At 45.5% G+C, this 53,919-nt stretch overlaps 3 protein-coding genes across 3 annotated transcripts; all 3 read right to left on the reverse strand.

The window, feature by feature from the left end:
- Positions 1–2,001: 2,001 nt before the first annotated feature.
- LOC108922591 (cholesterol 7-desaturase) lies at positions 2,002–16,233 on the reverse strand. The gene is made up of 7 exons (XM_018732812.2): positions 15,354–16,233; positions 6,541–6,729; positions 6,180–6,358; positions 5,886–6,011; positions 5,669–5,788; positions 5,131–5,307; positions 2,002–3,939 (listed from the first exon to the last, which is right to left on the reverse strand). The coding sequence occupies exons 1-7, from the start codon at positions 16,171–16,173 to the stop codon at positions 3,778–3,780; spliced, it is 1,773 nt and encodes a 590-aa protein (XP_018588328.2). The 5' UTR covers positions 16,174–16,233; the 3' UTR covers positions 2,002–3,777.
- A 5,997-nt stretch (positions 16,234–22,230) lies between these two features.
- LOC108922669 (bile salt-activated lipase-like) lies at positions 22,231–27,317 on the reverse strand. The gene is made up of 10 exons (XM_018732940.2): positions 25,953–27,317; positions 25,740–25,859; positions 25,434–25,631; positions 24,837–24,967; positions 24,523–24,630; positions 24,097–24,211; positions 23,776–23,962; positions 23,366–23,569; positions 22,856–23,053; positions 22,231–22,597 (listed from the first exon to the last, which is right to left on the reverse strand). Exons 1-10 carry the CDS (start codon positions 26,194–26,196, stop codon positions 22,414–22,416), a joined length of 1,689 nt encoding a protein of 562 aa, XP_018588456.1. The 5' UTR covers positions 26,197–27,317; the 3' UTR covers positions 22,231–22,413.
- Positions 27,318–27,434: 117 nt separating this feature from the next.
- gtf3c5 (general transcription factor IIIC, polypeptide 5) lies at positions 27,435–39,007 on the reverse strand. The gene is made up of 11 exons (XM_018732941.2): positions 38,748–39,007; positions 38,021–38,222; positions 37,724–37,922; positions 33,221–33,416; positions 32,698–32,802; positions 30,059–30,173; positions 29,870–29,950; positions 28,947–29,035; positions 28,764–28,846; positions 28,174–28,316; positions 27,435–27,787 (listed from the first exon to the last, which is right to left on the reverse strand). Exons 1-11 carry the CDS (start codon positions 38,898–38,900, stop codon positions 27,639–27,641), a joined length of 1,515 nt encoding a protein of 504 aa, XP_018588457.1. The 5' UTR covers positions 38,901–39,007; the 3' UTR covers positions 27,435–27,638.
- Positions 39,008–53,919: the final 14,912 nt, after the last annotated feature.

Here is a 53,919-nt window from a genome sequence, read left to right on the forward strand (position 1 = left end):
CCCACTGAAGGTGGGACGCTGCGGAGCTTGACAAACATTGGTAAAAACCTTGGTGGGTCCAGACAGAGTCTCTCCACCTACAAGAGTCACACCGAAGCATTCCAGCGTCAACACACACCCAACACACAAGGGCCACACATCTTATTGCAAAGTTCACGTGTCTTACTGCAAATAATGGCAAACAATAGGCGGACACAATACTGTTGTGCAAATTCAGAACAGTCCCTTTGATTAATGTTTTTTAAAGGATTATTTACAGTTACCAAATACATTTGAGAAAGATTTTAAAAAAAAAAATAATAATTTTCTAACCTGTGCACCCACAGTTTTCACTGGTCTTCTTTGTAAGAACAATGAAAAAATTCCACCGCACGTCACCTTTCCAGTGCACGATCCCTTGCTTGTTCACCCGATTTCTACAAAACCGTACTTGGAACACTCAACGCTGATGTTACAGCTGAAAAAGGCAATACATGAAAAGATTTTCAAAAATGACCTGCTGCTGCTACAAATTTCAAATCTTAGTACTCTTGTTTGAGAAGCACGGTGGTTGAGTGTGTCGAGCCTGGGTTCAGGAGACACAAGTCTACACAAGTCTGGGTCAGCGGGTAAGAAAGGGAGATTCTGCAGGTAATTCTTGGGACCTGGTGTGACTTTAATGCCCAGTTTCTGGAAAAATATCAAATAAGTAATAACTGCAGCATCATGAATAACGCTGTAAAACGGCTTGCATAGATGCTATTCCAGTTGGTCCCAGTACTTCCCACAATGCACTGCTAAGGTGCAGCAGGTAGGACTTAGAACCCAAGGGATGCCCTAGCACCCTTGGTCAAGGTGCTTACCCTGAACTGCTGCAGTAAAAAATACCCAGGTGATATTAAATGGCTCAAATACTGCAAGATGCTCTGGGTTAAAATTAAAAATACCTACTAAGCAATGAAGTAACGATCAGGTAAGAAGTGAGCTGGTACAAAAGAGGCCTGCAGAAGCAGGGAAAATCTTCTTTTCAGCATATATGCTCGTCCAAAGTCCCAAAATGAGGAAATGTCCTCCCTGTACAACCATATTCATATGAATCTTTGGATGGCCAACCCCTACTGCATTAATTTATTTTCAGAAGAGAACCTCAGCAGTGATGTCATTCTACTCCCCCATCATTTCAATTACCTCAGCCTTTCGGCTAAGATCTACCGCAGCACCAGAGACTTTAGCTGGGGGCAGAATGGAAACCAACACAGGACCGTGCATGGCTTTACCACAGCTTTCTTGGGGTGAAGCTCTGCCTCTTGATAGGACTTTGCTTTATTCGGGTGGCCTACTGAGCCTAAGGTTTAGGGTTTCGGGTGACATCCAGGGTGTTCATCCAGGGAGATGCAAAAACTTAATTTTTAGTGGCTTTATTCCAGACAGCCCAGCATGGGGTCTCTTATGAAGACCTCTCCTAAACTTTTACTTTTGGGAACAAATCCATGGCTGCTATCAGCATTTCCCACTGCAGGGCCCTGCTTTAGCTGTAGTGGGAATTGTCGCTATTTGCTGTCACACTTCACCGTCTCAGGAACTTTTCTGCTTCCGGCTCTCGGTCCGAACGCCTTGCCCATCTGACATTATCTCTGCTTGCAGCCTGAACGTGCGTTTTCAAGAGCTTTCATCAATTTGGACTTGCCAGTGCTACACAAAAACACACAGTGAATAGTATCTGGAGCACTGAGACAGCCTTGATTGACTTCCCAGTTTTAATATCGCAATCTTTGCTACTGGTAATTAAAGGCTGTGCTGGAAATTAACTCTTAGCAAAAATGCACCTGAATCAGCCTGATAGCAGGAACCTTGAGACACTTAAGAGCTGTATTTGTGCCATGATTTGTGCAATTAGCGCCACTAAGGCAGAACAAGCTGCACCATGCTAAATGGTGTTTTGCAAAAATTTGGGAAGGAAGGTAATCAAATCAGAAAATATTCAATCATTTATTACTGTTGGGGGGGGGGGGTCAAGGAAGGTAAAATCAAAACCTTAATAAGAGTTGCGTTGTTCTACAAAGTTAATCATACCTGAAGCAATAATGAGAAGTTAATGTATAGAGAGTCAGAATCCGGTCAACGTAAAGTACTTTGAAATAATAACAATAGAGAGAGTCTGTCTTGTACTACCAATATGTATGGCTTTGAGAGACTGCACTGCTAATATAGGCTTTCTTTTTAAAATAAAGTATCAGTGAAAAGTGTGAGTAACTCTGGGCAACGTGGGCACTCTCTGTATGGGAGGAATTAGACAGAAGAGTAAAGGCAAAGAAACACATACATGTTCTATATCTCTGGGAACTGCTGTAGAAGAGCTGGGAAGACATGGGGCCTCATTTCCTCATCACACTTGTTCATCAAATGCCACAAGAAAAACATCCTCAGCAAGTTGATTCACACTTTTTATTGGTACTGTAAGTACTAAAAAGAACCTGACTGTTGTATCCTTGAACAGGTGGTAAACCTGAATTTCTTCAGTGATTTATCTAACGGAATACATGGGTGAAATTAGCAATACAATGTCATCACTATAATTTCATTCATTCATTCATTCATTCATTCATTCATTCATTCATTCCCTCCAGCTGCTAGTCTCATGCTGGGTTGTGTTCATCTGGCACCTATCACTTTAAAATATACCCTGGATGGGATGCCACTCCATCACAGCTTTAATCGTCATCCTTTCTCAATCATTCCTCATGAAGTGATGGTCCTCAAACTTTATCTGAACACCATCTCAGAAGCTAAGAGAGAACTGACCCCCAAATCTGCTCACCCTTTTAAACCCACCTGGACAGTGAGCACAGAGGCACTTAAAAAAGGAAGCGAGGCATCGGATCCAGGGTCCCCAAAATCAGGCCGGGAGAGACTAATCAAGCTCCTCATACTTTACCATAGAACACCTGTTTCTGGAAGAACGGAATTAACAGTAATTCAGGTATTCTTCAAGAAAGAAATCTGCAACTGGGACTCTGCTAAACTCGCTTTGCGAGATCTTCATGTAATGTATTCCTCAAATGTCGGAAAAGATCTATTATAATTTCCAAAAGGTTTCAAGGGTCTCAAGAAGGTCAAGCACCACCTTTTAATCCTAGTCATCACGAAAAAGTCTTTATTATCTGTAATTATGGCTAATTACCACGTGGATCCACTCCACCAGAGGCAGTGGGTGAGGGCCTCTGTAGGACCCGGCTTGGGCCCCCTGCTTCACACCGTCTCGACTGATCTAAAGCTCAAGTGTCACGTAGTCCTTTGTGGGTCTCTCATTTGCTGGTTTTAGTTGCAACCCACCTCTTCCTGCTAGGATAGATCAAGGGATGCTGGGTAGTTTCTTTCAGCCATGGTCACAGTGAATACATGGGATGGCACCACCACCATTTCTTTAACAGTCAAGGTTCCCAACCGACCCTCCGCTGTTGAAATGGTCTTACTGAGACACCTGTGTGAAATGCTGAGGTTAAAACAGATGGCAAAAAGAAGGTATGATAATTTGGGACTAGTGGACCTATGTGCATGTGAAGCTGGAATACCAAACAAATTAGGAGACAACATGGGTTCCATAGCCTGACAGTACAGGGAAAGAAAGTGATACCGAAGAACATGCTGCTTTGTTGCTTTTACTGGAGAGGTTTTGTCTATGTATCCTGGTTTCACTGTGTCTCCAGAGCCCTCTGAAACCCCCACCCAGGTTCCAACCATAAAAAAACCCCGAAATCAAAGACCGCTTGCCACCCGAAACACCATGAGCGAGGTCAGTCAGAAGTCCAGGGTGTCGTACTGGAAGCGCAGGCGTGGGCTGTTCTCGCTGTAGAACTGGCTGAACCATCGCCTGTGCTTCTGGATGGCCGAGTCCTCCTTCACCAGCATGGGCTTGGAGATGTACTTCTTGTTGTTCCAGATCATCACATCCCGTTCAAACTGCAGGGGATGGGATGGGCAGAACATTTAGGGCACAAGGGGGACATATGTCTCTAACATAATAAAGCTCACAAGATCACTGCCCATGTCTTTCACTCTCCAAAGTACAGAGGCACTATGCTGTTAGAGGCGTTGTGAAAAATTATTAGAGAAGTCTTGATGTGAGATGATCATCACTGAGCCACCAGATGAAGGCCTCATTTATGACAGCACTCATTGTTTCTTGGGTAATTAGGTGGTTATTACTTCAGATTCGGCCAGAAAATAGTCAGATTTACACCCTGAGGGGGGAAAAACCTTTTGGGCTGGAGACACCAAGTGTGCATCTCTGTCCCAAAACGTCTCGTACACACCTTTTTGCAGACGGAAACACCTGTTATTTAAGGAAAACGACATAGAAATGCCACCTCACTGAAGAAAAAGCCGACCGTATGAACAAAGGGCATACTCAGTACTCCTTGATTTAACAGATTTCGACTAGTTAAAGGTTAAAATTGTACAGTTCATACTGCATATCGGTATTTACACGTTATTTTCCATTCAGTATGTCATTATGTGAGCACTTGCGAACATAACGCGTATCTAGTACATACTCTAGATCATTCTATTGCAAATTAAATTTGTGTTTTGCTGGGGGTTACAAACATATATATATAATATATATATTTTTTTTAATTAATACACCATGAACAAAATAAAATGAAATATACCACCTCCTCAGCAAATGCTGTCAATCTCTCGCCAGGACTAACAGTAGACATAGAAGAGGAGCGAAGTGATTCCTGTTTTTTGGCTTTCCACATAATGTTCACTTTTCTTTTGCTACAAGACAGAGGGTCGTTTATTATTGCTTTTTATTATATTCTAATCCCCGCTATGAAATATACACGGCTGGCACTGAGCTTCAAAATGCATCGTTGTACCTTTGATATTTAACGCACTTTTGGTTTCATATAGATGCTATTTTACATCCCTCCCCCCATGACTCAGTTAAATCAAGGAGATGCTGCATTTTCATAAGGCTGTTTCTGTACAGGAAGCTGTTACATAAGTCATGAGAGCATTCACCGTGCTGGTTACATTGGTGACTTATCCTCTAATCGAGCTCAAGACCAAGTTCCTGAAACCGACACCCAGGGAACAGCAGTGACCGTGCTGCAGGGATCCTGGAGCAGCGACTCCGGACAGTACCTGGATGCACTCGGCTCGTAGGATGAACTTGGGCACCAGGGGCGGGATGCTACTCTGGTAGAAAATGGTGTGGGAGACGCACTGCAGCAGGGGCTCCACTGGCGTCACGCAGTGCATGATGACCCCTCGACCCAGGAAGCTGTGGTCGAACAGCAGGAAGACGACGCCTGGGCCCACCTGCATTGCACACGCGAGCACACACAGGCACACCGTACACAGTGACCGTGAGCGTGCGTTTTCGGCGCGGACCGATCGGCTAGTTTTAACCTTTGAGCTCTCGAGCTGAGAATGAGGGATTGCTGCGAGCCAAACTCGGGTTCAGTGTCACCTGGAATTTCTGTCATTGATTGAATAGCACCTAGGTGTAATAATGTTGAATAATTTTTTTGGATAATAATTTGTTAATGTAAAAAACCCTACGTGCAGCGACTCGTGTGATGCGTGTACTGGTTCATGTGGTGGAATGTGACAAATCGACCGTACTGTAGGTCACGTTTACGGGTTCGACAGCAGTGCCGCTGCCCTCCCTGCGCCCTACCTGTCTGGCCACCACGTTCACGTCCAGCAGCGGCCAGTGGCGGCCGAACACGGTCATGGCGTGCTTCACCAACATCCGGGAGCAGTACTTGTTGGGCTCTGGCTCGGGCTCCCACTCCACCTGCGGGACGGGAAAAACGGCTTAAAAACAATATTTCCAAAGTGGCGGCTGACCCTCCCTTGCGTTGTATCAGCCTCACCCCTCCGCCGTTCCTCACCTTCCAGTCGTGGCGGATGAACTCCCAGGTCTTGCTGTTGGTGTAGCGAAGATCCACGCCACTGACAATTCCTGGCGTGTGCAGGTGCGCCAGGTGGGCAATGTCCGCGGCGTTCTCTGGGATCTCCTGCAGGGGGCACCGTCACACAGAGCAAGGCGGTTAACCGGCCTCACCCGCGCAGACGCCGAGACGCATCGAACCAAAGCCTGCGACACACACATTAGGAAAGAACGCACGAGAGCACACTCCTACATGGTCTCACGCATGTACGCACACACGCACACCATCGCACACCTCGATGTGGGCGTTGATGAAGTGCTCGGTGCGGCCGCGGTACACCCATTCGCCCCGCGTGATCTCCTCCTGTTCCGGAATGTTCCAGGCAGGCTCGGCGCCGTCGCAGTGGAACCACACCAGGATGAGCCCGTTGATCTCCACGCTGGGCCAGCAGCGCACCTTCGCAAACTCCGGCACTGGGGGTCCGCAGGGATGCAAGACACGTTCGGAACACGCCGCTCTTTTTGTAACCAGGCAGGAAGACTTTAAATAAATGAGTCAGTGGTGATCTTTGCACGAAATGTCTGACGTTTCTCTAAGTTAGACACGCACATGCACGCACACGGAATAAAAATTAGGTTCCAGAGAAGTCGGCCACCTTTCTCCGCATAGGGGATGCGCACGCACTTCCCGTCTTCTCCGCGGAACTGCCAGCCGTGGAAGGGGCACTCGATGCATCCCCCGAGCACGCGGCCGCCCACGGCGAGGTTGGCCCCCAGGTGGGGGCAGTAGGCGTCCACCACGTAGGCCTTCCCATCGTGGCCTCGGAAGACTGCCACCTGCTCACCTGGGAAAGGTGTGGGGGGATGGGGGTTAGTGGGCTCGAAGGCACATCCGACACACTCCGCTGCGGGGATTATAAACGATGGAAAATGCGTTAAATTAGTTCATTCTGGATGACGGTGTGAGCACCGAGGACATGGTATATTTCAGACGTAAATTCAGGGGAAACTTGAACTTGAAAGCTTGGAGCAGAGCAAGGTGTCGTTTCAAACCTGATCCACCAGGTGTCACAGCTCCACACCTCGAGCCCTTTCAGGCCTGAAGAACCAGAACCAGATTGTCGGACTGAATGCCCACCGACATAAAATTATGAAAGAGCCCACTGACCATCCTACTCTTTGGACGGCTGTTACACGTACATTTGCTCACTTCGCCGACACTTTCCCCCAAAGGACCTTATATTGATCCTTTACACAGCCGGGTAATTTTCACTGTATCACTTCAGGGTAAGTACCTCACTCAAGGGAACTGTGCCACTACACCACCAGCTGCCCTGTAGAAAATATGCGTTTCAATAAACACGCGCTCTCGTCAAGAACTCGGCAGACTAATATCGGTGTTAAATTCAGCCATTTTTCTTCGAAATCCTGTTGACTGCCTTAGAAGCTCGGGAAAAGCGTGGTCCAAAGTGCAGAGCACATAAGAGCGTGTTCTTCGCTGTGGCAGCTCCCAGGGTGTGTGTGAGATCACGGTATCCAGCCTTTTGATCTGCCAAGTAAAGATTACGAGCAGCACTGGATTAGAGCCATGTGGCTGTTTGGGTACAGGGGTGGAGATGGCTAATCTGACGGTTGAGAGGCCAACGACAACCTGGGGTTGAAGGAGCACGGCCAGATGACCGCTTCAAATCACCCGACTGTGAGCGCTTAGATAATGTGAGAACAAGCTCAAGGTCACTGTTTTACACTACATTTATTCATTTAGCTGATGCTTTTCTCCAAAGCAACTTGCACTGTTAAGCTACTTACAATTATTTCCCCATTTATGCAGCTGGGCAATTTTGCTTGAGCAGTTTAAGGTAAATGGCTTGCTCAAGGGTACTGCATCCAGAGGTGGGGATCAAACCCGTGAACTTTGGATCCAAAGCAGCTCTAACCACTACAGTACCAGCTGTCCCCCCTTTTGAAATGAGAAATAATGCTTGGTATGATCTCGAGCAGATCTCAGTTTCCCGCTCGCAGTCGAGGGCCTAAGATAGACACGTTGCGCTCGGCTTAATTCAGGTCAGCCGATCTGGGCCAAGCTGTCATCAGTGAAACTGGCACATGCGATGCAGCAGAAGGGCCTCATTTGGGGCGGGGCCAGCTGCAGGAGCCCGTCTGGGACAGGACTTTCATCCAGATCTCTGCGGCGCCACCCAAACTGCTGCCATCAAGCACCCAGAAGTGCAGGAAGGGCTATGAAGAAGCTAGAAGAAAGTGGCGTGGTGGTTGAGGTCACAGGGTTGCGACTTGGAGGTTAGTGGCTCGAACCCCACGAGGGGTCCTGGAGCAAAATACATGTCACCTTCCTTCCTTTGAGGACAAACACCCCAATGGGTGCAATCTACCTGTCTGTTGTGCGGTGTTTCACCACAGCCAGAAGCTTGGTACCATGTTTCCTTCTTAGGAGGCTCTGAGAAAGCGAGATCAGAAAGTTCACTCTGCGCTCACAGTTGATAAGATTTCTGAAAAGTCTGGCTTCTTCTCCTAAGTCAACGTCCTGTTTCTATCACCCGCTCCTCTATCCGCGCTATCGTCCCTCGTATTCTTTGTCGTATCGTCCTATCTACTAACGCCTGTATCAACAGCGCCCTCCAAAGGTGGGCTGGTGACATTGCACCACGACAAGGGCCGCTGCTGTAGGCCATCCAGTCCAGAGATTCCGACCACAGTACGCCGCAACCCAGTTTCGAGTCCCATTTAGGATCCTGGCAATCTGACATCCAGCAAGACACAAACAGAGCAGCATTCTTTGTGGTCGGCCAGCTCCCTGTAGTACTCACACACACACACATTTTCTGAACCGCTTGTCTCATTCGGGGTCGTGGGGAGCCAGAGCCTAACCTGGCAACACAGGGCGTAAGGCCGGAGGGGGAGGGGACACACCCAGGACGGGACATCAGTCCATTGCAAGGCACCCCAAGCAGGACTCGAACTCCAGACCCACCGGAGAGCAGGACTCGGTCCAACCCACTGCACCACCGCACCCCCCCTCCCTGTAGTACTGTGCATGTAAAACGCAAGATATAAAATGAACCAACTGAGCGTTTGCCAGCACGGTTTTGAGCAGACAGACCCACGGTCACTTCACCGCATGGTGGCGACGGAGCACAGCACAACTGTAAACGGCTCTCACGGGGTGCCATGCCCCAGCTCTGTAAAAACCTCATACACACTGCAGAGTCCCTGCTGTACCGTGTACCAAAAGGGTTAAATATGCGTACTGCGGCCATGTATTTACAGAAATACAGCACACCATTTTTTTTTAAGAAGGACCCTTGGATTGTTGCAAGGTAAAGGGCTCTAACTACTACACCACCTGCTGGCCCTAAATTTTATTCCAAAGAGCAGTAATAATGTAAAGTCGAGTTATATATACAGCATTTTGCATCAGTGGACTCTCAGCTACAGTAACCACATTTATCAATAAACTTTCATCCTTCCTATTCACGATAACCAGTTTATCAGGGCAAGAAAACCTCTAACAGTGCTCTGTACAGCCCCCAGTTATGAGTATTCAAAAATTTCGCAAAATTATCTCGTTCATGAAAAAAGGATGCGTGGTTTATTTTTTACTTTGCCACCTGATAATGCTGAGTATTCTGTGGAAGCAGTTTAAGTTCCAAAGGGATCAAAGAGCAGGGCCCCTCCTAAAACAATATAAAACAAACTTTCCAATAATACCAAACATCACCTAAGCCAGGCCTGAGGTAGAGAGCGCTCCGTTTACCTAATAATACCGCAGAGCGAAGACAGCCTAAATGACTTAAATTGCTTTCATATCTGCTCTGGATCATATTGAAATACAGCATCAGAGGAGAATGAGAAATGATGAAACACACCTTGTTCTGAATCTTAATATTTTTGCTGTTCTCTCCTTTTCTAAACCAACCCAAAGTTCACCACGCAGCACCATGGAGCCACTCAGCATTTAGTTGCCATGGTTCCCATCACCCCCCAAACTCATACAAGCTTTCTTGTATTCAGGTCAAGCAGGACAATCAGGACTTCAGTTCACCTGAAGAAAGGTATCCAGGTGGACAAGCCCTCGACGGCTCCCTGCGGAGTCCAGGTAACAGAGCCTAATAATGGTGTCTGTTAGAAGGGTTTCAACTGAAACAAAGGAGCAGATGAAGCAGGAGGTAAGAGCTTGGCAAGCAGATTTGGTGACGGATACCTCCGTTGGGGCAACAAAGGGCTACAAGAAGTCAGTCGTTGCCCTGACTGTGTAAGGACAATGCAAATTAAGGAGAGGTGACCTGCTTTACCTAGTTCACTTGACCTTGAGTGGGTAATGTGGAGACGCACTGATTCGTTTAAGGCGGGATTACTCCAGATCGGTCCTAGAGGGATATCACCAGAACCGTAGTTAACTTTGCAACAGTGCCCAAAATCCACGTTCATCTTTCCCCACTAAACCAAAATGATTTTTTTATTATTATCAATAAAAATGGCGTAAATTCTTTTAAAGCATGTCATTCTGTTGACGTGAAAATCACATCGTGCTACAGATTTGAAACATGGCAGATCCATAGGAACAGCAACACAAGGTGCAGGTGTTTGGCATCTGATCCACTTCCAAGAATTGCTATGGAGTGATTTACAAAGGAGTGAAATCACACATATCCTGGACTCAACACCCACGTTCACGCTGGCATTATTTCGCAACAGAATATTCCTTCTGACATGGTTTTTAGGAGGTATTATCAGGCATATTTCTTGTGCATCAAAGCTTCTGTGTGCATTGTGTGGAGAAGCAGTCATATTCTGCAGTACAAACCCTTGTTGTCTCTCTTGATCAGTTTTCTATAGTTGCCTTTGCAAGACTGGATATTTCCAAGCGAGACAGACAAGGGATCAGCACCAAAATATTCTACACAACCTGGATCTCAGCACTCCTCTGCCCCTGCCTGCTTGCTTTCCTGGCCACAAGGAGTCCAAAACTGAAAACCTACTAGTTCTCGGATTTAGCCCAATGTGATGGAACAAACTCCCTCCGTCCCTCAGAGCTGCTGAATCCCTCCAAGCATTCAAGAAAGGTCCTAAAACTCATCTTTTTCACACCCATTTCCCTCAGAAATTTGAGACCTCTTCATAAATGAGTCCTTCACCTATTTACGTATTACTTGTCGCTATCCGTACATCAATCCTAAGAGTAGCTGCTTGAATATACTGTATGGACTATAAAAATGCTTGTTTCACAAACTCTGCTTTAATGATTGCTTGTTTGCATCTAAGCCCTCTGCCTGTTATTTACTGCACTATCCTTTACTCTGATTTGTACATCGCTTTGGAGAACAGCATCTGCTAAAGGTATTAGAGTACATTTAATGTGCAAAACTATAAATCTCTCACTGTAAAGTTATTTAAATGAGGATATAACAAACTGTCCATTAGACTTTGGGCTTTAAATATTTTCCCTTTTCGGGGCTAGGAGGAACGCACAGTGTGTTTTTGTGTCCCGTTCTTCTTTGAATAGTTCTTGTCTGCAAACAGTTCATACAGGTCTGCTTTTTTACTGTAAACATGATAAGTAAATGACGTATTCATGCATAAAGCATTCCGGTTCAGCTGCCCACACCAGGCTTCTTCTTCCCTCTTCTGCTTTGTGACACATCACACTCCACATCCCAGCCCCACACACCCCCAACCCTAGACCCCTCCACCACACTAGCTCCAAGAGCTGGGAGGCATCTGGCAGTTCTTCAGCATTACATAACCACAACCACTTCATCTTTAAGCATCCACAAAACCTCAAATATCTGTCAGTGCTTTTTTACTCCAAGTTTGAGCTTTTAAAAATAGCAGAATGTTGTGTATCAAAAGTGCATGAGAGGAAAAAATGCACAGCAAAAGGTCATTTTTTTCATTTACGAAACATTTAACATGTTGGCTTGTTGTTCGATGTTTGGATCAGGCAAAGGTAAAATCTGACTAATGAGACTAGGGCAAGAGTGCACTAGAGCAGGGAATTAAAAGATACAAAGCTACACTTGTTTCGACAAATTAAATCCCCATTCTGCAGGCTGACAAAAAGAAAAACTTTAATTAAGCAAATTCTTGCTATTAAAAGTCATATCGTATTAAATCATCAAGCGAGAATCCAGCCCCTCGTAGGTATTTACTGGAGCAATTTTGTTGCGCGAGGCTGCGTTTGCCTGACCAACAGTCCAGTTTTGTAACCCTTTCTATAGATGAATTATTAGTAATTATACAATTGGTAGGGGGGCGCAGTGGGTTGGACCAGGTCCTGCTTTCCGGTGGGTCTGGGGTTCGAGTCCCGCTTGGGGTGCCTTGCGACGGACTGGCGTCCCGTCCTGGGTGTGTCCCCTCCCCCTCCGGCCTTACGCCCTGAGTTGCTGGGCAGGCTCTGGTTCCCCACGACCCCGTATGGCACAAGCGGTTCAGAAAGTGTGTGTGTGTGTGTGTGTGTATACAATTGGTGCCTTTATGTAACACAACTTTCAGTATTATATTTGTACACCAAGCCAGTAATATATTTTAACCATTTGTTCAGATGGGTAAAAAGCCAGGTGAAATCACTGAAAGGCAACATTTCTAATCACTACATTCACTTCTGACCGAAATGGCTTTTTGCACAGTTGCTTTTCATAAAAGCAGATACTTTATACTTTCTGATCCACTTCCCAAAAACAGTCTAACCAGTCTTAACAGTCTATCTATTAATTTCAGTTACAGTAGTTAACGATTCTTCTTTGGCATCTTTGGTAACTTTGAAGAGTCATGTCAGTCATATGACTCAATCACTGCCTTTGATGATATTGCTGTCATTACTTCTGTACACTCTGTTCACCCTGTGGCATTTTGTATTCGGTGGTTTTCTTCAGTCACACTACCAGTTTCTATAGTCATCTTTTTACAAAAACACTAATAAAGCAAAAGGGGGGAAATGGGGAAAAGGATCTGTTTTTGCACCCATATAGCCTTTCTCCATCACCTTCAGCCACACAACATTTGCTATATTACTAAATTAAGTTACAAAAATTGATCACCATACTTTAAATCGACAAAGACTTTTCTAACTGTAAAGTCTTGTTGAGCAGCTACTGTGTGGCTAACCATCTTTTAAATACTCAGGGTGAACAACAGGGTTCCACGGACCTCTTGGGGGTCTAAATGGACAGGCTTGCTTTCAAAATGCCACTAACTAAAGATAAAAATGAAAAGTTAAATAAAACTATTAGTATGCTTACCAACAACATAAATCTATAAGAACGTAATTAATTTTCAGTGCAGTAAACTGAAAGCAATAGTTGAATTTATTTATGGGTATTTTTCTAGGAGGGGTCCTTAGCTTTCATCATATTCTTTGAGGAGGTCCACATCCTAGAAGAGATTAACTTCTGTTGTAGAAGGAAAACTAGCACAGTGGCAAAAAGGATAAGCCCAGGAGATGAGAAAGGCATTTTTGTCTATGTATTTAATTGATTAATATAGTTTAATTAAGAATTTTTAAAAATCGCTATTATCTTCAGCTTCACTGGAAGTATTCCCCTCACCATACAAGTTTTTAAAGTTTGCAATGAGTTTGGTCTCCCAGATGGAGTACAAATCAGAGTTGGTCTTTCCAAGTTACTATGGCAATTATCAGTTTGACATGAAGCCATTCGGTTTGAAATGCAATCCCATTGCAATCTGACCTTTAATGCGGAAGCACATCTTCAAGCAGAATACTGATTGTTCTCCGGTAGTTGCAAACAATTGCCTGGAACGAGCATGTCCAGATGGTTGAACCCTGAGCTTGAAAACTGAGTCGAATGACGCTTGTAATTTTGTTATGCATAATAATAGTTGTAATTAGCCAATTGAGGGAAAAGACATTTAAAGTAGCTGTATTTCATCAGAAATGAGCATGACAGGGTTTCTTAGCACATTGCTCTCTAAACTCTCAAAGTGCATTCAGCAATCTGGAAAATGTGAAAGAAATGAATGATTCCAACAGTGCGTAGGAAATTTAATAAGTGTTACTATCATTTTCTCCACAGAAGCTCTGACAATCCAGGCTGGCAACCTCAGTCCAAAAACAGACAATGTGTAAATCTCATACAAGCACCAAAGCTGGAAGGGGGGGGGGGGGGGGTGTTTCCACTGTTCTCATTTTACAAATGGTGTGAGTTTGTAAAATATGCTGCAGAAGAATATGGTATATACTGAGCATGCTGTTGTTAAAAAAAAAAAAAAAAAACATATTACAAGAATTTAAAAGCATAGTGAGGAGGTGGGGTGTGAAAGATCCAAGTAGCTAACTTATGCAGATGCATCTATTCTGCAGATACGTCTCTCCTTATTTGTGACCATATACAACAATTTGACCGCACAGATATGCCACTAGATCTATAAACAGACACACTACAAATTGAAATACAAAAAAACAATTTGTTTTTATATTTTCATTTAAAAATTCTTTTCATTTATTTATTATAAAAGGACTCTGCTGAAAACACTGTTTATACGCACAGACTGAGTGAGGAGGCAAAGCTTGGCAAAAGTGTCTCGCTTCATCTGTTTAGGTTCATGCAGTAAGACCCAACTTTTCTGCTGTTTGCTCATCCAATGTATCTTGGAAAACCAACCTAAACTCTAAGGCAGCCGTCACAAAAATACGTGAAGGTAAATGCAATGTAGGTCTGCATGCTTTTCAGTCCTTTAATTGTGGTTAAATCCTTTAAATACCCTTGGCCTATATTAAATAACCATTGTTTCTTAGGGAAATATATCCTTGTTATACGTTTACAAGACTTACTTCACCGGTCAATAGTAGCAGAGCAGGGACCATCTGCATAATAATAATAATAATAATAATAATAATAATGCAAACTGGTTTACATTAAGAACGCATCCTGTTGGACTGTTGAGAGCATTCAGTTCACTGAACAAACTAAATACACGTATTTAGGAGGTGAATCTGACCAGTTACTCCAAGAACGATCATTTGTAATAAATGGAGTAATAAATAAGAAGTAATAAATGGAACTGCGCGGATATCATCATGTGAAAGGTAGCGCCAGGTCTGTAGACATGTTTTTTTTTTTTTTCTCCCCCCCGACTGACCTACAAATCCCACTGTTACAAAACAGACAAACAGTCACCGGTTACTTGGTAACAGTTGCCGTATAAAATAATAAGGTACCGCGTATCGTACTTACAACACGTTATATGATCATCAGGAGGACAGACAGTAAATAATGAAAAATATAACGATGATCAATCAATGTGCGCATGAGTTCATCTGCGCGTGTGGATCACGGGGTTGGGGGGGGGGGTGATGAGGATTTACTGAGAATTGATATGAGGACTTGCGGTGTGAGGATGATGATGATGTGATGATGGTGGCGACGATGATGATCATGTTGATGATGATGATGATGATGATGATGATGATGATGACGAGGAGAGTGGTACCCACCGAGCACAGACACGCTCTTCACCTCCCCTCTCTCGAGCATGTGCGAGTCCACCACCCGGTACCACCCGTTGGGGTAGATCGGGGGCAGATCTCCGGTCTTCCGCCTGCGGCGCACCTCGTTGGCGGCTCGCGCCCGGGAGCGCCCGTCGTCGGTGATGTAGCCCACGTCGTCGGGGGCGCGCAGCAACTCCAGGGGCGCGAACAGGAGCCGATAGAGCCAGCCGAGGGCGAGCAGCGACACCCCGACCAGGATGCAGGTGGCGGCGCGGGCCGGAGCCCCCGCCAGCCCGGCCTTTCTCCACAGCTCGGGGTACCCGCCCACGAGGTGCAGGTCCGAGGGGTCCCGCGCGTCCAGCACGAGTCCGGCCGTGAGGCTGAGCGCGACCACCGCGAGGACCTTGGCGAGCAGCGCGAGGCTGCAGCCCTCCATCCCGCCACCGGGCTGACCGAGCGCGGTCGCCTTCTGCCGCAGCGCGCCGCGGGAGCGCGGGACTGCAGCGCGCGCACGACGGGGCCCGGCGCGCGCGCCTCCGCCACTCCACCCGTGGCGGCGTGAAAACACCGGGTTAGGGTTGCGCGCGTGGAGTTCCTTCGCGCATCGCATGCAGAGGGTGCGCAGGAGCAGGTGAAACGCAGCGCGCGCACACGCAGTGTTAGTGTGACACACCGGGACGAGCTGCGCATTTACACCCCGCGGGAGCGCCCGGCTCTTACATAACTGGTGCGAACCATGTGACCCCTCCCACGGCCAGGTGAGGTCACTGTCGGAGACCGGGGGGCGCGGAGGGCTGTCGGTCGCACATCCAGCAAAGGATGACATTTAGAGGCTGTCAGCCGCGATAAAAAAGAGGTAAAAGTTTAGTATTGGTCCTGAGTGGAGTCACACGCGAACACTGTGTGTGTGTGTGTGTGTGTGTGTGGGGGGGGGGGGGGTGCACACAGTTCATTTCATTTTACATTCCTTGGCATGCATTTACTAATCCACAGCGGGGTGTCTGAAGACGCTGTGTCGCCTTTAATCTGAATGTTGGCTGCATGAAGGTGTGAAGAAATTACTTTTGTGACAGGCTGCTTTAATACTGCACACGTAATTATAAAGCTATTAATTATTATCAGTTATTTCTAATTATTCGTGCTGGAGGTGTGTATGAAGATGTACTGGAACATCAGCCAGTGGGATCCCTCTGAATTAAACTTTAATTAACTTTGGATTCTTGTCTTAGTGGAGCCGCTACCTCAGAAGAGCCCCAAGCAAGAAGTCACACATGGCTTCTCAAGGTGGGGTTCCAAGAACATGACAGGATGCTCCGCTGCATAGGCAGATACGGATTTAAAGAATGTCCCCGAAGGCAGAGATTAGAGTCTAGGAGGGGAGAGTTCACCCGAGTTGGGTTGGGTTCACTCCGGTTTACCTGAGTTCCAAAGAGCAGAAGAGCCAAATGGAACTATTTCAGGCAAGTTATGCCACCACCAGCTTTTGTATTTTTATATTTATTTATATATTTCTACCAAGGCTAACTATGGAGTCAACAGGACGAGGGCTGAACAGGGAGCCCATGCCACATAACAAATAAAAATAGATATATGATGATTTTCTATACTTGACATTTTTGTCCCTATATTTTATTATTTATAGTATTTGCAAGAAAGATTGTTACTGGAAAGTACTACAGTAGGGTTAGGTATTTGAACCTAGGACCTTCGGGTTGTAAGTCAACTGCTCTGATCACTACCTTCTGACAAAGGGGAGTTGAAACAACTGCAGGTGCTGCATACTTTCAGACGCATTCTGCCTACAAAAGAAATGTCTAAAAATGATAAGTTAATTTCTCCAGCAGTAATCACATAAGTGGCACTTTTTGGCACTGGCATCCTATCGCATTGTCTTTTAAAAAGACATGTCAGATGCATGAGTCAGCCACTATTACTGACGTTGCCGCAGTTACTTCTGTACTTGTGTTCACCCTTTGGCAATGTCTATCCAGCAATATTCTTCACCTACAGTATTTCCGTGTTCAGCTGATTTCTTGTTCATCATAACAAAATACAGAAAACATAAGAAAAGAGGAAATTATTTACTTTCTGGAACCATGTAGTTCTTCCCATATTAATGGACCATTTTGCCTTTACTTTCACATTGATTCCATCTTTTTTCGTGAATGCTAAATGAATAAATTTTGTTATAAAAGGTTTTATGGAAGCAGTTGAAAATGTTTAAGATAAGCAGGAATTTCTGTCATTGCTATGTGAGAATGAGCAGCTACCATGCTGCCAACTGTGGGTACTACAGGTATGAAGGGAAACATGCTGCTCAGAAAGATCAACACAATATTTATATTAAAGGCAATATTTATGGTCAAGAGTTATAAAATAACTAGCATGTCCTGTGAGGGGTATGGTGGTATGGTGGATTTGGCTGATGGCTGTTGTATAGCAGGTCAGGTGTTCTAGAGCCCTGTGAAGCTGCCTCCCCCCGCTAACAATACAAATGAAATAAACCTCATGATTCGTTAGTGCTACATTTGTGCCGCTGCAGTTTTTGAGATATTAACATTTATTTATTTCGGAAGTGACGTCCTGCAGCCCCCCTACAACGCCCCAGGAACACGAATTCAAGCTCATTCGTTTCTGCTGCATTTGTGCTGATTTGTCAAGATATTAAAGGTTTTTTTACATGGCACATGACGTCACTCCAGCCCCCCTACAATGCCGCAGGAACTCGAATTTGGGCTCATTTGTTAGTGGGAGCTAGCTGGTGAACAAACAAGGCTGGTAAAAACCTACTTTGCAGATATTCTGATTCTAATTCAGTTTTGTTTTAGTATGGAAAGCCATACAACGTCTTGGCATCAGTTGCAGGTTGGAATCATGGCTGGATGTACAATTTTGTCATTGGCTTTCACAGTGGCAATGGAAGTTATTATAAGGGCTTCCAAATGGGTTGTTGGTGGTGAGAGGCTGTGGGATAGGACGCGCCTACCCCCTTTTAGAGCATTTATGGATGACATGACAACTGTTATGACTATAGCTCCTTGTACGTGTCGTTTGTTGTCTAAGCTCAACGATAACTTGAAGTGGGCTCAGCTGAAGGTTAAGCCAAGTAAATTGAGGAGTCTGTCAATTGTTGGTGGGAAAGTGGTGAAGGAGAACTTTCGTTTTGATGAGGAAGTAATTCCTTCTATTCTGGAGAAGCCAGTTAAGAGTTTGGGTAGATGGTATAGTTCTGTGTTAAGTGATAAGGAGCAAGTTGTGGCACTAAGGGAGGTGGTTGTGGAAGGCATAATGCGTCCCTCCTTTCTGGAAGTTAAAGGTTGTGGTGTCTGTAGTTCTGGCTCTTGCCACTTATTAGGTGGCCTCTTATGGTATATGAGTTTTCTGTCCAGGAGGTGTAGAAGCTCAAGCGGATTATCAGTATGTCAATAAGAAGATGGCTGGAAGTGCCACACTGTTTAAGTAGTGTACCATTATATGGTAAGGGCATGTTGGAGCTGCTGGTGTGGTTTGTTGGTTTGGTTGGTGAGTTAGGCTTGGTCTATTGGTTTGGCTTTGTTTGGTTTGGTTGATGGTTTTTTGTGTTGGTCGGTTAACCTTGGTTTGGTTCTTTGTTGGTGGGTCAGACTTGGTTTGTTGGTTTGGTTTTGTTGATGTATGTGGTTTGATGGTTTCTGTGTTGGGGGGTTAGACTTGGTTTGTTAGTTTGGTTTTGTTGATGGGTGTGGTTTGATGGTTTTTGTGCTAGACATGGTCTGTTCTTTTTTGTTGGTGGGGTTGGTTTGGTGTGACGGTTGGGTTTTGTAGTGTTGGCGGGTTAAGCTTGGTTTATTGGTTTGGCTTTGGTGGGTTTGGTTTGATGGTTGATTGTTAGGCTTGGTTTACTGGCTTAGTTTTGTTGGTGGTATGGTTTGGTGATTCTGAGTTGGTGTTTTAGACTTGGTTTGTTGGTTTGGTTTGATGGTTCGTTTTTGTGTTGGTGTGAGTAGGCTTGGTTGGTTTCTGTTGGTGGTTCAGACTTGGTTTGTTGGTTTGGCTTTGGCTGTGGTTTGATGGTTGGTTTTTGTTACTGGGTTGCCTTGATGGCTGGTTTTTTGTTGGGTTAGGCCTGGTTTAGGTGTTTTGTTGGTGGGTGTGGTTTGGTTTTTTTGTGTTGGTGGGTTAGGCTTCATTTGGTATCTCTCAACCTCCCACTGCAGTTCCGGGTCCTTCCCACCCTAGTGAGGTGACATTCCACGTGCTAAGAGCCAGTTTCTGCCACTAGGGTCCGTGACGCCATGCACTATCCTGCCCCCTCCTGCTGCCTGAAAGGCATTGCACCCAACCCCCATGTTGGACTTTGCAGGTGGTGGCCTCACATGGCCCTCCACATTACTTTTTGGGCTGAGCTCGCCCAAGTTACGTGGCCTGCCCGGCCACCAGGCGCTCGCCCAGGAACACTTCCCCCAGGCCTGGCTCCAGAGGTAGGTCCCGGTAACCCTATACCAGACAGGGTACACATTGTAGTCTTTATATCTTTCATGGGGATCTTTGGATCATGTTAGTCTGGATCTTCACTCCAGACCTGTTCACCTTGGAAGACCCTATCAGGGACAATAGATACAACTTTATTGTCATTGCATAGTATAGTTGTACACAGATACACAGCAACGAAATGCAACAAACGTACTGCTCCTGACGAGATCCCTCGATCACGCAAGCCCTTCCGCCACGATAAGGCCCCAATCTGGGAAGGAAGCAGTTGTCTTCAGTGTTTGTTATTTTGTTCTTCTTGGCATTAAGATTGCATGTCTTTGTGATGCCACATCCTGGAAGTTTTAGGTATTGCCATTCATGCATTGTTGAGCTCCTCTCCCCGAGGAGAGTTCTTTGCTGAAAAGATGAAATGACATGAATTCACAATACTGAAATTTGTGGCATTTTACCATTAATCATTTTTATCAGTTTGTTTTGAATGCAAACATCAACTATTAGTAGGGGCAGCAGGTAATGTATTAGAGGAATTGCCTTGTAATCTGAAGGTCCTGAGTTTGAATCTGTTTTTGCTGTAGTACCCTTGATCATGGTACCTACCATGAACTGACATAGTAAAAATAATCATGTTGTAAAAATAAATTATTTTAGTCTAGTCCACTATACAGTGGTACCTCGGTACTCGTTGTTAATTGGTTCCGGGAGGCGCGACAAGTACCAAAAACGACGAGTACCAAACAAATTTTTCCCATAAGAAAAAATGTAAATAAATATAATGCGTTCCCAAACCAAAGACAATGCACATTTTTAAGGCAATATGTAAAAAGATAGGGTTGTATATCATTACTTTACATGAGAAATAAACCTAAAAATTAATAAATACTTAGATTAAATAAAATAAAAACTTCACTTTACCTGTACTGAGAAGAGTCCATGGCCTAATGGGATGGTGGGAGGAGAGTGGTGAGGAGGAGAGGTTACATGGAGTGTTGCTTGGAAGGAGAGTCCCCCTCCAATAGAACATCGGGCACTTGCACTTCAGGTGTTCTTTCTCTTTTCTGCCTTTTTTCAACTTGCACCAATGCAAATACCGCTCTCATATTTGCCTACTATTTCTTTTTTTGCTCAATGGTGGTGCAAAGTAATTTTCTTTTCTGCTCCGCGCTATCACTGCTCATTTTCTTAGGATCCATGATGAGAAAAAAAGCGCAAAAATACACAAAATGACCACAAAAGTTAAGATAAGGCCCCAAGGGGATGTGCACAGGGCAAGAGCTTCTGTGTGACTAACGCGTGACCCTTTGTCTTGGCTGGAAAGGGTAGCGAGTCACGAGGCAACCAACACCGACAAGTTCTAGCTTGCGTGTCGAGTACCAAACAAACGACAAGTACCGGGACAAAATTTTTGCGTCAAAATGTGAGTGCCAAATTCGATGAGTTTCAAAGCAGTCGAGTACCAAGGTATGACTGTACAAGCTTAACACTATGTCATCTTAGAAAATTGTTAGACAAATAAAAATTACTCCATTTCCATTATGGAAAATTGCAGTTCCTTATTGTATCTTTGCATGTCACATATCTGTATTTCTCTCATCATTTTCAATATGATTTAGTATTTTTGTACTGAAGCAACAGGGGTGTGGTGGTGCGGCGGGTTTGGCCGGATCCTGCTCTCTGGTGGGTCTGGAGTTTGAGTCCTGCTTGGGGTGCCTTGCAACGGACTGGTGTCCTGTCCTGGGTGTGTCCCCACCCCCTCCAGCCTTGTGCCCTTTGTTGCTGGGCTAGGCTCTGCTTTGTTGGGACAAGTGGTTTCAGCCTGTGTGTGTGTGTTTACGAATGCTGATATTTCATATGGTAACAACCCACGGTAGTGTGAATTTGGGCAGAAAATGGGTCTGTTGTACATAGTTGAATATTGGGAAAAATGTAAGTAAGTGTCAAACCGGTGGGGGGACTTATGGGGAAAATAACAAGGTGACTGTTTGCCAGGGGGAAGGGGAAAAAGCCTGGGGGCCCTAGGCAGGCTGCGAAGACTGGTTTGAAGCACAGGTCCTTGAGGAAAAGGGGTCCTTGAACACTTCCTGTGCGGCCTTCTTCGCCCCATCTGAACCCAGAGCACTGCCTGCCATAATACTAATGAATAAAACATGAGTTTGAACATTTCAAAGTTGAAAAAACACACACACATATTGTCTGAAACTGCTTGTCCCAAGCGGGGTCACAGCGAACCGGAACCTAACTCGGCAACACATGGCGCAAGGCTGGACACACCCAGGATGGGACGCCAGTCTGTCATAGGACACCCCAAGCGGGACTCGAAACCCAGACCCACCAGAGCAGGACCCGTTCAAACCCGCTGCGCCGCCACACCACCACGCCCCCCTGTTGTAAAAAAAAAACATTGAACCGCAAATAGAGGAAGTGCTTAAGTTTGTTTATTGTGTCTATTAATTTATCAGTGATGAAATTAAAATAGGCAATTACTGTTGCATCATACCAGTTTCAACTTATTACACTTTTGTGAAAGACACAAGGAAGATGCAGGAACTGTTCCATGTGAGTCCTTGCTGGTTCCACATGAGGCCGGTTATTCAGTTTAATTATTTGCAACCATGGGCAAGTTGATGTAGGTGAAGGTCCAGAAGTGGACGAATCGAGTCCTCAGCTTGTATTTGACGGAGTCTTTGTTGATCTTGCTGTTGATTTCCAGGTACTCATGGCCCGTGTTGGTGAAGGCAGGCCAGTTGGCAGGTACAGATGATTCCCCTTGATTGGGGTCCCTGTGGGAGAGGGAGATAGTCGCTAGGACTTCAGTCACCTACATGGTATGCATGGCCGTCAGTGAGGACTTGGAGATTGCCTGTGCTGGATCCATTATCCTCTCTAAGTGTACAGTTGTTTTATATCAACTGAACCAAACAAAGCAGGATTTCAGCAGTCTTAACTGAAAAATATGAATTGTGGTGGAGTCTGGACTCAGTGTTAGAGGTAGGGTTTGGAAGTCATGATAGCATTGGGTGGCAGTGGCCTGTACTTACCCAGTCCTGGCAAAGTTGGTCCAGTAGGCAATCATGTATTCAGATACGTCCCGATGTCGGGGGAAGTAACCCAGGGGAGTGGTGAAGGGTTTGCCAAAAACATACTGTAGGTCATCTGCGTGGTCTGCACCCGTCCAGCTTGGATAGCCAGGCATCCGGGAGGGCACGGAGAATATGTAGGAGTAGGTGCGTGCCGTCCTGGATAGAGATGAGCAGACTGGGGCCAACAGTCATCACCAGAACAACACAAAACAGGAGGCCCTGGCTGGTAAGGTAAATTTAGACTTTCTACCTATGGAAACAAACCTAAAGGCACTACACATCTCTGTGAATTACTCCAGAGGCCTGGGAAGATGTGACAGCTCATTTCCTGATCAAAGTTCTGCACCAAAAGCCTTGTGGAAAAAACATTCTTTCCAGCAGATACAGTACCACTCAAAAGTTTGAGTAAGTCCATATTCACTTGGCAACTACTGACATGAAGGCAAATCCATGGTAAAAGCAACTTACTTGGCATGTTCTACATGCAGGTAGAGTGTGGCCTGGTTGGGCACCAGGAAGAGGAAGTCAGTCTCGAGGTCCACCACTGTCCTCTTGATGAGTTCCTGTTTGGGTTTGTCACCCCAGTTGCTGGTGTACTCATGGTAGGCCAGGGTTGCTGCTTCCTCCCCCTTCTTTTTGGTGAAGGCGGTCAGGAGCTGTTTTAAAACTATCCTGCCATAAGGAACAGGAGCTCAGGCTGGTCTCTCCAGTATTCACTGACCTTACCTTCCACTCCTGCCCATGCAAAAATGGCTAAGTTTGGGCCTTTGTTTTCATCAGAATAAAGCTATTCTATTTCTATCTATTTCCTGGAAATTTGAAATCCCATATACCAAAGTGCAGATATCTGACCAATGATGGTAAGACCAAGAACTCACGGGTCAGTATGGTGCAGCGGCTGGTTGACCGAGGGTACATCAAAACCGGTAAAGAAGTGCCCGTCAAAGTCATTGACACCGGCGATGTAATCGACGTCAGCAGCGTTCTCAAAGAGGTTTTCGGGTTTGTCGGGAATGAAGTCGCCATCGATGACAGGGCAGAGGATCAGGTTGAACACGAGAGGATCTGGAATGGCAGAACAGAAAGTCTGTCAGACTGTCTCATCCACATTTTAACATATTTCATTGAATACGAGTAACCTGCATTTGAGTAAAAACTATTTCTTCCAGGATGCCCTCATTGTTTGACTCGTTTCATACTTTCAGGAGATCCTTCAAGGGCCACGGGCGCAGCCATAGTTAGAGCCTCAGGGTCAGACATCTTCAGGCAGCTCATCATAGTCTCATCTGTGGGGCAGCCCACCTTGATGGCGACCTGGAGAAGTGCAATGGAAGCTGTTGGATAGGCCTATGTCAGGCTGGCGAAGGACTCACGGTCACTTTTGGCCATAAACCAAAGAGTCATTGGGTAAAAAGGAACTCCGAGCAATGGTCTGGACCATTTCCATTCTAACACATTGAAATCACACAACAGTGCTTGTGCCAGGAGAAGTAGATATAATAGGTACAATCAGAGTATACTGTAAGACTCTCTGGCTTGAGATGGGCTCATCTGAAGGGCAGGTGAACCCAATCTTCTCCAAGCTACAATGCGGAGATCAAACAGAACTGTCCAGCCAGACAGACCCGCTCAGCCAGGGTGCGTGGATTCTTGTTGTAAGCCCAGGGAGTGAGGGCTACACCACTCTGTGAGATGGCTCTGCGGATCAGTCCCTTGCTGTGAGGAGACAGGATCTGCCCAAAGGGATAAAGAGGCTGGCAGTCAAAGGCTAACTATGCAAAGGCTGAATGTACAGTGTCCTCCAAGAATCAAAACCAAATATGGTGAAAACAGGCAAAAGTAATTAAAAGAATTCAGTTTTGGCATAGCTGAGAGTATGTTTCTTCACATTTATTTTACTGGCAGAGGACTACAAAGTACAAAGTCTGCAGAGTTTTACCTGGAAGTTGACGCTCACGGCACCGGCTGACTCTCCAAAAATGGTAATGTTGTTGGGGTCACCTCCGAAAGCTTTGATGTTCCTATGTACCCAAGCGATAGCAGCATGCTGGTCCCACAGGCCATAGTTCCCTGGTAGACAGTGAAAAGGATGGCCCATGAGTTGATGTCCCCAAACATTTTCCCAGAGTATCCCCTAGGTCCACTAACAAGACCTGCCAATGATCTACAACTCATTCCCATCCCAGACATGCTGGAAACACCAGCTCATGGGTCCCAGCAAGGACAGATGGTCACACCCTCATAAATCCCTAGCATTGAGTACAGGTTCAAGATGATGGAAAAAAAAATTTTAGAATGTCTCATTTTTTGGAATTTCATATGCGGAAAACATTTGGTGTGATAACGTCACAGTGTGCTGGTTGGATTGGACAAGTTACCTTCTGCTGTATTATTTCTCAAGGATGAGAGCATATTGCTGGTAGAGACAAACTGGAGGGCACAGAAAACACTTCTCATAGATCAAATGAGCAAATGGAAATTTGGATGAAGAAAATCAGCAAGATTTTACCTTTGTCCTATATAGAAGGGACCTCACCTGGCCCAGAGGCGTCTCCACTGCTGAGGAAGCCCATTGTCCCCACCCGGTAGTTGAAGGTCACTACAATAACTTTGCCACGGTCAGCAATCTCCTGCCCATCATACAGGTAGTTGTCCAGGAAGTTGGCACCCTGGCCTGCGCCCACCAAAAACCCGCCTCCGTAGATGAAGACCATGACTGGCAGGTCAGTCGACACTGAGGACCAGGAGGTAGAAGGCCAAATGTAGTTGGGTTCCCACATTTCACACCTGCTCCATGAAACATGTTGTGGTTGCTACATGAAAGAAAGCAGGCCAGGAATACCTTGTCGACCTTGAGGGACCCAGATATTCAGGTAGAGACAATCTTCACTGCCCATGGGGTGCGTCTGCGTGAAATCCACTTGCAAGCACCTCTTCTGGAAATCAGTAGCTTTCAGAATACCTGCAGAGGGACACAACAATGAAATATTAACTTAATCCTGGGGAAAATGGAAATCAAGATGATACAGAGTTTTCCTCAGTAGCCGGTACTCACCATTCCAGCCAGGGTGAGGCTTGGGCTTCTCGAACCTCCCAGGGGGTGCAGCAAAAGGGATGCCCCGGAAGATGTCCATGTTGCGGAAGAGTCCTACAGAGATGCTCTTTCCCTCTACCATGCCACCCTCAGTGTACACAGCCCCCAGCTGCGAGTACACATTAGTCACAAAGCAGCAGGTTTGAACACGGTCAAGGACACAAATTTGAAGGCAGAACCTTGTTGGTTCAAATAGATGACCCATCAATCACGCACTTATGCTACCCAATCTAGGAACACAATATCTATCTGTATAAATGGGTACAAGTGAAGGCGGATAATGTGCTGTGGCTAAAAGCGTCAACTAACAGCAGTCAGCTTTGTTGTTTCTTCTGTGTCTTTCCACAATATGTGCTGCATTGGCAGTGTGAAACGTGTAAATTTACTGGTCTCAGACTATCAGTGAGCCAAAATGAAAGTACCTGCCTAATTAAGGTACGAGTGCAGACAGGACATTATGTGGCTTTGACCATGTGGACCTATTATCTCGTTAAGGACCCGATCAAACCCGTGGAGGACGGTGGTGCAGAGAGTGACTTACAGAAGCTGCAGATGCAGACCCTAAGCACAGGGCTGAGAGAGCCAGAATTCCCAGCATCATGAACGCGGAACACAGACAGCCAGCTGTGAACTGGACAGCTTCCCTCTTACTACTTATACAGGCTGGCTGCTGTATCTGCCCCCGGATACATTATCAGCTTTGTGTGTCAGCAAACAGTTATGTAACTCCTTTTCAAAGAGAACATAAATGAACGTCCTGTAGATATTTTTTGTTATCTAGTTTTTTCAGCAGGTGGCACAGTGGCTCAACAGATAGCACTTATGCAGTATATCTCCTGGGCTGAGGGTTTGGATACAGCTTTGAATCCAGCTTCGCCTGTGTGGAGCAGGCATAGTCTCCCCATGTTCACGTGGGTTTTCTCCAGGTGCTCAGGTTTCCTCCCACAGTTCAAAGACATGCATTTCAGATGAATTGGTGACTCAAAATTTCCCTTTGTGTGTGATTCCATTGTGATGGACAGTCCCTTTTAGTTGCAGCGTACAACACGCTCTCTGCTGCCAAGATAGACTCTGAACCACCAGGACCCTGCACTGGACAAGCACCTATTCAAAATGAATGAAAAATCCAGTCTTATTATTTATGGTATTAAGATAATGACTTAACTTCAAGAAAGTATTAATGCTTCCCACTACTTTGCATACCCAAAACATTGTTTTAAATTACTATGTACAGAGTTCAAAGTAAATTATAAAGTAAAATGCAATGTTTTAAAAAAAATGCAAATAGTAATTTCGGCCCAATTCTGGTACATTCATTTGGCTGCTGCAAAAATTTACCTCAGTGATTATCAAAGTTTTGCCTTCACCTGCAGATGTGTACACAGCACAGCTAATCTGAGCTGAAAAAAGTATGGAAACACACACAAGGACAGAAGCATCATTTTGACAAGCTCGTTTATCCATTCTCTGCTGTGACAGTACAAAAACACTGCAACATGACCAAACACTGGTGGATGTTTCTTGATGGTCAGCTCTGGTGACCATCAGAATTATTATCCAAAGAACTGGTCCATTAAAAACAAGAGTGAAAACAAGCACACGCCACGGTGCTTAAAGACCCGATGGGTATAAACACTGTCCAACATTTCACATGTACTCCAGGATCTCTGTCTCCATCTCATTGTCACTGCCCTCCGAAGGCTGAAATTCCTCTTCGTCTTCCTCTCCGCTCTCCCGCTCCTGGGATCCATGCCCAGCTTCATCAGCAGTGTCCTTGGCATTGGCAGGAAACAGACCTGAACGTAGGATTGAAACATTCATGGAGACAGATGGCAGCAATAAACAAATCCAAAACGTAATACTTGGGACTCAAAAGTCCACAGATTAGACAGGCATAACTTTTAACGTTGCATAGATCAATGCTGCCTGATTATGATGCTGTCCATCATCAACCCAACCCACTGAGCCATGAGTCTTCATAGTAGGGGAGTGCATGCAAAACATTTTGAGGAGCTGAAGGTCTGCTAGGAGTGTGTGAAGTCAGAAGATGAACATCACATCTGATAATGACACCAAAAGGGCACGCTGACACACAAGATACTCAAACCACAGGCATCTATTCAGGATAATGGTTGCACCAGGGTACCAGGGTGGAGCAGTGGGCACATCTGGATACAGATACCTGGCTTTTTAGCACGGATGACCTGTTTTATCATGCTGGACATGATATTCCTTAGCTCGTCTGTGGTTCGGGGAAGACACCAGCCATCCCGCTCATTGCACTCCTCTTCCTGACCATCATTGCAGTGGATTACCTTCTTTATGCTGGTGAGGTCACAGAAGTAATGAAAATGAAAACAGATTTGGTTGGAGGCAAATGTGTACATTTATATTTCTACAAAGTAACATATCACTTAGAAAACAAGTAGAAAAGTCAGTTTGAAACAAGTTCTGGAACAACTAATTTTTCAGGACTATCAGTTTTAATGCACTGGTTTTCTTACATTTTTTTCTGTATCTTCCAAAATGGGACAATAAGACCTCCTCAAGAAGTTCAGCAATGTTGTGCAACATATGCCAGCCACAGATGAGTATGAATAAGATCTTGTGTATTCAAGACATTTCTCAGACGCATATCTACCATAAACTGTATCTGTTGTCATATCCTATTGCCTAATATAGTGGAAAAAGAAATATTTATTGGATGTTGTGGTCTGTTTCCGTCCACAAGCTCGCTACTTTGTTCCTTGGAAGAAATATTTCAGGTGGTACCTCTCCACATCCAGGTCACAGAGCTGGTAAAACATCTGTCTATATGGAGGGAGCGTTCCATCGCGAAAGATGTATGCAGACTCCTGGCGGACAAAAAGAGAGGTGACACTATTACACACACCGTACAGCAGGACTGCACCAGTCCATTCTAGCAGTCACAGCACACAGCACTCAGACGCGTACTTTGAGCTTGTATCGCAGAGGGGCAGGCTTGCGGCCTGGGGGTGCACTTCCTTCCTGTGTGATTTCCCGCAGGCTTGCCGGTTGAGGCCCTGAAGAACATGTGGACTACTGATCGTCACCATCATCAGTGCTTAAACCCAACAAAGACTGCAAACTAACATATATAAAAACATTAACTTTATTCTCTTCCTTCCATCTGTGGTTGTTTTCAGTTATTTCCTAATCATTATTACAGGATGACATGGTAACAGAGCGATAAAAACTGGTGTCCTACAGTGTCTAGGCTGTGGGTTTGAATACCCATCCTGATTGAAGGAGTTAGCGTGTTCTGTGTGTTTGTACAAGTTTTGTAGTGGTACCCTGGTTTCCACTCATAGCCCAAAAACATAGGTTTCACGTAAACTGGTTGCTCTGCAGTACCCTTTTGAGTGTGTGTGTGTTGGGGGGGGTGTCACACATTGCTGTATAAATGGATGAATGACTGTAGGGACTTTAGCATACAACTGCGAAGGTCAAAAGGTTCCACATAAATACTAGTTAAGAATAATAATATTAGTTATCAGATACTAAATGAAGCTATGGTGGCCAGGCATGCCATGAAAGAAAAGGCAGCGGAAGTGTGTTACTCATGCATGTACCACCTTTACTGCTTTCTCACACTGCTAGTAACACTGACCATCACACAGGAGATCTTGGCACCGCCTGGATTAAACCCACATCCTAGCTCATCCCTGCTCTCCTAATTCCAAAGTGTTCAGGAGTGTGTTAGCTAATGATTCTCGCTGCCAACTTCCTAGCACCTTCTGCATCCCCATGTGACCTTGCGCATACACCAAAGGATGATGGGTAAATGCTGAGCCTACTGAGTGCCCTAACAAGCACATAGCACCTACAGCCCAGCCCAATCTCTATGTAGAACTCACCAGCCTTGTTGACCGTGGTGGGAAGGCTGTAATTATACGTGCTCCTCTTGGCTTTCACAGGCAGGTCGTTTGGCGTGTATCCTGGACACAGAGGGCATACGTCACATCCCTTCACACACGTCACTTTAAATCACTTCATGTAAGCGAGCCTGCTATTTGCTTGGTGCCCCGGAATATGCTCCTGCCTACCATGCTTCATCCCGCAGCGAATCCGGAAGTCCAGCACCTGGTAGGCTTTGGCCTCGGGTTTTGTCCGGGGGTCGTACCCAAACCTCACCCACAGGCTCCTCCAGGGGCCTGTCAACTAGGGGAAGAGAAGAAGGGGAGGAGGAAAAAAAAAAAAAACCAACAACAACACATGAGAGCCTTCAGATTCACCACTACTCTGCAACAGTTATTTCTTGCTCAAGGAGTTTTCTTCAAAAAATGGTGCGGAAGAACTTCTGAAGAAGAAAACCAAATTCATGTGACGATCTTCTGCTTGTGCAAGAAAGGTGTAAACTACAAATCAGCTAACAGCCACACACACACACACACACACACATTTTCAGAACCGCTTATCCCATACGGGGTCACGGGGAACCGGAGCCTACCCGGTAACACAGGGCGTAAGGCCGGAGGGGGAAGGGGACACACCCAGGACGGGATGCCAGTCTGCTGCAAGGCACCCCAAGGGGGACTCGAACCCCAGACCCACCGGAGAGCAGGACTGCGGTCCAACCCACTGCGCCACCGCACCCCCCCCACGTAGCTAACAGCCATTTACAACAAAAGTTGCGACACCTGCTGCTTGCAGTTGTAACAGAAGTTTCTTTCCCCAAAAACAGCCAAAAATGAGAGATAAACTGCTTTGTAAAATACAGTGAAGTCTCAATTAGCTGACAAAAGAGACCTGGATAACCAAAAATATCGAATATAGAAATGCTGTATGTTGGATGCGTTAAGGTGCCGTGGGTTCAGCTGGTGCTTGCTGTGTGGCAGGTCTGGCGTTCGAGCCCTGCTTGGGGCGCCTTACAACGGACTGGCGTCCCGTCCTGGCTGTGTCCCCTCCCCCCTCGGCCTTGTGCCCTGTGTTGCCGGGCACGGTTCCGGCTTGCCATGACCCCACTCTGGACAAGCGGTTGTTGACGATGGATGGATGTATGTCGGATGAAAAAAAACACGGATAAATATAAGTTTGAACACTTGTTTATTAATAATGCACTTTTAACCCTCTTATACTGTTAAGTGGTCAGTATCATTATCCAATTGTTCATCATTCTCTCTCTCACACACACACACACACACACACACACACACACACACACACACACACACACGCAATCATGTGGTATTCCAAGTGTGCCAGCTATTCCGGAATGACGAATAACAGAAGGTTCAATAATCAAGGCTTTACTATACAGGATTTCACTTGTAACAAACTAATAGTGACCATTTTAGCTTTACTCTACAGGTTACATTCTTATTACGGGTGCTTCTTGAGATATGACATATGCAACTTTTCACAGCCGTCCCATTAATCTTATTATTTTTAATATTATTTTCCAGTTCTGATGTTTCCTTGTAACGTCTAATGAAGACAGTACTGCACAATAACATCGGCTGGCCGTATTAACGGGACCACACCCGTTATTGCGTCTCAAGCAGCCACTGTGTTTCATTAACAAATTTTTTCACTTCAAGTTACCATTTATTTACAATGAAAAAGTGAGTGTTCTGGTGGTGTTGAAAATAAAAAGTGGAAGACAGCAGATTTAGAAGTGAAAGTAATAGCGCAGCATGAAAATACAATACTGTTACATAACATTATTCTCTATTAGTGTTAAACATGAATAATGTGTGAAATTAGTGAAAAAAAGTAGCAAAGCCCCATTATATACATTGTAGCATTTGTGTATGTTAATTGTTCACATATCCTTATGGTTCGCATAAGGAGATTTTGGACTATGATGAAGTCGACTATGGGAAGAGAACCCCATCGTAAAGCTGAGGACCGCCTTTACTTATTCATCTGTCTGACATTTTTCTAAAGTGTCGTTCAATGTGGGGTTTGTACATGGAGCTACTTACAGTGACTTCCTCTTTTATACTGCTCAGTAATATTTACTGTATTAATTCAGGGTAAGTACCTTCATCAAGGGTACTACAGCAGGAGGTGAGAGTTGAACCCAATTCCTTAGACTGTAAGACAATGGGTTTTAACCACTATATTATAATATGATACATGATTCATTCACAGTCCTCAAATTCATGTTGGATTACACAATGCAATTCGTCATTAATTTTTAACCCAAAAGCGAATATATTAGCATTTTACCTCTTTTTTACAGCCCATATAACTTAATTGTTGAAATACTAAGAACAATCAAGCAGGTTACATAATTACTGCAAACTGCTGTTCAACTCAAGTACACAAGTATTATTAAAATAAACATTTTGACTGATATTGTTCTACTCCTGAGCTGCAACCACTCATTTCTGTCCACTCTACAAGACAGGTATTTTAAGTGTATCTGCAAACATGTACATGCTACAATGCTGAGTGGACAGCTTTCCAGACACCCTACAAATATATCAAAAAAAATTTTTTTGGCTGGTTCTCGAGAAAAAATTGTAGGTATTAATCCAAAAGCAGTTTAAAATTATACAGATAATAGATTTAAATTAACAACTCAATCAAGAATAATTATTTAAGTCCTCAGCCTGACCAGGTCCGAATACTCTTACTGTAACCCTTAAGCCTTGTTCTGTGTGCAGTTTTCCCCCCTAACTGCCCACCACCCTCTTCCCCAGCACCACCCCCGTTTGCCACACCTACCCCTACTCACCATGTAATAGGCCAGGTAGGGCAGCAGCAGTTTCAGCTTCTCTGGATGGATATCCAGGTTGGCCTTGACAGCATTGCGAGACCAGATGGGCCTTCTCTCAAACATCTATTTAGAGAGGAGATCAACGATACAGGACACATTAACATCAGGCTAACCTTCACCTCGTTTTCTGCTGAGAGCCTGAAACATAGTTGGCAACCCAGCCTCTGAAATAAGATATGAGGGCACAAGATGTGCATTTACACAAGGCTTTTGTAAAACACAGGATATCGACAACATCTACAGCCAATGATGAAATAGAACAGAGTAAGACTAAACCACACTTCACACACCCCAAAGACAGAGCTCATAAATCCCTATCCCATCTTTCTAGGTCTTTCTTTTTACTTTATCAGGTCAGGGTAAGCACCTTGATCAGGGGTACTACAGCGACATGGGGGATTCAAACCCGAGTACTTTAATAACAACGCCATGAGTGTAAGGCAGCGGTATGAGGTGACACGGTGGTACAAACATTTCCCACCTTCTTGAGCTCCTCCTCGGCCTTGATCTCACTCGGGTGCACGCAGACACGCTTCCAGTTCTGTACAGCAGGCTCCAGCGGCTCCATCGGCACGGTCTTGTCCTCAAAGCTCACAAAAATGGCGTTGTGCGGGCGCCGTGCTCGACTCAGCCCTATCAGGTTCTCGCTGGACACAGCTGGGGGCACGTAACCTTCCCTAAGGGAGGGGGGACTTGTTCATTTGCATTGACATTTATCCCATTTATTCCTTTGGCAAATACTTGTCGCAAAAGCCACATACAACCAAGAGTAAACAAAAGCGCGTCATCAACAGACAGCTTCAGACGCAGGAATTGTCAACACACAACTTGTGTGTCTGGTACCATTTACACTTATTATTCACTTATTTTCTCCAAAGCAACGTACATCTCAGCAAAAATACAATTTGAGCATTACATTAAGAGAAAGAGACATGGCTGCAGACATGTGATTCTTGAGTAAACCTACTTTGTTACTAACCACTTGATGCACCGATGTTCATCACTCGAGTAGGTGCATAAAACGCAGGATACATGAATCCTGATAACCTCCTACCAAACTTTCTTTATTTTTTTTTTTAAGAATAACATACACAAACAAACTGACATACAATGCCAGAGTAGCAGCTGTGTAAAGGGCTATCTGGGGAAGATCATGAAGTTACGGTGCATGAACTTTTACACCACACATGAGCCGGAGAGATCTTGGGCGAAATAGGCCCGAAAAAGGTGAGTTTTCACACTCTTCTTGAATGTAGACACAATTACTGCAGTTCTGAGCAAGAGGGGGAGGTTGTTCCACCGCAATGGTGCCAGAACCGAGAACCTCCGTGCTTTACCTTTCATGAACAGGACCACCAATTGAGTTGAAGTAGATGAGCAAAGGGGTCTGGCTGGGGTGTAGCGGTTGATCAAGTCTTGTAAATAGCTGGGAGCAGTTCTATTGATCCATTTGTAGACAATAACCAGGGTCTTGAATTTGATTCGGGCAGCTATAGGAAGCCAATGCAGAGAAATGAGAAGAGGAGATACGTGGGAACGCTTTGGCAAATCAAACACAACTCGTGCAGCAGCACTCTGAATCAGCTGCAAAGGTTTGATGGCAGTAGCAGGAAGGCCACACAGGAGAGAGTGCAGTAGTCCAGATAGGAAGTCACCACGGCCTGGACAAGTAGCTGGGCAGAGTCAGTTGTGAGGTAGGGACGGATCCTACAAATATTATGCAGGATGTATCGGCAGGACCGGGTTGTGGCTTCGATGTGCCGAGAGAAAGACAGACTCGAGTCAATCGTTACTCCCAGACTCTTGGCCGAGGAGGTAGGTGAAATGAGTGAGTTGTCCAGTTTGATCGATAGATTGTGACAGGAGGACAGGCCAGCTGGGAGGTGAAGAATCTCTGTTTTGGAGAGGTTGAGGTGGAGGTGGTGATCAGACATCCACGCAGAGATGTCCGACAGGCAGGCAGCAATGCGGCGGAAATGTCTGATGCTCCAGGTGGAAAGGAGAGGAAGAGCTGGGCATCATCAGCATAGCAGCGATATCTGAATCCATGGGAGGCCATGGCCGGGCTGAGGAAGGAGGTGTAGATCGAGAAGAGAAGGAGGACCCAATACCAAGCCCCACGGGACACCGGTTGAAAGAGGCAGAGGAGAAGAATGAGAGCGCCACCAGATCACTTGATAGGATCTGACAGATAGGTAGGACTCAAACCATCTTAGTGCCGCTCCTTTGATCCCAAGCTGACTAAGAGAGGAGAGCAGAAACCGGTGGTTGACAGTGTCGAATGCTGCAGACAGACTGAGGAGGATGAGAACCAAGGAGAGGGAGGCGGCTCTAGCGGCTTGGAGAGCATCAGACACCACCAGAAGGGCCATTTCAGTGGAGTGACCCAGTTCGAAACCAGACTGATATCCATCGAGGAGACGTTCAGGGTGAGAAAATCAGACAGTTGATCACAGGCTGCCCACTCTAGAGTTTTAGACAGGAAGGAGAGGAGGGAGACTGGTCTGTAGTTTTCAACCAAATTGGGATCCAGGGAGGGTTTCTTTGATAGACGTAAAATGAGAGCAGTTTGAAGGCAGCTGGGAAACAGCCAGAGGAGAGTGAGGAGTTGATGATCTTAGTGATGAAGGTGGAGAGTTGCGGGGAAATGTTCTGTAGGAGTGATGATGGGATTGGGTCAAGCGAGCAGGTGGTGGCTCTGTGCGATATCAGGACATCAGAGATTTCAGATTCGGAAAGCGGTTTGAATTTGGAGAGGATAGCTTCGCAGGGATGCCCAGCATGAACCAGGCACGGTGATGTTGAGAACTTGTCAGTGATTGCGTTGACCTTGTCTCTGAAAAACAAAGCAAAGTCATCAGCAATGAGAGAAGAAGGAGGAAGAGGCGGCGGAGGACACAGAAGGGATGAGAAGGTGGCAAAGAGTCTGTGTAGTTTTTAGTTCCCGACTGTATTTTGTTGTGGTAGAAGGAGGTTTTAGCTGAAGAGACAGCAGAGTGAAAAGTAGCTAAGAGTGACTGGTAGGAATCCAGGTCCGAGCGAGTCTTGGATTTACGCCATCTTCGCTCTGCAGCCCAGAGTTTGGTCCTGTTAGCTCGTAACGTATCAGTCAGCCATGGGGTGGTACTGGGGTGTGCTGGTCTTGAAGACAGTGGACAGAGAGTGTCAAGGGTGAAAGATAGGGCAGAGAGGAAAGCATTAGTGGCATCGTCTGTTGATAGATCCGAGAACTGTGCAGCAGAAGAGAGAGCAGACACCGCAGCAGAGGCAAAGCAGGAAGGTGTGAGAGATTTTAAGTTGCAGCATAAGGTGACAATGGGTGCAGAAAGATGCATCGAATTAGTGGTGAGGCAGGGTTGAAAGGAAATGAAGAAGTGGTCAGAGACATGCAGTGGAGTGACAGAGAGGACGGGACAGCCACAGTTGCGGGAAAATACAAGGTCAAAACAATTGCCTGCTTTGTGAGTAGCAGGGGATTGGGACAGGGAGAGATCGAAGGACTGTAGGAGCAACAGAAGGCCACTTGCATGAATGTTGTCGACATGCAGGTTGAAGGCACCCAGGAGAATGAATGGGGCATTGTCCCCTGGCAGAGAGTTCAACAAGATGTCAAGGTCATCCAAGAAGCAGCCAAGAGGGCCAGGAGGGCGATAAAGAACAACCACAACAACAATGATTGGGGCAGTGATAGATACAACATGCCATTCAAAGGAGGATGGATCATGAAGGTGAAGGGGAAGAATAGAATATTCCCACCAGGGAGAGATGAGCAGGCCTGTGCCTCCACCTCTGCTGGAGGGACGAGGGGTGTGAGAGGAGGAGTAGTTAGTGTAGAGAGGTGCAGGTGTGGCTGTGTTGTCTGGGGTGATCTAGGTTTCAGCTAGGGCCAGGAGGTCCAATGAGAGATGGGAGGCGTAGGGTGGTATGAAGTCAGCCTTTCTCACACCAGACTGGTAGTTCCGGAGTCCCGTGGAGAAATTAAAGCAGGATGAAGGGTTTGACACTGTAGCAGCGAGAGTACCCAGGTATCTGGCGGTGGTGAAGTCGTTCAGCTCGGTTGCCGTCGAAGACTTCGATGGTCGACATGTTTGACGCATGATCCCTTGCAAGACACGGTACCTGTGGCCTCCCTCGGGGGACTCCCACAGGTAGACTCCCTTGTCTTTGCACCCCAAGTCTTCACACCAAGAGGCTGCCGCAACCGCTGCCGCTATGGATCACCAGCCGCTACTTAAGCTGGGCTAATTCCTATCATCTGAGCTTCCTAATCGAAACCGAAACTACTCCAACAATGGTGACCAAAACAAACAACCAAACAGACACAATTAATCGATCCACGGAGTCAAGCGGACTCCACAATACGGGACAGAGAATTGTTCCGGAGAATGTGCGCCCTAACAAACCACAAATACAATTTAGCAAACAAATTAATAAAAGTGCCACCCACAACTACACAGACACACATCCGATTGTGTCTGTCTATCTGCACAGCTACATGAGAGGAATGTGCGTCGGGAAAAAGTGGTAGTAACATGACTACACTTACCTGAAACACCACGAACTGCAGCGACAGACCTCCAATGCAAAATATAATGCACAAATACCACCATGTTGCTGGTTCACATCCCTCAATTAGCTGACTACAAAAGTGACCTTCAAATAGCAAATACACAGATAATCACAGCAGAGAGTGTTGGACTCAGCGATGTAGCTCTCAGGAAATCGGGAGAGAAATGGGTCAGAAAGAGATGGGTTTGATACCCTTTCTTAATGGTGGGAAGGGTTCAGCAGCTCTGAAGTATAGAGGGAGTTTGTTCCACCGCATTGGGGCCAAAATCGAGAACCTACGGACTTTCACTTTAGGACTCCTTGTGAGTTGGACCAAAGCAGCCAGAAGTGGAGGAGCGCAGTGTTCTTAAAGGGGTATAGGTGCAGGTCTTGTGTTCAAAGCCCCGATACAGCCCTACAAATACTCTGTGCCCACCTGTGCTGAATTTCTGGACGATAGTAGTAGTCGACCGGCGTGTCAAGGCGGGAGAAGATGGGAGGAGGGATGAACAGGGGCACATCCATGTCAAAGAATTCCTTCGTCTCTGGCTGACGCAGGATGATCTTGTCATACAGGGACATGTGTGTACTGTCAGGACGCATGTGGATGGCGAGATACTGAAAGTCTGCCATCCCTGCAGCACAGGAAGTGAGGGAAGAAAAAAAAAAAACACAATCAGTCCATGATGTGAAAGACCAAGTCCTACTTACATCCTGTTTAGTGGCTCCATACCCTGAAATTTGTACGTGGTGCCAATCACTCCCAGAACCTCCATGGCAACCTGTGCCTCCCCGCCACCTTCTCCTTTGCGGACCCTCCTGCGGACGCGGAGCAGCAGGTTGGTGGAGGGGTAGCGATTTCCACACACTGGGTGGCAGTAGGGGTCCCTCGGGCGGTAATACAGCTCGAGACGCTTTGAAGGGTCACTGTACGTCTGCAGCCAAACAAATGATACAAGCAGTAACTGAAGATATGTGTTAATAACAACAACAACAACAACAACAACAACAATAAAAATAGCAGTAATAATTCAAGACGGATACAATTATAATAACAATAGTAATTCAAGATGGATTTACGGATAGACTCTAGACCACCAAGACTGGACAAGCAGTTATCAACAGAGATGGAAAGATTAGTAATTATTATTAATAATACATATCAACCACTCAAGCAATTAACTGGACCAGAACCCAAACTAGACAAACCGTGTCAGTGTCTTGAGTCCACATGACTGCCGGAACCAGGTGTACACCAGGTAACACACAGTGGTTAATGGCATGGTATTATAACCTGAGGGTATTGGGTCGAGTCCCACTCCCTGCTAACTTACCTGATCCAGGGACTTACTGTGAATAACTACAGTAAAATGCACACGTGCTGCATAAAATGCATCAAATACTGAGTGATGATATTTCCACACATCTGCTCAGGATCGCCCAGGCAGGTGCTACCTCACCTTGGACACGCCTTTCTCCCCCCTGAGGGTCTCCAGGGCCCGGTCGAGGTGGCGCACGACCCCTGGGTACTCCACACACACCAGGCGGCGCTGCGAGACGTTCAAGACGGCAGTTCCCTCCGGGGAGCGCTCCGTGTCTCCCGCGGAAGACATTTCCTCCGCGACGAAAATACTCTGCCTCTTCTTTATTTTCCTTTAGAGAAGCTGAGAACTTGTCATCTGAACACAGTTCGAAACAAAAGCACATCCGGTTCATCGGTCCAGCCTGAAATTCGAGCCGACAGGAAACAACGAGTAACGGCTTTGATTCCGTACTGCAACATCTAAATGTGCAGTCTGATACGTTTATTCAACCAATATTAATTGATTTAGCTGACGCTTTTCTCCGAAGCGGTTTATAGTATTAATTCACCGCGAATGATTCACCCGTTTGTATAACCACGTAATTTTACTGGATTAATTTTCCGGTCAGTACTTTGCTCAAGCAGTCATTAGTGTGTGAAGGTGAAGGGATGAGGTCCTTCCTGCGCTGCGCACGTGTTTCGTACCAGGAGCACAGTCGTGACGGGTCGTAGACGGCGCACTTTTATTCCCTTACAGAGCCGCTTGTCCCATATGGGGTCACGGGGAACCGGAGCCTACCCGGCAACACAGGGCGTAAGGATACACCCAGGACGGGACGCCAGTCCGTCGCAAGGTACGCCAAGCGGGACTCGAACCCCAGACCCACCGGACAGCAGGACTGTGGCCCAACCCACTGCGCCACCGCACACCCCTATTCCCTTATATTTCAGCTCATTTCAAGAGTATGGCGTCAAAACTGCCTTTTTTTTGTAATTAACACAGTACAACTGAATAAAAGATCGCAAGACAATAGTATATTATATTATTTATAAAACAATATAATTATACTGTTTTATAGTATATATAATAATACATTTATTATATTTATATTAAATATTAAAAAGCAAAACGGGGAATACAAATACAAATTAACGCCGGGATGAAAATATGGAATTACATTTACAGAGTGTAATAGCTTTGATTGCTTTTTTAAATTGGAGTCAAATAGTAACAATGTACTGTTTGGTTTCATTTGAGTGCGCAATTACGTTAGGTTTCTTATTGTAGAATTTGCATTAATTTATGCTTGGAATCTGGGTAATAATAAAATTAGATGTATTCAATAAAACAGCACGTTTTCCCGCAATATGTGGTGGGGACAGTGCGGACCATGATATTTACATTGACTGATAAAATTTACCCCTTTTTTCCGAAGTGTTACAGTATATGTGCGGTGCCAGAATAAGTCAGTTTCCGATTGCGCTTCACAGAATACACAGTTTGTGTCAATGTTTTTTTTTTTTCTTTTTTTAGAATTTATTAAGATAATGGCTTGCTAGGTAAATTCTGAGGAAATAATACCTCTTTTACCTTATTTATTTGATTTAAAACGTTTTTTAAAAGTGTATTTTGTATGTTTTAAAAAAGAGTTAACTTTTAAATAACTCAGTTATGCAGCTGTGACGAACGAATGGTGCATAGCGGAAATGAACAAACTAACTTTACTTAAGAATCACACATCTGCAGCTATGTCACTTTCTCCTAATGTAATTGTAATGCACAAATTGTATTTTCTGTGAGATGTACGTCGCTGTGGAAAAAAGCGCCTGTTAAACGAAGTTTAGAGCTACTTGTGGTGACGCGGCGATTCTTCGTCTTTTCCCGCGTCTCCGCGCGAGGGGGCAGTAAACGGTCGAGCTCGCGCGATGCGTCCAGCTTGTTTGGCGCTTCAGCTGTTAATGTCGTTTAAACATATTCGACAAAGCGGCGTCACGTTGCCGAGAAGAGGGTACAAACACTGTAGCGTAGTTTCTCAGTGTTCATCCCTTTTTTGAGAGTTTTAGTTGGTTGCTTTCGGACCAAAGCGACTCTCGCGTCACAGGTTATAGAACAACAGGTGCGCGTGCCAGTAGATGTTGGAGAATAAGCTGCAGGACCTCAACTTCTGAGCAAAGCAGGCAACTGCTGGGGGAATAAAAAGAAAAATATAGAATAAATAAATGAAAAATAGAGTCTGAGAGGTGCAGCTTTGCTAAATAGCAGCGGGCAGGTTTGAGGCCAGAGCCTGGCCTCCTGTGTACCTTCACATTTTTCTGCGTGGGGAGATGCTTTCCTTCGAAGCTCTGTAGCACTTGGAGTAAACAAAAGCACAAACATTATGGACACTTGGTTTTATTTAGTGGTTTACCTATCCCTTTTTCCAAGGTAATTTACTGTGTTAAGTGTATATACGTAACCTCCTCACAATGATTTCCTCATTTGGTGGGAACAACTGGTTTGGTGACTTGGTATCACAGTGGTTAGTGCTGCTGCCTTTAGACCCAAAGGTTACAGGGTCAAGTCCCACCTTGAGCTATCACACCCTTGCATAAGGTGCTTATCTTAAATTGCTCTGGGGAAAAATACTGTATAGCTGGGTAAATTGTAAGTGCCTTAACAATATGAGTCACTTAAGTGAAAAATTTGATAAGTTTGTACAGATGAGTTAGTGTATCAGTTCATGGTAAGGCCCTTGACCTAGGGGACTACAGCTGGAGGTGGTAGTGGAACCTGGGTCTTGGGGGTTCAAGCTGAAAGCCCTCACTACTATGCAACCCCCTGAGCCCTGATCTCATGTTATAGAGGATATTTGCAGTAGTTCATGCTATTTGTAGCAAGAGCGGGATGTAGGACGGTCTCAGTGCGTCTGGTCCCAGGTTCCGAGGCCCTTGGGGCCGTCTGTGAACGTGAGATGGCCGACGGCAAAGGCAAATGGGAGGATATCTTCGAGAGAACCAGTGTTTAATGCAGAGGTAAATCCCTCCCGCTCCTCCCATCTCTGCCTCCAGAGTTGGTCCACTGAGGTGAAAAGGTTCTCTTATTTGCATAGCGAGTCATTTGTCTAAATTGCTCGACCCTGCAGCCGTCGTTTGCATTTTGTGTCCTCCTAAGTGTAAAGCAAGAGTTTCCAATAAGGTCATATGCGCTGTCGTTCCCTGCAATTTACAGTTAAGAAGTTCAAAGTGACCTGGGTTGGTCTCCTCAAACACCTCATTCTGACCATCTCATATTACCATGTAATGAACGTGCTGGGAGGTAAAACCTTTTCCTTGTTTGTGAGAATTTTTTAAACCCGGAAAAGGATTTTAATGCTGGAAAACAGTGTCGGGCACACACAGGAGCTCAGAGTAAGGGCGGTCTGATTTCTGGGTGCGACTACAGTTTCTGACACTCAGACCTCAAAACAAGCTGTATTTAGAATAAATAAATAATCACACCCACTGTGTCTACCCTGATGTATTCAAACTAATCCAGATCTGTGAATCCACCGCTGTTTCAGGAGAGATTAGGTGATGCCTTTGAGCTCCTTGGCGAGGTGCGAAGCTGCAGAGGAGCCGCCCGTTTGAAGAAGAGGTGTCTGTCTGAGTGGTTCCCTGGAAACCTCCAGGAATCCCTCCGCGGCTTCTGACGTGTCGTCGTTCTGTGACCAGGAAATTAAAGAATTGCTGACATTGTACCGCGGTGCAGTCTAAAGAGCCACATGGGCTGTTTCCCCAATGCGCTTATAAGTACAAAATGACTCATATTAGAAACATGCCAGTGCTTACACTGTTTTCAGTTATTATATTTTATGCTTAGTGTTGTATGTATTGTATACCTACAGTTTAAATCAGCTTACCTGGCAGAATTAAATCTTGTTGTAACACTCTCCTGTCTGCTAAATGAATAAATGTAAATGTAAACACGATAGCTGCTGTTGTGCATGTAAACTTTGCATAAACAACACATTTATAGCACTATCAGTAATTTGCAGTTATCTGAACCCGGCCAAGCCCGCTGCCCTACTCTGCCCCCCCCCCCCCCCAATATAAGGGGGCACGGTGGCACAGCAGGCTTGGCCAGGTCCTGCTCTCTGGTGGGTTTGGGGTTCAAGTCCTGCTTTGGGTGCCTTGCGATGCACTGGCATCCCATCCTGGGTGTGTCCCCTCCCCCTCTAGCCCTGTGCCCTGTGTTGCCAGGTTAGGCTCGGGTTCACTGTGACCCCGCTTGGGATAAGCTGTGTGTGTGTGTGTATGTATGTGTGTGTGTTATTTCAGACACTTTTCAAATCCCATCTTTCTGTTCACAATAATTTTGATGTTCTGACCACAGACTATAGAACAGAGAATTTAAAACGGTACAGAAAAAGATACCGGGAACCATCTGTTATTGTAATCTTTTAAGATTTTTATGAAAGGTGTGAGGTTGTCTTTAGACTATTTACAAAAAGGAGGTAGTAGAAACTCAGCAAGGTTTAGTATACATATTATAGTAACTTTTCACTGTAAATGAACATGCCAAACCAAGACCATGGGGGAGGTGTGAGAGGGCACATGGATCTGGCCTTGTCCAGCAAACTTTCGTTGGTGCCTGTTGTCATGGTGATGGCCGCACTGGAAGGAGGGCTCTCAGGTCTCCACGGGGACATCTGTTTCCTGCAGCCAAAAGGGGAATAAAAAGACAGCCCAAGGTTTACGCGTTTAGGATTTATTTTTGGTATGTGACAAAAGTATTAGTAGCATACGCTAGTGGTGCGTTCTTCACAAGGGATAGATAAGCGGCGGCAGCGCTTCCTGTGCTTTGTTCTGGATGCCCGTGCTTTGAGGGACACGGTGCACGAAGCCCCTGGCCATGCCGTGTCAATCTGTCGTGTTGTTTGCTGGGGAAGTTCGCTCTCGCACTCTGGAACTGTGTGTGTTTCGGAGCCCTGCATCCCCCTGATTATGACCCGGCCGGGTACTATCTGGGCGCTCCACGGGCAGCTCCACCCTGCCACGCCGCCTGCGTGCACTGACCGTTACGGCCAGTCCGGGCCTGATAAGACTATCTAGGACCGAGCGCAACCGGCTCTGCAGCGGCTGCCATCGAGGCCCCCAGATTTCCCTACAATCGCTCCTCCTCCTGTCGGACTCACTGTCCTGCTCGTCTCTCCATCCTGGCTCCTTGCTCTTGCTCTCGAATCCCTCCCCAATCACAAATCCAGGCCCCCGGCTGACTGGGCAAACAGGTCGTCGAGGCCATATTTAGTGAGAGACCCCATGCTGCGGAAACCACGGGCGCTGCTCCCGGCACTGCAGCCCTCAGAAAGCTCTACCCCCTTTAGTCCAGTAACCGTCACTCACTCGCTATCATCCAACACACACACACACACACACACACACACACACACACACACACACACACACACACACGCGCACGTACACTCACGCCTAATTCTGCCACGTTTCCTGCGTCCAGTGAACTGCTGCTGCTGTAGATGCTGGTCCTTGATTCCTTCTTTTGCTTGCACTGTGATTGGCTGCGGCATACAAAGGAGCCCTTCTCCGGAATGAGCACATGTGGCATCGCCCTGGACGACAGTGTAAACAATAAAAATGACCTGCTGTATAAATGGTTAAGTAACTGGAAGCAACGTAGCATACAAACCTCACACTGTAAGTCACCCAGGAGAAAAAGCATCAGCTAAAAAAAAGAAAGAATGAATTTGGATTTATTTTTACCCTCTTTATATATCTCACAAATTAATTGTGTTGATTTATGATATATAGGCTACTCTGTGATGTACTGGTGTCCCTTCCGGGGTGTATTCCCCCCCCCCCTCCTTTGTACCCAGTGATTCTGGAAATCTGCAACCCTGACCAGAACAAGCAGTCAGTTTACACGAATGAAAAGTAATGTATTCCATAGGCATTCATTTCACAGATATATTCATCCAAAAAAACTATTAAGAGTTTAAGCAATAAGCATGTTTGCTCTCACTAATAGGTCATCATTGGAGTAGTTAAAGCATCACAGCTAAAGTGTGACTTTTTTTTCTGTCAAGTCTTTCCACCACAGCTGTTCACAGTGAAAAACAGCTGGGTGTCAAACAGGGTATTTGACAATTTAAGCTGTACTCAGCAGTGGCACAAGGGTGTAATTAGACCCGAGGAATTTAAATAACGATTGGGACTTATCTCTCCTCCTCTCCTAATCTGAGCACATTTGGCTGAGCTGCCTGTTCGTAGCACCACTCCCTCCTCACTCCTCTGCATGGACAGCGGGACCATCTCCCTCCCGGCGCTATCAGCGGGAACATTTCCTGGTGACCCTGTCACCCTAGGGACGGACCTAGTGCAGGTGCCCGAGTGCTTCTTTCTAACCCAGAAACCAAGACATCGTATACCAAGCTGCTTGTAATGATTTGCCCGTTTGTACAGCTGGGTAATTTTTATTGTAATAATCAGGAGATACACTCAATGTAATATAAAGCTTAAACTGGGTGCTCAAACTGCCCCAGAAAATGGTAGAGTACCGAGAGCTTCCCGAAATCGGTTTTTAATTTTCAGAACACCTAATCTAAATGAATAATTTCACATTTACATTTACATGTATTCACTTAGCAGACGCTTTAATCCAAAGCGATGTACATCTCATAGAAAATGCAATGTGTGCATTACATTAGCAGAGACAGACACTTAGAAGCAGACGCGTGATTCTAAAGTACAGTTAATTTGTGACTTTCCAGCATATGAAGAAATGTACATCACATAAGTAGCTGCATAAAACTTTAGCAGAATTTCTATGATTCCTAATCACCTCCCTAGTAGTAATTTTATATACCGTATACATGTATATAATCATTTACTTTACATTATGTTACATTAGGGGGCACGTTGGGTTGGGTTAGGTTGGGTTGGTCCGGGCCGGGCCGGGCCCTGCTCTTTGGTGGGTCTGGGGTTCAAGTCCCGCTGGGGGTGCTTTGCGACGGACTGGTGTCCCGTCCTGAGTGTGTCCTGTCCCCTCCAGCCTTACACCCTGAGTTGCCGGGTTAGCCTCTGGCTCCCTGCGACCCCGTATGGGACAAGCAGTTCAGATGGTGTGTGTGTGTGTATGTATGTATGTTACATTACAGGAGTACTTACCATGAATCAATATAGTAAAGATCAGGGAAAAATGAGCAACATTTTTTCATTCAACAATTCACATTGTGAGTAACATTCATTTGCCTGTTTGCTCGCCCTTGCCTGTTATTGAATATTAAGAATTTATTTCAGCCAACTCTTTTTGAGCTCTCATTTTTTCCTCATCATTACTATATTGATTCATGGTGAGTGCCTAATAAAAGACCCATAGATGGATATGAAAACACACACACTTTCTGAACGCTTGTCCCGTACGGGGTCGCGGGGAACCGGAGCCTAACCCAGCAACACAGGGCGTAAGGCTGGAGTGGGAGGGGACACAACCAGGACGGGACGCCAGTCCGTCGCAAGGCACCCCAAGCGGGATTCAAACCCCGGACCCACCGGAGAGCAGGACCCGGTCCAACCCACTGCGCCACCGCGCCCCCGTGAACACAGATCATTTAATTGCAAAGTGACAGTTCTAACCACTGCGCCACCTGCTGCCCCAAGATTTGCAGAGCAAAAACTCTCTGCAAGCTGCCAGTGTTTTACTGTATTTACAGCTTGCTTAACCTTAGCATGTCCGTGCTGAGAAGAAAAGGAAACAGGACTGAACTGTAGAAAATAAGCAGCTCTCCATCCACAGTGAGAAGGTTGCCCATTGATTAGCTTGTTGCATATGTGCGAGGACGTGGTAGGTGAATGTTAATGAGTGAAGGGAACGGGCCAATGGCAGCGCTAATGTCCTGCACAAAAAGCCAGAAAGGGGTCAGCTATGAATCCGAACCTCTAAAATGAGGCCTTGCGCAGGTAAGGCGTGAGCCTTGCTGTGTAACAGCTCATAACGTGCGCGTAGGGCAGCGAAAACGGCCGGGAGGCTCCTGTTACCCCCTGCATCCTGGACAGCCCGCTTAAACAAACCAGAAAACTTTTAATCTGATTTTTCTGTCTTTTAGTTCATAATTTGTGGCCAGAGGTGCATATTTTTTTGGTTGCTCTACCCGATCCCAGAGCAGGAACGCTTTGCATGCAGTTCATTTGCAAGTCAAATTTTTCCCTGTGACCTCTCCCTAGCCGCTCTGTGGGACTACAGTTTGCCTCTCTCTCCAGAAATGAATAAGATTCCACAGTGATAGAGGATCACGACCCGTGTCCAACAGATTTTGCTGTCTGCGCTTCGCAATTTTGCGCCGCGCCCTGGGGGGCGGGGCTCTCTGATAAAGTGGGCGGGGCTCCACCAGGTAATTTTTTAATTCTCAATTTTGTATCGGCTATCGCTCCTCTAATTCCTCCTCCTCTTCCTGGGTATTGTAACGCTCCCTTGCCGGTACACACTCTGATAGTATATTTGGGACTTTTCTCCCAATTTGTTTGCCTCACCTTTTCCAGTCTTTATTTGCATTTCCTGCCCCCTAGGCACAGTTGACCCTACCTGATCATTATTCGTAACAGTAACGCTGACCCTCATCGCATTTCCTAAAAGGACGGGTAGATGCATTAAACAGAAGAAGAGCAATCTTTTCCATTGAACTTTATTAAATAAAGTTATTAATACAATAGACAATTGAGGACAAACAACAAATTTACGATAAAACAAATCCAAGGATCTATGATGGATGGATGGATGGATGGATGGATGGACAAATCCAAAACCACATTTCTTACAGCTGGTCAACAAGGCTTACTAAAAAGCCATTACGTAAAATGCATTGTCAAGACAGTAACAAAGTCTCTTTCCCATAACAATCCCCCTTCCTGGCATCAAGATAGACAACTGACCCACGTCTTCCCCACACCAACAAACCCATGAAAGGACTGTTCCCCAATAGCAGCTTAACCTGAGTCATCGTATCACATACATGCATCTTCTAGAACACATAAAATACTTCTAAATTACAGTATAAAACTTTACAGTACCCCCCAAAACCTAAAATGAGACAAATAATACAAAGCAGACATACACATAATAAATTAGTCATCAGTAGAAAAAGTTGGAGGTTGGATCGCTTCTCGTCCTAAAAAAGAAGAAGGGCGATATTGCTAAATGATTTTTCATAGCTTGTCCCATGCAGGGTCATGGGGAGCCAGAGCCTAACCCAGCAACACAGGGCATAAGGCTAGTGGTGGAGGGGGGACACCCAGGATGGGACGCCAGTCCATTGCAAAGTGCTCCAAGCGGGGACTTGAACCCCAGAGCTACCGGAGAGCAGGACTCGGTCAAACCCACTGCACCATCGCACCCCCTGTATTAATAACAGGATCTATTTATTTCAGTGCTACAACGTTAATGGAAAATTCAGATGGTCTGTAGAGTTTTCATGCACAAAGCAGAAGCGAAGGTCTGTCGCTTTACATCTAAGCATCGTATTTAATATTTTTATGAAAATTTGAATGAATGTCCAAATGGTGTGTAATGCCCGAAATGAAACACTTTGATCTATTATTTCAGATGGAACTTTTGTTTTATATATAAATATGATTGAATATTTTCTTTGTCGACGAATAAAGGGTTAAGAACTTCTGCTGTACACTCTGCACATACTGTATATGTACACTTGCGTAGCACAGATAATTTTCACTGCAAATGTATCATATTGACAACCATGAAATACCCAGAAAAAAAAAACAGAAGAAGGCAGCAAACTAAATCAAACAATGTTTGACCAACAGTTTTTTTATAAACAGATCACATTTTTACAGCCAGATGACACCTGTTTGATGACTCATTGAAAATGTAAACAATCTGATTCAAAAGGCCAAGAAATGTAAACAGAATGCAGTTTTATTACAGAGCTGCTATTAAAAAGGTCACTTCATTGCACGATTGGAAGTGTTAGGAGACTGTTTTACTGAAACAGATACTTCTCTGATATTTACATTGATACGGCTGAATATCGATGGTGAATACACCCACTCTCACTGGTGATGGGTTAGGTGGCTCAGTGGGTAGCGCTGGTGCCTCACAACTGCTGAGTTTGAATCTGCGCTCACATTAAATGGATGAATGACGGTAGGGCGTTCAGTGCCTCGGACAAAGGAGTCTCCGAAATACTAATAGATAATAATTGCTTTTGGGAGAAGTGCAATAAATGTGAACGCTTTTCCAACTTTCTGCAAATTAAAAATCGTTTAAAGGTTTTCGAAAACTGCACGTTTTATTTTTACTCTCAATTTTTAAAAATTGTGATTTTTTTTTTGCATAAAAAGATCTCCCCCATATCAGGTTTCCTCCGAACGCGTGAAGGAAGAGCCAAACGTACGGAGTGACATTTCGTACGAGCCATAATGACAATGAAGTCACGAGGATAAAACACGGGTGGGGGAAAAGCAAGGGATTAGACAAGGGAGACAGAAATGATCAACGGTCAGGATCCACCCCAGGGCTGTTGAAAAGAGGGCCGTCTCCTCTGTCAGTCAGCGGCCAGGATGTCCGAGTCACGAGCACACATCCTGTAGGCTGCCGCGGCGAAGGCGGAAGCGCGGCTCCGGCGGCGAGAGCACACCCACACCTGAAGCCACCCACTCACTTCTACAGAAAAGCCAGGGATGTGGGGGTTGCGAGCTCTGCGCCTGACGTTCTTGGCAGGGCCCCAGGCCTTGGCTCCCGGGGTGTCGCGGCCCCGCCCTACCCGAACCCGGGTCCTGTTTACAGTGGCGCCACCCTCCCGCTCGGCTCCGACAGGCTGCTGACTGATTGACGCGATGTGCAGGATTTTGATTTGTTTTGCATCCGCGCACCAGGATGCGACTCTAACTGTTTGCAGGCTGCGGCCCCAGGTTCCGGGACACGGCAAGCAGTCATTTGCATGGCTGCCACCGATTTGTTTACCAACAGACAGTGAGCAGACAGGCTTTCCGTGAGCTCGCCACGCCGGGACACTGATTTGTGTGTCACGCCAGCCTACGCTGTGGTCTGGCTCAACTGAGACTGACTGCATTTCCTCTTTCTGCGTTTCATGACCTTCTTCTTATAATAAAGCTTCACATCAGCTCTGGATTGTTCAGAAAATAATCCCAGCTCCTTCAGGAACTTCTCATCACACCCTGATTCACACCGACCGCAACGTAACCAAGCATATGTATGCTCCAGAGGGGCTAATAAAGCATACTGGCAACAAAACACACACTGTCTGATACCGCTTGTCCTGAGCGGGGTCGCGGCGAGCCGGAGCCTAACCCGGCAACACAGGGCGCAAGGCTGGAGGGGGAGGGGACACACCCAGGACGGGATGTCAGTCCATCGCAAGGCACCCCAAGCGGGACTCGAACCTCAGACCCACCAGAGAGGGGGTCCCAGCCAAGCCCGCTGCACCACTGTGCCCCCCTGCAACAAAACAGTTAATTGTAATAATAACAGAATGATAAGATCAATCACTGAAATCCGAAATCCTACATGAAGTCTATGTCCTATAAAATGCTTAGAAAATGTTAGTATGTTTTTGTGCACATTTTGTACACAGATTTATGAATTACACTCTTGGAGGTTTTGGGTCATTAAGAACTTTTTTTTCTCTGAAACTATAACTATTATTAACTATTATGAAAAGCATTATAACCAAATCACCTTGAATAGTGAAATGATTTGCAAAGGACTGCATTTTCCACTCATCCCAGTTATATTATGGTAAATGTAATGTAAATGTACCCTGAAAGGGTATACGCTGAGAGTTTGTGAAGAATCCCGATAAGTCCCTTTTGCTGAAGCTTTGATGGGTTTTGGGACACAATTAAATTTTTAAAAAATTCTTTAGTTATCACAAAAACCCCCTTCTTACCTCGGTTTAGGACCAAATCTTTGCCTTACTGTTGCTTTTTGACGACGCTCCACGAGAGTGACTCGAGGTTTGCAGGTCCGTGTCATGTTCAGGTTGAATTCCGATATTTTCATCTTGGTCCCAGCACACGTTTTTTTTTTTTTTTTAAATAAATCAGGGAATTTTATTGAACTTGCAAAGTTTGTCTTTGGTTAGGATTCAAAGCACACTAAAGGGCTTTAAGGTAAATAAGCGGTCAAGAGTGCGATGTGAGATGTAGCTGGGCAGACTGAAGGCCTGGCGAAGGAGGGAGAGCTCCTGGATGTGCATCACCAGCTGCCGTGTGTCATAACGGCCACGGTTTTGTCGCTTCCTAAAGACTGGCGGCAACGCAGCGTAAAATAAGCAACAGGTGGTGTAGCGGTTAGAGCTTCTGCCCAAAGCCTGGAGAACTCAGGCTGGAATCCTACTTCCTGATGCGATACCCTCGAGCAAGGTACTTACCCTGAACTGAAAAAGTTGTCATATAAATACAAGTAAATGTTAGTTCACATAAATAAATAAAAGTAAATGTTTGTCTAATGGCACTGCATGCCGTGCTGTTGCCTCACATCTCCGGGGCTCTTCATTTGGACTTGGGTTTAGGGCTAAGGTCAATGTGGGTCTCCCCTGAGCGCTCTGGTTTCCTCCCACACAAAGGTATGTGTTTCAGGTGAACTGGTGACTCTAAATTGCCTGTACTGAATGAACATGTGCAACATTGCCCTGTTGTGTAAACAGGTGAATAAGTGTATCAACCTTAGTCAAAGGTGCCAGCTAAATATTACTAAATAAAAATAATTTCTCGTTTTGACCAAAGGCATCTGCAGAATGAAGAAATGTAAGACTGCATTTGCATGGAATTGCTTCATCCATTTCACCAAACATCAGGATCCTGTGCACACACACACACACACGACCCAGTGTGCTACGCCCTTTATTGTCTCCCCATGATTCGGTTAGAAACACTGCAAATCAGAGGCGCAGCAATCTGTCAGGGATTGGAGGTCCAAAAAAATATTAGCAATAATAGACAATGGACTCACACACAAGCTTGCTGAAACGCCAAGGGTGGATAAAAATCTGGGCCGAGTCACAACTGTTGACGTCCAACCCTTGCAGTGATAAATTTTAGGAATTAAACGACCTGATTTGCCTTTAACAGTTCTGAGCATCTCCCCAACCATTTTTTTCTCAAGGAATTTGTTTGTCAAAGCAAATCCTCTGGGCAAGTGGCCAGAGTGCGTTGTACAGCAGGGGCAACGTTCCCCTTTATTTGCACACCCTGAGCTTTGCATCTCGAAGCATTAAAAAAAGTTCCAGTATTTTTTTTTTTTTTTTTTTTTAAATCCTTGACGTGGCCTTCTGTGTGGAAGCAGTGGAGTTGAGATATGTTTTGAGAAATATAAGCGCTGGCTGGGTGTGGTAGATAAACAGAGAGGGTGTAAGAAGAAGAAATGACCCAGCTCTGTGCGTTAGCGCCACTCAAGTTTTTAAGACGATCGACCTTGATTTTTAAAGTTGCGCCATCCCGAAGTGTTTCACCGAGCCGCTCCAGACAGAATCAAAACCCTGAAAAAGCAACATCTGGAATAATGGGATAAAAGGTGAAGGTCTGGAACATTATTTATCTTATCTGACGCTTTTCTCCAAAGTGATTGACAGTGTGAGGTTTGTACGCTGAGCCATTTTTTAATATCTATCCATGTATATAGCTGGGTAATTCTTACTGGATCAGGTCAACAGAGGGTACTACAGCGGGAGGGGTGATTCGAACACAAGCCCTTCTGATTGCACGATGGTTCTAACTGCTATGCCACCTGCTGTCCCACTAAAATAAACCCAGTGAAAGATCCTTAACTTTACAGGGGCTGTATGATGATCCCGGCAAAACACTGCTCTGACCTCAGGGATAACAAAGGCAGTGCGAGTCGAAGAATTCAAATTCCGTTCAATTCAATTTATTTTTATAGAGCGCTCTTCTCATGCAGTGAGTCAGAGCGCTTGAACACAGACATAGAGCAAAGAAACAAATGCATCAGACAAGGAAACAAAAGATCGCTAAAGGAATAAAGTAAACTGCCCACGACGAGTCCACTGAGGATCCTCTGCAGCCGTAGAGGAGCCAGCCAAGCAGGCAGAGCAGTGAACTACGTGTCCTCGCGTCTCCGCATCAAAGGACCACCTTGAGGTGACATTTGCATGGAGTTCCAGGTACACATTTGAATGACGCTCCACTGCACTGCTATCTCTTTCACCACCAGAGATTTCTGTCTGCTACTGGAGCGTGGGTATGTAGCGGCGGTGGCATGCTGGAGTCCCCAGGAGGATCTGCGCATCCGGTTCTTCAAGGAAACAAAAAAAAGACAATACAAACAGAGGAGGCCAAAAGCAGCCTGTTTGCACTGTCGCGCCTTTTGCTACTGTAAGTGTCTGCACACATTTGGTTGCACTACTGGCAGCGTGATATTTGAAGGGTTCTCAAATGGATTTAAAGTGTATACAGTTTGATCACCTTGTGTGTGTGTTTGTGTGTGTGTTTGCCTGTTTTCATGTGCTCTTGGCCTGGGACTCTTCTTTTGCACAAATTCCACAACGGGTCTCACTGACCTCAAGACGTACTCTTTATTAATAGTGAATTATTTACATACTGCAAAAAAAGCTACTTCACATACAAATTTATAAATAACATAACTGGCAAGTACAAATACTGGGAAGTCCTTTAAATTTCTTTTTCCCCCTCTAAAATAAGGAACGTGCCAAAGCATGGAAGTGGAATGGATTTTGCACTTTCCCAATTATCTTTGTGCATCACAAAGTGCCTTGCAGAGGATGCAAGAATAAACAAGAAATACTTAAAAAGAGCTGAAAATATTATATCTGCTACCGCCTCTAAACAGAGGATCGAAAATGCAGGCAGAGTTGTTCAGGTTACCGTGGTTATCGCAGCTGCCGTTCAGTTCACACTAATCGTGACATTACACATTTGCTCAGCGGAGGCTTCCCAGCCCCGGACACACAACTGATTGTAAACCGGAGCGACTCAGCTTGAGCTCAGAACAACGGCAGTTACCTCTCCCAGGGTTTCCACTGAGATGCTGAACAAGAGAACTCCTGCTCCACAATCGGTCTTTCCAGAGACTTGAGCAGAACTTCTTTTTGTATTTGCATATACTCACATTAAGGCTTGTGATCCAGTGCCCCGAGAGAGTATTCACACCCCTCTGATCTTCCACACCCTGCTGTACCTTACTTATTTCCCACTGGATTAAACTGGTTCTTTTCTGCCATCAATCGACTCAAAATTTACCGTAATAATGAAACTGCATTCTTAGTATTTTTGCAAATTTATTAAAATTAAAAACCAAATCTCTCATTTACATGAGTTGTCAGACCCTTTATTTAGCCCTC

This window comes from Scleropages formosus, chromosome 6 (genome assembly GCF_900964775.1).
Source record: "Scleropages formosus chromosome 6, fSclFor1.1, whole genome shotgun sequence".
NCBI lineage: Eukaryota > Metazoa > Chordata > Actinopteri > Osteoglossiformes > Osteoglossidae > Scleropages > Scleropages formosus.

Coding starts and splice junctions, on each gene's coding strand:
- gtf3c5 (XM_018732941.2), bottom strand. CDS start 38,900: ATGTCTTCCGCGGGAGACACGGAGCGCTCCCCGGAGGGAACTGCCGTC. Junction 33,417..37,723: donor CGTCCAGAAATTCAGCACAG/GTGGGCACAGAG, acceptor CCCCTCCCTTAG/GGAAGGTTACGTGCCCCCAG. Junction 27,788..28,173: donor CATCCGTGCTAAAAAGCCAG/GTATCTGTATCC, acceptor TCCTACGTTCAG/GTCTGTTTCCTGCCAATGCC.
- LOC108922669 (XM_018732940.2), bottom strand. CDS start 26,196: ATGGGTCATCTATTTGAACCAACAAGGTTCTGCCTTCAAATTTGTGTC. Junction 24,212..24,522: donor CACGCACCCTGGCTGAGCGG/GTCTGTCTGGCT, acceptor GCACTTCTCCAG/GTCGCCATCAAGGTGGGCTG. Junction 23,054..23,365: donor CTGCATGTAGAACATGCCAA/GTAAGTTGCTTT, acceptor ATCTCTATCCAG/GACGGCACGCACCTACTCCT.
- LOC108922591 (XM_018732812.2), bottom strand. CDS start 16,173: ATGTCATCCTTTGCTGGATGTGCGACCGACAGCCCTCCGCGCCCCCCG. Junction 6,359..6,540: donor CATCCCCTATGCGGAGAAAG/GTGGCCGACTTC, acceptor GCGGACCCCCAG/TGCCGGAGTTTGCGAAGGTG. Junction 5,308..5,668: donor TGAACGTGGTGGCCAGACAG/GTAGGGCGCAGG, acceptor TGTGCAATGCAG/GTGGGCCCAGGCGTCGTCTT.